At 40.4% G+C, this 72,089-nt stretch overlaps 2 protein-coding genes across 14 annotated transcripts; one reads left to right on the forward strand and one right to left on the reverse strand.

The window, feature by feature from the left end:
• The first annotated feature begins 1,811 nt into the window (after positions 1–1,811).
• On the forward strand, positions 1,812–58,320 carry LOC143856316 (uncharacterized). 13 transcript variants are annotated; one of them, XM_077366500.1, is made up of 7 exons: positions 1,812–1,964; positions 17,771–19,106; positions 26,134–26,403; positions 36,889–37,044; positions 48,285–48,772; positions 49,363–49,460; positions 57,918–58,320. In XM_077366500.1, the coding sequence occupies exons 1-5, from the start codon at positions 1,957–1,959 to the stop codon at positions 48,402–48,404; spliced, it is 1,890 nt and encodes a 629-aa protein (XP_077222615.1). In that variant the 5' UTR covers positions 1,812–1,956; the 3' UTR covers positions 48,405–48,772; positions 49,363–49,460; positions 57,918–58,320. The 13 variants fall into 13 exon arrangements, with proteins under 13 accessions (XP_077222615.1, XP_077222623.1, XP_077222616.1 ...); XM_077366508.1 differs by having other exon boundaries at positions 48,285–48,491; XM_077366501.1 differs by lacking the exon at positions 57,918–58,320 and having other exon boundaries at positions 48,285–48,524; positions 48,632–48,772; positions 49,363–49,767.
• On the reverse strand, positions 54,786–55,439 carry LOC143855770 (uncharacterized). The gene is made up of 2 exons (XM_077365838.1): positions 55,083–55,439; positions 54,786–55,019 (listed from the first exon to the last, which is right to left on the reverse strand). Exons 1-2 carry the CDS (start codon positions 55,437–55,439, stop codon positions 54,786–54,788), a joined length of 591 nt encoding a protein of 196 aa, XP_077221953.1.
• Positions 58,321–72,089: the final 13,769 nt, after the last annotated feature.

The raw sequence follows: 72,089 nt of genomic DNA on the forward strand, positions 1-72,089 counted from the left end.
ACATTTAATAATGAATAAAATATTTGTTTCGATTTTTGTACCAGATTTCGACCGAAATTTTGAAATTTCGATCAAAATTTTGAAATTTCAAGGTACAAAACCGGTACCGAAACCGAAATTTTAAACCTTGCGTTTAACTTGGGGGCTTTCAGATCCAATGCATTTGTATTTTATGATCTTGATAAAAAAATTCTTGTTAAGGTGTCACCAAAGCACGTTTAATTTTGGGGTTTTGTGTTGGGATCCGATGCATATGCATTTGTACGTCTTACCAAGAAAGATGTTTATCACATTGAGAGAAAGATGTGAGGGAGGTTGGTCTCTGAAATGACATACTAGTGGTTGATTCTTCACGCCTACATAGACGCCATATAAAAACTTCCTACGTGATGCTATGTAAACTCATTTGTGGGCCCACCTCACATGGTCTGCCCTACTTGTTGACTTGTACGGTACCAAACTCATTATATTTCTCAAATTTAGGCATACCTAGTATTTCTATATGTTTGTACTCCTCCTCCACCTCCTCCTCCTACTTCTCAACAAAGGAATCTATGGTTTTCCTAGTTGACTTTTCTTACATGGGCAAGGACAACTTTTTCGTACATGCCTAAGGACGACTTATGTGTCCTCGTTGAATTGGTTTTTATAAACATTAATGGACAAAATTTGGGCACAAAAAGCTGGATTCGAACTGTGCCCATTGTATGTTGACCTAATCTCCAAATCTATTTTGGATCGCCAGTTGTGACCATGGTTTTAAATTTCGACCGAAATCCGAAATTTCGATGAAGACTGAAACCGAAATTCGCGAAACGTATCAAATTTTGAAAATTTTGTCAATTTCGGCAAAATTTGCAAAAGAATATTAATTTTTTATTCCTTTCCCAAATTTCTGTAATTTCGGCCGAAAATCTATATTTCGTGCGTCTTTACCAAATTTCGGTTTCGGCTAGGTTAGGTTTGAAATTTATGCCGAAACCGAAATTTCAAACCTTGGTTGTGGCCCCGAGGTAACCGCAAAATCTGATAGAGTGTCTTAGATCCGAACAGAGAGCACCAACGTACGAAAACAACTTTCACATTTTGGTTCATTGTTGGAGCCAAAATCTAGTTTTGAGTTTCAGACGAGCACTGTAGACGAACTCGGCTGCTTAGGATGGTTTGTGCTAAAAGAGAACTTCATTATAGAGCCTGGAGTTTAGACTTTGGGAGAACCCACCCTCCAACGCTCAAGTCAAATAATAGAGAGACCTGTCCAAAAAAAAAGGGGCGAATATATCATTTCCTTGATTGTTATTCATTTTTTATGTAAAAGTATGTACGATGACACCATATAAAAACTCAATTCATTCTAATAATAAGCTGAGATTTGAACCAGTAGCCTCCCCTTTCAGCTTGGCACGAACCGGAGGGTTCGTGCCTTGGGGCATTAGACTGGTCGATTCGAACTAACTTCCCTTATTTTCTAGAGTTTTGGTTAGACCGGACCATTTTATGACTAGACCGGGTTCATTCCTGTCCATAGTCTAGTGCTTACTGAGTAATGCTAAACTGAAGAGCACACTTTAAAAAACCAACTCGCAAGACGCGGGTATTGATCCACGTCACCCTCTAATTTTCATAATGCCACTTAAAAACACAAAATCAAAGAAGTAATAATCCAATTGGATGACGTGTTTCCAACAGGGTGTCCTTACGCCTGGGTTTGTACAAGCGATCTCTTTGATTTAGCATTCCTCATCTATACAACTTGTTCGTCTCTCTCCGAGATATGCGACTTGTTTTTTATTTTTTTTATTTTTTTTCAGGATTTTGAGGGTTTGATGGACTCGGAAGTATCAAAGATGGAAAATAACGGCGAAAAGGGATGAAAAATGTTTTCCTGCAAAACAAACGGGAGAAAATGCAGGCAGTAAGAGATCGCGATCAGTGTATTATAACTGGATTTTCGCCATGTCAAGGTCAGATGGAAAACATTTTCTCTCTACCATTTCCCCTCTTTTTTCTTCTTCTCTTCGTTTGCTATATTTTGATCTTATTCATTGCACTGTATTTCATATTCGCAATTCTCGCATTTTACTCTACTGATTCGATTCTTATCTGCTTATATTTTGAGATGTGTGTTAGGGTTTTGATGAGCTGTAGATTAAAAAATAAAGTTACACCCCCTCAACTTCCGGACACATTCAACGTCATAGGGGTGCAACTCGGGTCGGGTTCAACCCGAATTTGGGTTGGGTCGGGTTAAGCTTTTCGCAAACACGGGTTGGGAAAAATCAACCCGAATTGGAAATCGAGCAACCCGACCTGACCCAACCCGAATTGGAAATTTCAAATTCCCATTTAGTAGTGATGTTAATTCCAACATATATGATCCTAGTTTATATTAATATTATTGTATTCCATCCGTGTTTTTCTTTTTAACATTGAAATAGTCTCCACGGTCCACGATGGACGGTTTGGATAATCCTATTGTACGGGCCATACCGTACTTTAATAAAGTGAGGAGTGTGATCATCAAAATATAGTAGCGCGGATAACATTTCCCTTTGTCAATTGTTAGTCCCTGTTTATCTTGGATTTTGAGAACCGATTGTGAGTCAAAAACTGATTATTGGTGACTCACTATTGGTTCTCAAAATCCAAAACAACCCGGCTTGAGTTGAGGTGGTCAACTGTTAGTACCATATCAAATCGAGTCAACCCGACCCAATCCAAGCCGGGTTGGAAATCGGGTTGAGGAAATTGCAAATTGGGTTGGGTCGGGTTGAACCCAGCCGGGTTGGAAATCGGGTTGGGTCGGGTTGGCCTCAACCCGACCCAACCCGACCCGAGTTGCACCCCTATTCAACGTTAACCCTGTAGTTTCAAACTCATCAACTACACCCCTGACTTTTCAATGTGTATAAGGTGGATCCCCTCTTTTGAAACCCTATCAATGCTAATTAAGATCTCGTCTGCTAGAGAACCTTCTCTAGTCCGCCGACCAAAAACACAGTGGGCCCACATTGTTTGGATGATCCAAAGCATTCATTTGATGGGTCCTGACTAGATAGGGTGTGCCTAAAACATTAGCTCCATACGATCATCCTAGCCCTTCGATTTGTGGACGGATCGTCAACTGAGGGGTACCTTATACACATTGAAAAGTCAGGGGGTGTAGTTGATGAGTTTGAAACTACAGGGTTATCGTTGAATGTGTCAGAAAGTTTGAGGGTTATAGAGTTCTGTAACATCGAAACATGTTCTTTTTTTCCCCTTGGCCTGTTTGGATTGCAAGAAAAACATTTCTGATGATTTTTTTCCCTTTCCATAATGTAGAGGGAAATGATATGATTATGGTTAATTTAGAGGATATTATCATAAATTGAAGCTTACTCGAGTAAAAATTGAATAGGGTTGGTTGAAGTTATCTTTCTTTGTGTATAAAAAAGTTGTAACTTTTAGAATTATTTTTTCCTTTCCCTATGTGATTGTGCTTTTATCCTTCACTCTGAATATTTTGATAAACTAGTATCAAGAATAAGGCATAGATATAACTATATAAGCAGTAAATTCCAAGTGCACTGACTAGAGGAGGACTGGAATACCTATGAAAACTGATATCCCGATTTTTTTGTCATAGAATCAAAGCAATTGAACTCGAGATGATCTGTGATGGGAATTAAAAGGAACATAGTATTTTGCCGATTATGGCGCATTTCTGAACACAATGTCTTTAAGATGGAATCGCCTGCCCACTGGTGTGCACCAAACATGATTGATTGACGACCACTTCCAGGATTCAATGATCACCTTGTCGATTGATGGCATGGTTAGATCAACGACTCTTTAATAGAAACTTGCCCAATTGACTTGAGGAAGAGAAATAAATAGTTGCAGGAAAAGAGAATGAAGAACAGAGAGGAGAGAGAGTTCTTGTAGAGTGTGGAGCCGCAGAATTCTAATAGCGGATGCATCTATGCTCCACTATTAGAGTTGTTAAAGTGTAGAGCATCCATGTTCCTCCAAGAGTCTGTGAGTTCGGATGGGTGACCTTTCAAGGTAGAATACTTTTGCTGAATCACTTGTAGAGATGCAAAATTCTAATAGTGGATCATTGTGCGATATGTGAGGGTGTCAGTAGACCATCTACTTATTGTAGACACCCCATTTTTCCAAGATCGGACTAACAATAGGTTGTCACGATGATGACTCCAATGATGATCCAAAAGTCTTCACCTTCTTGAGTGAATTAACCATTTGTCACTCTATAGGTGTGGAAAACATAAAGACCTCCAAAAACCTGTGACCTAAACGTACATCCAATATCAGTCTAAACATGCTAGAACCAGATTGCAAACATAGCCCCGAGCTTACCAATCTAAGATTCCAGAGATCAACTGTGGAAACCAGAGAATACCCCAGAAGATTCCCAGTTTCCACCCCCAGTCTTGACTTACGATTGTAACTCAATACTCTAATCATAAGTGCTAATGTTTTACAATTGTAAAACACCTGAGAAAAATCATAAAAAATTGAACTTTTAGTTCCACATCGGGAATTGTGAGAATCAACCTTGTTTTCCGCGCCTATTTAATGGTAGGTGGGCAAGGCATTTGAAAAAGCACCGAGGGATCCCAACTGCACTTGTGAGGGCTAACCCTTGCCTCTTTAGTGCCTTTGGAGCTTGAGTGGCTAACCGGAGGAGGCCGGGGCTCTGCCGGAATCCTTCCGGAGAATTTCAAGAGGAGAGTTCCCTTTCCTCCATTGAAATTCCGGCGAGTTTGCCTGGAAGAGCTCCTTGAGGAGTCGGAGTGGTGCCCCCCCGGTTCATCGCGTAGTATTTGTTAAAGAAATTTGAGGGTTACTGTTGGTGATGAGAGAACAAAAATGTGTTGCTTCAAGGTGTGATATCACTTTCCTTAAGACAAGATTCGCCCCCACCAGTAGTGTGCAAAGGGGATCAGCGAATTGCCTCTAAGATACAATGAAGCCTAGTAGGGAAGCCCTACTAATGTTTGATGACGCCTCGCACTAGCGGAATCAAACCCGAAATGCCCTTCAGAAATTTCAAGCCTTAGAGAAATTTCCAGATACTGTTTCTGCAGAAGAACAGTATCTAGAACAGTAAACAAAAGAAAAATAGTATGTAGAAATACTTGGGGATGTTGAAAGAATGTAGAAGAGAGTTTAAAGCCTGTCAGAATTGTCAATTCGTTTCTCTGTAATGAAATGACCGAATTCTGCACATTTTATAGACCACCTGGTGTCTTTTCTGTGTGAAAAACACCTCTACAGGGCACCTTCCAGAAGTTTGAATATGACTGTTAGATCGCACCCATTTGATATTGAACGGTCCTGATCGATCTTAGAGGTGACTGTTGGTTTGAGTAAAACCTCTCTTCAACCCCGTCATCGTTAGATCAACTATTTATGGTGCGGATCGCACCCCCTTGGCTCTTGACCGTTGGGGGAAGGGACACAACTCATTTGACCACACTCCTTGACCGTTGGAGTGCTGGGCCCGCTGGGCCGACCGGTAGGCCCGAGTCAAAGCCCAACCCAACTGACCCATTCGTCACTGGGCTTGATGGGCCTACGAACCATTCGGCACACCCATCCGACCGGTCCACCTTCATCTTGATCCAACGGTCCAGATCAACTCTGGAAAAATTAAAGGCTCCAGTCGCTCCTCGCGACGTTGCGTACGTGCGAAGTGCAAAGTGCGCCTAAAAAAGCGCCACTATGCGCCCTATAGCCCATTGCCCACGCGCGTGTGCGAACGGTGTGTTGCATCGTCCCGCGGGTCCAACCATGGGTTCAACCCAATGTGCAAACAAACAAGTAGTAGAGAAGTGTAATGATTTTTAAGCCCTTCTCTTTCCTTTCTCTCATTCGGTACGAGACTATCTTTTCAACTACACTTCTACATCATTTTGTAAAAAGCAAATCTTTCCAAGAAAACATTTTCTTTTTCCCAAACGCTATTGAGAAAACATTTTCCGAAAACACTAAAACATGGCAAAATATAAGATTTTGAAAATCCAAAATCACTAACAGTATTAAGGGATTCCACAATCCGTAGGTAATCTCTTCCCTTTCCCTTTCATTCTCTCCTTTTGCATTTCATTTCGATGGTTTCGTAGTTGGATTAGTTTAGGGGGAAGCCTTGGAGCTTGGGGCTCCTTAGACCCCTAGTCCCATGGCAACTCCCCCATTCCAAGTAGGCTTAGCGTAGTTTAGCCCATCTTTTTCCCCTCTCTTTCTATCCCCTCTTAGTCCTTCGGTCTCTTCTATGGACCATGGAGATTGAGATTGGAGTTACATTGCTCTTAGGGATCCAAATAAAAGGGGAAACAAATATCGAATCCTCCCCTTTTGGGATGTGGTTTGAGGTTGAGGAGCCTTTGCATGATCATTTACCTCCTTTTATGCCTTGCAAGTACCCCTAACTTGGGTCACTAACCATTTCTCAGTGGGTTTTGTGGTCCAGGAAAAGGGATTCCATAAACCCTCTTTGTGGGAACATCAATAAACAAGCATCCCCATAGGGAATTTTGCTCGAATTGGCCTTTGGAACCTCTGATATCCATGAGGTCTTCCATGCCCCTTTTCATTCCAGTTACAAGCATGGTTTTAAATTTCGATTGAAATCCAAAATTTCGGTCAAGACTAAAACCGAAGTAAAAAACTCTGCAATTTCAGAAATTTCAGCTATTTCAGCTGAAATTTCATTACAAAAATGAAATCTGCTTTTTTTTTTTTAACAAATTTCGACTGAAATTTCAGTTTCGGTTGGGTCCGAATCCGTAACCAAAATTCTATTCCATGGTTACAAACTTACAAGTAGTAAATTTTCATAAATTTTGGTAAATTCAGCTCTCTGATCATGATTTACGATTGTAAGTTCAGGGTCCAATCGTAAGTCCTAGTGACTTACGATTGGACCAGGAATATTACAATTGTAAGTCTGCAACAAAAGCTAAATCTTGGATTCCAGATGCCAGCAAGTAGTGGTACTATTTCCAGAACCAAGATTGCACTAATTTGGCCTAATTGGACTAGGAGACGGGGTTATCCCGGGCATGGGTGGTGTCTAACACCTTCCACCCATGCAATTATGCCTCTTACCTAGAATGTGGTGGCGAGACGACGCCCAAACAGACTCATGAAGGGTCCTAGGCCCATTCCTAGGTGGCGATCTAGTCACCCACAACAGACTTTGGTCTGCGTTGGAGGGAGATTGTAGTTTACCTATCGGTTCCTTGAATTGGGGGTAAATTGCACTAAAAGACAACATAGGCTAAGCCCAACCATCCAAAACAACCTGTAGGAGTCCTAGCCGATGGAGGCTCACCCCTCCACACTTATCCATTGCAGGATGGAGAGAGATTTGGGGTCTCATTCTTATGAGATTCAGGATCTCATGAGTCTTATTTATTGAGAGTTGCAGCAGATCAGAATGTACTTGTGTGCGATTGTTTTGAGAGATTGGAGCAGAAAGTTATTTGGTGTCTGAGGTTCAGAAGAAATTTTTTCGAAAGGGAATTAGTGTCTCTTTCATCTTTGTTTGAATTGATTGAGAAATGCTATATAAAGAGATACGGAGAGGATAAAAGAATCTGGACTTGGAACTCTTCGGGTATCTTCTCGGTGAAATCTATTTATGCTAAACTTGTGTCGGGCGGTGATGACTCTCTTGCGGCTAAGGTATGGTCTTTTCAGTGCCCCCCTAGAGTGAGTTTTTTTGGCTGGTCTGTTAGCAGTGGGCGTATCCAAACCATTGAATTTCTGAGAAAGAGGGGCTTATGGTTAATTGACCATTGCCCATTATGTTTGGAGGATGGTGAATCAATTGACCATTTGTTTCTGCATTGCAAAGTGGTAAGGGTTATTTGGGGCTTAATTTTGGTAAGGTTTGGTATTCATTGGGTATTCCCTCAATCAATCCCTCTTCTTTTGGAATGTTGGGATTTTGTCCCCTGCAAAAAGAAAGGGAAGGTGCTGTGGAGAATCTATCGGTTAGCTCTATGGTGGTCAGTTTGGAAAGAAAGAAATGAAAGGGTCTTTGAAGGAAAAGCCAGATTAGCCTGCAGCATATTTATGAGAATTATCGCCTTATTTGTTCAATGGGCGAATAGTCTTCCAAGCGGCTTATGATTTTTGGGAGAGGTGGGAAATTGTCTGTAAGGAGGGGGCAAGTAGGCCAAAGGTAATTCAATCTTTCGGAAATCTGGGTCCATCGGTCCAAATGGGAGCTCTGATTCGTCAGAGGCTGAAGTGAAAGCAGCCTATTATGGCATTCTTCACCTGGAAAGAAGTGTTATGGATAAGGTGATTGTGGAAGGGGATTCATCTAATATTAACTTTCAAAAAAATAAAATAAAATCTAATCTTGTTAGATGGCTCTCAGGCGAGGTCCCTCCTCCTTGGAGATTTCTCAGCCTTACGGAGGAAATTTCAGATTGGGTGTCGGGGTCTGCTATATCTTTTGTGCATGTTAGAAGAACAACGAATGGTGAAGCTGATGTTCTAGCTAAATCAGGGGTTAATAGGCAGAGTTTGGAGTGGTTCGATTATTTACTGCCGTAATTGTATTTTTCTTTACTTTTTCCTCTTTGTAATCTGTGGACTATCTCGGTTCCGCTCTTTCTTATTAATATATCTCGCCATTTCAAAAAAAAAAAGAGGATCTCATGAGTCTTTCCGTCGAATGTGGCTGATCTTCTTTAGTGTTGGTACTTCGCTCCTTGACAAGAGAGCAAGATACTATTATAGAGAGTGGTCCTCTTGGCCACTATTTGGGTGATTTGGAAGGAAAGAAAAAACAAAATCTTCAGAGGCATAGTAAAGAGTCTGCTTTTCATGTACACTAAGGTGATCGCGCTAACTATATCGTGGGTGAAACTTCTCCCATGTTTCAGGTTCACCTCATAGTCTGATCTTTGGCGATGCAGGAGAGAGATTAGTATCACTAGGGAACAGGTAGAGATTCAAACACTTAGATAAGTCCCCCTGTCTTGGGAAACTAAAGCTCAACTTTGATGGGTCCAGCTTGGGTAATCCAGGGATGGCCGGGGTTGGAGGTCTACTATGGGATGAGAGGGGGATGACCACGTGGGCTTTTTCGGGCCCAATAGGGTTCACAGATTCCAACGAAGCAAAAGAGCGGTCCTTCAGGTTGGTGGAGAGTAGTGACCTGGCTAGATTAATTGTGGAGAGTGATTCTCTTAATGTCATAAGATGACTGGATGCTAGCCATCCTATCCGTGAAGATTCACGCATTTTATTGAGGCGACTATGGATCAAGTGACGTATTATGATATCTCATTTCGACAAATTAGGAGATCAGCAAATAGCGAGGCGGATTGACTTCTTAGAGCGGGAGTTCAAAGAGAGAATCTGGTGATTTTTGATTTCCTACCCTTGATGTGATATTCATTATATCCTTTTGTTGCTTTTCTATTATTCTCATTTCTGTCAGGTTGTACTAACTACCTCGGTTGGAGGTTCCTCTCTTTATCTTTATTAATAAAATCACCAGCCATTAAAAAAAAGAGAGAGTTCTTATAGATTTTTTCTGTGTATCTCTTCATGTTAAAGAGAAAAAAAGAAGGGTACACATTCCTTTTCCTTTTTCGCATATATTTGTACTTATCCCGAGCGAGAGAAACTCCTTTTAAAAAGGAAACTTTCATAACATTTTAAAAAATGTTTAAGATTTTCTTAATCACGTTGCCACACTAGCACGTTGAAGTGGTTGTTACAGATTAATAAACAGAAGAAAAGATAACATTAAACGGCACAAAGCAAAATTTCTGAAGTACTCTTTCCATTTTCAAATATCACCTTTTAAAACTTTTAATATTCAACAATCCCCCACATATACCATTCCAAAAAAAATAAAAAAAATCAACAATCCGCCACATATTTGAAAATGAAGTAAAGACTTGGGCAAGTCAGGATACTGAAATGCATCAATAGAGATGTTATTAAACTTGGATCTCTGTTTAGTATAAATTAGTTAGGGTTAAGAAATATTTGGTGAACTGTATTGTTGAACCTAATTTGTATAATAAACTAAGACAACATATCATACACATAATAGTATCAAATACGTACGTGTCCCAACTAGTTAGCAGTTAGCACTTTCATGAGCTCTCAAGAGAGTTGCCTAAATCTCATATTGGTGAATCGGTCAAGCATGTGCTCTAACTTTACACCTCATTAATAATCCTCTGTTGCGTTTATTAATAGTACACATTATAGTAAACGCTATCCACACAATATGGAGAGGCTTGAAGATCATAATTGCCTACAAATTTATATTGCTTTAATCAAATCACTCAGGTGACTTGTTCTTGTTGAACTTAGTTCCATGGATCTCTGGTCATCTAGGTTGGGTTTCCATTGGCAAATGATTTCACTTAAAAGGCTTTAGCTCGACCACCCTTGATATTGTGAAAACTAAGTCTCTAGGTAATCCTTTATTCAAAGGATCTGTAATGAAAGTCAATAATAATTACTCTATCCGTAAGCAATTGTTTGACCTTATTTTGCCTTTAACGAATGTGTCAGGTTTTACCATTGTAAGTCTTGTTTTTAACTCTTGTTATGTCATCTTGACAATCACTCTGAATACAAATTGCTGGTACTTGTTTTACTATAGTGGAACATCCATTAGCAAATTTCTAACTCATTCAACTTCTTCACTTGCCTTTTCTAAGGCACTGAACTCAATTCCATTGTGGATCAAGCATTACACGTTTGCTTTGTGGATTTCCAAGAAATTGCAACACTTCTTAAAGTGAACATATTTGTACTTTTAGATTCAGTATCAAAATCTGATGTCCAGTTGGTATCACCATACCATTTCAGTACAGCAAGATATATTTTCTAGTGGAGACCAGAAGTTTTTGTCAAATACCTTAAAACTCTAATTAATGCTTCTCAGTGATCATTTTACGAGAAGCGATTGAAGTGAAAGTGGGAAGCAAGATGTTTAGAAAAGAGAAAATACGGGAAGCGAAAGCTCTAAAGAAAGTAAAGAGAAAATGTGTGGGGAAACGTAATTGAAAGTCATCATGAAGCATGTAATATGCATCATTGGAAGCAAACAAGAAGTACATAGAAAGGGTAGGATCATAGTAGGTTAGGGAGGAAGGGTTAGCATTGATAAGGATTGCAAGTAGAAAAGAAGACGTTGCAACTAATTAAAATTGTAACTTTTAGGAATTTACAGTTTAACATGTTTTGTTCATGTATATTTAATGTTAAGCTTTTGGAAAAAGATCCACATAATTTTCATTTGAAACTTATGACGTGCTTTTTAACTTTTAAAAGCACTCTTTAAAATAAAAATAAAAAATGCTTCTACATTATCAAAAGGAGAAAATCTTCTTTTAGGAAGAAATAATCACCTAAACATGAAGCTCCTAGGAAGCGTGCTTTCCCTAACTTTGGGAAGCGCGCTTCCCCTATTGCCATGTAGGAGGAAAACACACTCCTGTCACAACAATTGTGTCTGGTGGCACGCAGAGCTCATCTACTAGTCCTTACGTTGCTGTTAGGTTTTGTTTGAAATTAACATGGGAAGGTAGGGACTAAATTTGTGTTTCTTTTTTGATAGCCCTTCAGTGTAATTCACCTTCGAGCCTAGTTCGAAAGGGAGGGGGTTTCTATCTTGATTCATGTTATCCTCTTCAGTCCTCAAACTAACAAAAAGGTCTGGAAGTGAAATTTCATTTCTATAAAAAGTGTGTTTTTGTATTCACTCCTAGAAGTGAAATTTTGTTTCTATAAAAAATGTGTCTTTGTTTTCACTCCAGGAAGTGGATAATATTAATATATCAGTGATAGCTGTGTTTGCATCTTTTCATTGATGGTTATTCCTTTATTCAAAATCTCATCTACTAACGAGTCTATCTCACTCAGATGGCTCATCATTGAGTTGTCATTTGTCATGACATATCAAAAGTATTTTTCCTACTAGTGTTTCTTCGATCTTACTGCCTCTAAATTTTCTTCCATGAAGTTTCCCGTATGTCCCTGGCTGATTTTACACCACAGTGTACAATTTGTTGTTCAATGCATTTGAGATACGACTTCTACAACTACAAAAGAAATCATCTCTTTCCCGTTTATGTATACCATGAGATTTTCTAGGTTCAATTTCATCCACATTCATAGGTGGATCCTTAAACACATAATCAGGTTCTGATGTACATAAGGAAAATATTTATTGCCAACATTTGAAGTTTGATCTATCAAATTTCTTTGGTTTAGCATTCTCAACATGTCTTGACATCTCTGTTGCGTAGATGAATACCAAATATCAAACACTGTAATCTATGATTTGGCCATCACTTTGAATTTATTGCCAACACGCGTGTCGTGTCCGGTCCGCACGTCATCCGTGTCCACACGTGTCGGCACTCCTTTAGACACCTTTAAGTGTATTGCTAGAAGTGTCAGTAACTTTATATGTATGTATGTGTATGAGTGTGACGCTATTTCTAGATTTTTAGGGGCTCCCATGTTAGATACCTCATATCCGTGTCGAAACTCGGCACACGAATCCGTGCCCACAAATATTGATTTTATGTACTTTCTATTTTAGTCGTGTCCCCCTTTCTAAATTTTGGGAGTTTGCCGTCTCCGTCGTGTCCGTGTCCACAAATCATAGACTGTAATATATTTTGTCTTAAGATTGTAAATTCAAATGGTAAATAATATCAAAAATAATATGCAGATACAATTATATATGCAGTAAATCACAAGTTCATTGGGCATAGAGAAGGATCCAAATAGTGTTGTAAACCAATATGTTGATAATTTGTGATGGAATTGCAACAAGTGAATGCAAAATGATCTGTTATGAATAGGAAGAGGAATTTATTGTATTTAGCTATACCAATCCCGCACCATTGTGTTTGTGGTAAGGGGCCATGAACCTTTTTTTTTTTTTGAAATGGCAATATATCTTGAAGAAGGGAACCAAGAAGGTCACCAGAATTACAAAAGGGAAAAAACAACAAGGGACAACAAAAATTCAATGGAAAACAGAGCCAAAACTTCTCACGGGGGAAGGAAATCAAACCACTCCAACCCCTTTTTGTGTACTCCAGATCGAGCGAGAGAATCCGCCTCGCCATTTGCTTCCCGACGAACATGCTTAAAAACCATAGACGCCCCTGAAATGAGATCAGAAATTTCCTCAAAGTAACTAAGGAATCTCCATAGGGGAATCACTTTCCCCGATAACCAACTAATAACATTTGAAGAGTCCCCTTCTACAATCACCCTGTCATAAGCTTCAGCACTCAGGTGCTTTATTCCCTGATATGCCGGCCGAACTTCAGCTTCAGATGAGTCACACCTTCCAATGGGACCTGCAAAAGCCCACGAAACCTCCCCTTGATAATCCCGACATAGTCCTCCAACCCCAGCTGGTCCCGGATTACCCAAGCAGGACCCATCAAAATTTAATTTACTGAAACCTTCAGGAGGAGCTTCCCATTTTTTACTTCTCTTCTCTCGCCTCAAACCTTCAGCGCACACAATGCTCCACCCCTCCCACAGATCGAATGCTGATACAAATTTGAACAGAGGGATGCTCTTCACCCAAAAAATAACCAAGGCGAGAATTTTGTTAAATAGCCAGGACGATGACTTAGCTACTCCTTCGAAAACTCTTTGATTTCTTTCCTTCCATATGACCCACCACAAGGCAATTAAACATAATCTCCACAGCACCTTTCCTTTATTTTTCCAGGGCACGAAATCCCAACTTGAGAATAGATCTGCTAGAGACTTTGGAAAGACCCATGAACCTTGTCTAAGGTCTCGTGTTCAATTCCCAAGGGGTTTGTGACGCAGGGAGCGTGAGAGCGGCAACACCATGATAAAGATTGACACGAGCAGTACTAAAATAATCTCGTGGGGGTTTGAAAACCCATGCCGCGGTTTGGAGAAAAGCTCCAACATAACAGATGACAGGAGCGAAGCTCCTTCACCCACGTGAACGAGCCAATGCTCTTCACAACAGATATCCCAAAAATAAACTTTATTCAAATCTACTTTCTTTCCTCCTGACATTCATTATATAAAGAGCCAAAACTTAAGAATTGCAACCCTAAAGATTTGCCTAACAATTATTCCTTATCTTCTATCTAAAGCAACAAAAATAAAACTTAGAAATATTACTAATAACCCTAAAATAGCAATTTCGTAATTGACCCTTACCATAATGTAAAAATGACCATAAGTGGCTCAAATCAAGTCCAAATCGCGTAATCTTGAGCTCTTTAGATAGGTAATCGAAAAACCTTTCTAAAAATACCAAAATCAAGCTAAATAGACAAGTTTTGACACCCCAAAAAAATACTAAAAATAAAATGACGGAAATAAGAAATAAAAAATAAAAGATTTGATCCATGCCGCACGTTCTGCATCAGTTTGGTACCAAATACCCTCTGCTTATTGTATTTAGCTGAATGAGACTCGTGTATGAGCACGTTGTCCTTAAGATGACATTGCCTTCCCATAGGTGTGCATTAGTTTTTTTTGAAACATGACAATTTTATTGATACTATGAAAGATACATTGGGGACCAGAGGTCCCAACTTGCAGTACATAGAATCAATTAAGGAAGGCCAGGAGAATACTCCAAGACCAGATAAAACCAAAGGAGAAAATCTACTAATTCTTCCGCTACAGTAAGGACCACCCTTCCATACATTCCCAACCTGCCGAGTAACTAGGTTACTTCCCTACTATCTAGGATCATAGCCCAGGGAGCCTTCACCCCTCCCCCTAAACAACCATAGCACTATCCCAAGGCTTCCAAAATCTCGAATCCAACGAAAAGTGCCATATTGGGAGGCCTCTCATGCAAGGCTTTCCTCAAAACAGACTTGTCATCACCATTAGATAGTCATTTAGTTTGGTGATCTAGACAAGCCATCAAAATCGAAAGAGATTCACCCATGCTATGTTAAATCTGGGACTCTAGCAGATATACAGCCCCGGGAATTAGGATCAGGACTCCGAGAGGGTCGTTGATCACCAGACCATCTGCCACCATACAGCAACCTACCGCCTTAATGAGGAGCCGATTGTGTCTCCATCCAACCCATAATCCGAACCCCAAATTCCTGGCGAAATCCCAAAACAAAAGAGAGAGGGAGAGCTGAGTATTTAGGGAAGTTGGTCTTCCCGAGTCCTCGAGGGAAGCCTTCCTACTTCGATAGGGATCCTTTCTTCAAAACTAGATGGAGATGACCTTTTAATAGCAAAACCAAAGGCTATAGAGCCTTGGAACCTCTGCTCCCAGAGAAGAGTGCTTTGAGTCTAACAACACGCCTCCCTAGCTACCAACGAAAATAAATCCCTACATCCAACTACTATTAATTATCATAGCCTTTTCAACCCCGGGAACCCCAGCTATGGATTTAGCTATAGATAGGGCCAAGCCTAGGAGGCCTAGAATAGAATTTTAGGAGCCTAAACAATCTGCTAAATTTCTTCTTTACACCCTGCTTGGAGTCCAAGATAATGCGCATTTTATTCATAATAATATATTCTTGGGAACTTAAACCCCTGACTGAGAAGGTTGAATCATTGTAAGAACCGCCAGGGGCACAATTGGCGAAATTCTTCCTGGCAAATGAAGCATGCTTTCCGTCTAATGTGAGGGGTAGGTTTCTTGGGACTCACCAACAGACCCAAGTAATCCTCATTCCTCTGTGCAGGTCCCATCATGTCTTTGTAGGGAAAAGCTAACGGCTCAATCTCAGGGCCCCCAACAAGGAAATTTAAATTTGAATTTGAAATCCCAATGGGACCTAACGGCTCATTAGGCAAGGGCCTTGAGATCGCCGGAGGCCGGTCTGCAGCTAAGGAGGAATCCGATTCCTGGATGGCTGATTCAGGGGTTTCCTTCAGTGTTTAAAAAAGTGGATTTGATGCGGAACGCGGCCAAGAAAAATCCTTGTTGACTTGGCGCGGACGCGGCCAAGAACGCGGTTAACACGGTTGACAAGGTCATAACTCGGGAGAGCCAAAGGAGTTTATTGACTCTGTAAGGCAAAACGCGGAACGCGGATGTGGTGAAACGCGGAATGCGGCCGAGGTAAAAAAGAGTCGACTCGGGCGAGTTCCTTGCCGAGTCAAGGAGTTTTTAAACACTGGTTTCCTTCGAGAGCTCAACCCCAATGGGATAGTACTGGTAAAAATTTTTGAGCTTTACACCAGAATTAGGGAAGAGCCATCGAGGGGCTAGAATCTTAGCTGAAACGAAAGTCATACCGTTCTGATGATTGCCCTCCATCTTGATTTCTACAACCCTACCAAAGAGGCCCCCTTACGCCTTCACCGTAGAAATATCCCAGGCATGCAGAGGGATGCCATAAAACCGAACCCAAAGCGCCTCCTCTCCTTGAATAAGTTCTTTTTTCCATGGTGATAGGGAGAGAAGATGTGGTAGATCCCTTAGCAAGGATCTGTGAGGCCTGCATTTCTGAGTCAAACATAAAAAAAACTTCGTCCTTTGCTAGTAGAGAAGGGCAATGCAACGATGGGAGTTCCCAGGACACTTGTGCCCATTTCCACAGGTCCTGCAAACTCTCATTATGGTTTTTCTTTTTCCCGATCAAGCAGGATCAGAGGGAACCTAATCGCAAATCTACTTCCTTACCGGAGATAGATAAAGTTGGAGCCGCTGAGTTTTTATTGCGATAAATTGTACCCGAGTCAGGCCAAGGGTTATTTTCATCGTCCTTAGATTGCGCCCTAGAAGATCGAGGTATCCATTTTAATGATGATCTGGTCAAATGACACCAGCGACAAACAACCCGCCATTTATAGTTTAGGTATTGACAAGGGGAGCAAAACCATGCCCCAAGTCTTTTATCTTGGACATGTTTGGGTCTCCCTAAAGATACTCCTTTCCCACTCCAAGGAGGCAGAGGAGAGGAAGTTGATCTAGCCTGAGAGCATCTTCTACATCTAAAGTGCCATCCATAGTTATGGTAGCGACAATCAGGGCATTGCCAATCCTCTTTCCTTCTTCTTTTTCCTCGCTCCATTTTATCATAGGTGTGCATTAGTGACAACCATTTAAGCACATCATAGTGATTGTAATGGTGGAAACAATAAAAAGAACAGATCAAATTGGAAGGGAGGAATGAACATTTTCAAAAGAACGCTTACCCATTTTCAAATATCAACTTTTAACACTTCTAAAATTCCAACATTATTTCATTCCACACTTTTTGCAAAGGATGCAAAGAACACCCAAAAATTGTGCTGGGATATTATAGTTTAAATTTGCTATTTTCCCTTTGGCTTATTGATGGCTCTATTTTTGTTTCTCTCTCTCTCTCCATTTATTTCTGTTTTTCCCTTTTGCTAACCATATCTATTTGATTATTTCTATATTTAGATAGATGTATAAACTTGTATACGTATATATACTGAGAGCACTCCCAAATTGGCAACTAATGCTAATGTTTTTCTCTGTCTCTCTCCATTTATTTCCATTTCCCCCCTTTTGGTAGCCATATCTATTTGATTATTTCTATAATTGACATATGAAAACTCCCAAATCGGTATATAAACTCCCAAATCGGCAACTAATGCTAATGTAATTGGTTCCCCATTTCTGACATATGAAAACCAAGATAATTGATTTTCTTTTATGGAGTCATTCTCTAAAGACTCTTCATGTTTAGTTTGCAATAATTAGTGATTTTCACAAAAGCTAAGGTGTTTCCTTGGGATGCAGGCTTTTGGCATTTCTAAACAATAGGGGAGTTGGGAATGCCTTTTCAGCAAGCAAGGCATCTAGCATTTCAGCTGCGAGGAATCATGGGACACTTGATGCACTTGGACTGCCTTCCTCCCAACACAGACTCTATTCACAATATAAATTTTCCAGCAAGGATTGTCTTCCTTTTACAGTATACAGATCTAAGAAAAATCCATGCAAGGCAAGCTGGACCGGGAACATCTCTGTCCTTTCTTCAAGTAATTCTTTGGCACATCATGCACAAGTTGCTTGGAAAAGGCTTTCCCAGTTATGCTCTTACAGAGGCCCAGTTTTTCCACCAATAAGTAGGATAGCATGCGCCGTAAGCCTGGCCTGCACCCGATCTCACCTAGTTCCTAGTGTTTTTGCCGTCATTGTTGGGGAGGCAGCATGGACCCAAAGGGCTTGGGCAGATGCAGAATACTTCTCAGCTAGGAATACTCTGTATACACGAGCTCAAGATGGGCACATTTATTTCATGTCCTTCATTTCTTCCGTTCTAGAGGGCTTCTGTATGTTTCTAAGAGTGGTCTATTTGGCGATTTTGTTCTCACCCGCAATAGCAATGGCCCCACTTTTGGATTCTTTTGGTGACAATTTCAGGAAACAATGGCTTCATCTGGTCCATCTTACTCTAGAGCATGCGGGTCCAGCATTCATAAAATGGGGTCAATGGGCAGCCACACGACCGGATCTTTTCCCTAGAGATCTATGTGCTGAGCTGTCCAAGTTTCATACCAAAGCACCGACACACAGCTTTGCCTACACTAAGAAAACTATTGAGAAAGCCTTTGGTCGCAAACTTTCTGAAATTTTTGAGGATTTTGAAGAGGAACCTGTAGCATCTGGAAGTGTTGCACAAGTGCATCGAGCTTCTTTGAGATTTCGATACCCAGGTCAACGAGTCAAGCCCATTATAGTTGCAGTGAAAGTCAAGCATCCTGGAGTTGGTGAATCGATTAGAAGGGATTTCACCATTATTAATTTGGTTGCCAAAATTTCAACGTTCATCCCAACTTTGAAGTGGTTCAGACTAGATGAAAGTGTACAACAGTTTGCTGTTTTCATGATGTCGCAGGTTGATCTTGCAAGGGAAGCTGCTCAATTGAGTCGTTTTATTTATAATTTTCGTAGTTGGAAAGATGTATCTTTCCCACAGCCGTTATATCCGCTTGTACACCCTGCCGTTTTGGTGGAGACATATGAGGAAGGAGAAAGTGTTGCACACTATGTTGATGAGCTTGAAGGAAATGCTCAAATAAAAAGTGCTCTTGCACACATTGGGACTCATGCACTCCTGAAGATGCTTCTGGTATGCTTTTTACTCTCATGTGAATCTCTTTTTGTCTAAAATTGTACATGGTTTTCAGTAGCATATATTTTATAGATAACTTTGAAGTAATTAGTACTGCAGACGTTATCAATCGAGTTATCTTTTTTATTTAAATTGACAAATATATTCATACCAGCAAATTTTACAATTGGGACCAGTAGTCCCACCAGATTTATATAGTATGAATTGCCCAGGAGCATTCTCCTCTGCCCAAAAGAAAACCATTACCCCTTACATTACCCAATAGCCTTAATTGTATCGAATCCAACAAAAATGCCATATTGTGGGCCCCCCAAGTCAAGATCATGACCTGCCATGTCATACATGTCATACAGACTTCTCTACCACATCCCGAATTCGATTTTCAAAAATCTCGCTCAAAGGCCCAGAGCTATCGTGCGCCCTCACCGTGCACAATAGCCAACCACCGAACAACATCGGATCTCCGACGGCCTCCACCTTGAGCCACCACCAATCACCACGGTCACCACCTCCAGTCGCACCGTTTCCTCCATAGAAAACCCGTCAGGGGGGGCCACCACCGTCATCAAGATCCGGCAACCACCATTGCAACTGGCCACCCCGCTCGTCCTCAGGCCACCACCCATGATCTTGATTCCGGAGACCACAGCCTCCTACATCCAAATCCATCAACCCCATTACTAATCCGGCAATCCACAGCCTCCGGTAGTCCTCGGCCTGAAAAATAAGATAGCTTCGCCTATAGCCAGTTTTCCACGATTCCGATCCAGCAACCCACGGCTTTTCACGGCCTCCGGCAACCTCCACGGTTTTCCTCGGCTCCAGATCTAGCATCACGCCTTCCACGACTCCAGATCTAGCCACCACGGAAGAGCCATACTCCAGATCTGGCCTCCACAGTTCCAGATCCAGCCTCCACGGCTCAACTTTTGCCAGCAATGGGGAGAGACGAGAAAGAGAGGTTGAGACTAAAAAATACAGAGGAAGAGAGGGAGCCAACAATGGGGAGAGACAAGAAAGAGAGGGCGAGGCACACAATACAGAGAGAGAGAGAGAGAGAGAGAGAGAGAGAGAGAGAGAGAGAGAGAGAGAGAGAGAGAGAGAGAGAACCGCCTCCCTCCCTAGGGCTTCCATCGACCTAGGGAGGGAGCGCCACGAATCGCCTTTTTTTCCGCCACACACTGTCTCAATCGAGTTATCTTTATGCATTTATATAATGTGGTGCACTTTACTTTGAGTAACTAATTAAGGGGTTACATTTATCAATGACGAAAATGGCAATGATCATAGAAGCAACTTTTTCCAAGATTTTAAATTTCGATTTTGGTCACTGTTGCAAAAGAGATTAGAGAGAAAGTGTGTGAGTTGGGTATCTCCCCCTCACCCTTTTATTAATATAATAAAAGCTGTATAATAACTACAATGACTAAAATGCCCATAGGCATATAGGCTTATTCTAACACTCCCCCTCAAGCTGGAATGTATAAATTGTACATTCCTAGCTTGTTACATATGTCATTCAGTTTTGATTTATTTAATGGTTTGGTAAACATGTCAGCCAACTGTTCTGCAGAACGAGTAAATACAGCGCGTATCTCCCCTTTCTGGATTCTCTGACGAATAAAATGACAGTCAACTTCAATATGCTTTGTTCTCTCATGAAAGACCGGATTCGTCGCAATATAGATAGCTGCTCTGTTGTCACAATACAACTGTGACGGCGAAGGAAACACAATACCAATCTCAGCTAGGAGTGATCTCAACCAAATAATCTCAGTCGTAGTATGCGCCATGGCTCTGTATTCTGCCTCTGCACTTGATTTTGCAATGACATCCTGTTTCTTACTTTTCCATGAAACTAGGTTACCTCCAACAAAGTTACAATACTCGGTAGTCGATCTCCTATCCGCAGGGGATCCAGCCCAATCAGCATCTGAGAACCCCTCAATTCGTGTATGACCATGTCGTTTGAATAAGAATCCCTTTCCTAGTGCACCTTTCAGATATTTGAGTATTTGAACCACTGCATTCCAATGCGAAGTACGAGGAGAGGTCATGTACTGGCTAACCACCCCAACGGCATAGGATATATCAGGGCGAGTAACCGTAAGGTATATAAGTTTGCCCACAAGTCTTCTATACCTACCAGGATCCTTCAACAACTCACCCTCTTCTGGAACCAGCTTCACATTTGGATCCAATGGTGCAGCTACAGGTTTCACACCAAGATTTCCTGTATCTTCTAACAAATCCAGAATGTACTTCCTCTGTGATAGAGACAAACCACTAGAAGAATATGCAACCTCTATCCCAAGAAAATATCTGAGACGTCTCAAGTCCTTTGTCGCGAACTCTTTTTGTAGGAAGGCTTTCAGTTTCCGAATTCTCCCTGAGTCACTCCCTGTAATAATGATGTCATCGACATATACAATTAACATAATGCATCCTGCTGAGGACTGATACCTGAATACTGAGTGATCCACACTACACTGCTTGAGGCCAAACCTCATAACTGCCTCGCTAAATCTGCCAAACCATGCATGCGGCGATTGCTTCAACACATAAATTGCTTTTCTGAGGCGACAGACTGATGAGGACAACTCCCCCTGAGCAACATAACCTGGTGGTTGCTTCATATACACCTCTTCAAGGAGGTCGCCATGCAGAAAAGCGTTTTTCACATCTCGCTGGTGAAGATGCCATCCATTATTTACTGCAAGGGAGAGGAGAACCCGAACTGAAGGAATCTTTGCCACTGGGGAAACGTCTCATGATAGTCGATACCGAATGTCTGAGTGTAGCCCTTGGCCACCAAACGAGCCTTTAGTCGATCAACGGTGCCATCAGGTAGATATTAAATGAAGAACACCCAACGACATCCTACAGGACGAGCACCAACAGGTGGAGAAACTAGATCCCATGTGTGATTAGAATGCAGAGCTCCCATTTCAAGATCCATTGCAGCTCGCCTTCCTGGGTGATGAAGAGCCTCATCCAGAGACTGGGGTAACACAGCAGAAGACACAGACAAGACAAAGCTTTTGAAAGGAAGAGTTAGGTGATCATAAGACACAAAATTAGAAATGGGGTGAGTAGTAGAATGAGAACGGGTACATGAAGCAATAGGAGAGTCAGAAACAATTACAGGAGATGAAGGTACCTGATGAGAGGGTAAAGAGATCTCTGCCTGTGAAGACGATTTGTCGGTGTGAGGAAGCTGTGCCTGTTGTTGACGACGTTGATATTGGACTTTAGTAGGGGGACGATCCACCCTAGGAGCACACGAATCAACCTGTCCAGTGGGGCAAGTAGGAGGAGGTGCTAAGGAAGTCGGAGGAAGAGGGGGAAGAACAGGAAGAGAAATGGTCACATCAGGTTCCGTTCTGACAATATGAGGAACGGAGGTAGAGCCAAAGAATGATTCTGATTCAAAAAAGCTCACATCAGCTGATACATACCAACGGCGCAGACGCGGACTATAGCAATGATATCCTTTCTGGGTGCGAGAGTAACCCAGAAAAACACATTGTTCTGACCGAGGGTCAAGCTTGTCGCGGCCAGGTCCCAAATGATGGACAAAACAAACTCAGCCAAAGACACGGGGCGTAAGAGGGAATGAATCCTGATGTGGATAAACGATGTGAAATGGAGAATCCCCATGAAGCACCGAAGATGGAAGACGATTGGAGAGGAAACAAGCAGTGAGAATGACGTCAGACCAGTAGGTTTTATGAACATGCATCTGGAAGAGGAGAGTGCGAGCCACCTCAAGTAGATAGCGCAGTTTCCTTTCGGCGACACCATTTTGCTGCGAGGTGTATGCACAAGAGGATTGATGGATAATGCCATGAGAGGAGAGATAATCCTGAAAGCCACCAGTACCAGAAAAAAACTCACGTGCATTATCAGTACGCAAGCATTTAAGACTGCAGCTAAACTAGTTTTTAATTTCATTATGAAAATTTTGAAATGCAGAGAAGACCTGGGAGCGGTCTTTCAATATATACAGCCAAGTCATTCGAGAGTAATCATTAATAAAAACAGCAAAATACTGAAATCCATTATTCGAAGCGACCCTAGAAGGTCCCCATACATCACAATGAACGAGCTGAAATAAACTATCTACTCTAGTGACAACTCGAGAAGGGAAAGACACTCTATGATGCTTCCCGAGTTCACAATACTGACAATGAAATGGAGAGACAGAAGAGGTAACTAAGGATATCGCCCGAAGGCGCTGATGTGATGGGTGACCCAGTCGACAGTGCCACTGAAAGGCATCCACTGAACTGTGTAAGGCTGACGAAGAGGGGCTGCAGTCAAGACGGTACAGGCCATCCACCTCACAACCCGATCCAATCGTCCTCCCAGTCAAAAGATCCTGAAAAAGACAGTAAGATGGAAAGAGTGAGATAGAGCAAGAAAGATTTTTCGTGATTTGGCTAATAGATAATAAACTAAAAGGAGATTTAGGTACACACAATACTGAAGATAGCGGAAGATTAGGTGAAGGACATGTGGTACCAATACCAGTGATAGGTGTAGTAGAACTATCAGCTAAAGTAATGGACTGAAAAGCAGATGGAAAAGTGCGAAAAGAAGAGAGCTGTGATGAGTTACCAGTCATATGGTTCGAGGCTCCTGAGTCAATGATCCAGGACTCGGAGCTAGAAAGTAATGTAGTATGTGAACTACCTAGCTGAGCAAAGCCCGCAGTGGCCTGTGAAGTACTCTGTTGAAGGTGCTGGAGCTCCTCATAGTCTGCCCGTGTAAAGGAGAATGAGTCATCAGCAGGTGGCAAGGCAGGGGCAGAGACGACTGAGTCAAATGGGACGGAAGTGCTGAGGTGAGTTGATTGAGACGGCCTGAGCTCGGGGTGCAATGTGTAACAAGTCTCAATGACATGGCCATTGCGTTTGCAGTGGGTGCAATAAGGACGGCCACGCCCACTCCCAATACGACCACCACCACGGTCACCGCGGCCACGAGCTCGTGAAAAAGAACCACCACCCCGAGAAGGACGAGTACCACCACCACCATCATATGCTGCAAGAGCCGAACGGTCAGAAGTAGGGTGGGAGGGAGTCTTGCTAACGCACTGCTGAGCTCGGAAGTAAGTCTTGCGCAACAAAGGAATGTTCCAAGTAGAAGAAGAAGAAGGGGCCGAGGTTGTGGTAGAGGCACTGACGTCAGTGGTCATGCCAATGGAGGGATCAACAATGACGGGAGGATCCATAACGACAACGAATATAGACGAACAAAGAAACCACTACCAACGGCAACAACAGATAGAAAGGAGAGAAAGATAGGCAGAACCAACTAATCAATAGAAAGAGTCATATGATGATGTCAAAGGTGCAGGACATGAGTATAGAGAAACCTATAAAGAACCAGGAAGATGCTGAAAGAGAAATGGAGAAGAAGATTAAATAAGATCAACACATTGAGCAAAGAAAAACAATGAAACGCAAGACCAGAAAATAGATTACGGTTTAAAAGAGGGTTTTAGAGGGTATAATAGGTGGAGCAGGGTGGGTTTGAAGGGAGAGAGGGGGGGGGGGTAAAAGAGAGGAGAAGTAGTGGCACTGTAGCAGTACTGTAGGGGATTAGGTTAGGGTTAGGTGAGAGAGAGGGAGAAGGGGGAGGGTTTAGGGTTGGGGTTAGGGTTAGGGTTGATGGAGAAGATGGAGGGTAAAGGTTTCCCTAGGGATCAGAAACCCTAGGGCTTTGATACCATGTTGCAAAAGAGATTGGAGAGAAAGTGTGTGAGTTGGGTATCTCCCCCTCACCCTTTTATTAATATAATAAAAGCTGTACAATAACTACAATGACTAAAATGTCCATAGGCATATAGGCTTATTCTAACAGTCACCATGAAAACAAAAGCGTTTGGTGGAAATCCTATACATAATACATGCTCCAAATTCAGTACATACCGCATTTCACATGTAATTCATATAAATATTCATACATAATACATACACGAAATTCCACATGCAATTCATATAAATATTATTATGTAACACATACTGATATGGTATACTAATAATACACTTAGATTTTGGTTTCAATATGCCTTTCAGTTTCGATATGCATTTCGTAGGGATGGAAACAGAAACATGTCGGTTGTTTCATGTCGGTTTTGGTGGAAATTTAAAATCATGCTTTTCACCTACAAATCATGTGCTTCTTAATGATTGAACATGTGTGAGTGTTCATGAACATGCAAACAATAACATGCTTAGAAATCACATCGGAACATTGCATGGAAGGAAACTGCCTTTAAATATTTTTGTTGGACCTACATATCTGGATACACTGTATGATTGTTTGCAGTCTCAGCCAAACCACAGCAGACTTGCCCATACATCACCATGCATTCGTGCCCATACTAGAGCTTAGATCTTGTATCCATAGCTCGTCCTTGGCAATGAATATATTTTCATGTAGCTTGTACCTTCTCTTGTGCTGCTTGTTTTGAAGCTGGGAATGTTTGAAGGTATTCAATTTAATACTATTCAGATATTTGGGAACACAATTAATTGTTCCAAGAAAATCCTCAAAACACAGGTTGGATATTTGGATAGTTTTGGATTAATGCTTGCTTAAATGAGGAATGAGAAGATAGATGAGGGTGATATTTTCATGTAGCTTTGAACTGGCTTTAGTTTTTTTTTTCTTCATTATCATTTTTTTTAACAGAAATGATCACCTTTTATTGATGAATGAAAAGATAGATGAGGGTGATATAGCACCTTACCTCAAACCCAACAATAGAAGAAAAAATCTACGTAAATCGAATGCTAAGATTACCTAGAAAGTCACACCTCACAGCACCCCTAGCCAATCTAGGGAGGTCTCTACATTGATAGAACATGCTATTACCTTTATTGTCACAAGCAAAATTCACAAGGGAGTCGGCTACCTGATTAGCCTCTCTATAAAAATGAGATTGAAGGAATTGGTTCGAACTTCAAACTCTTGTACTTGTTTAAGTATCTTATGAGATGCCATTTCTTTTCAGGTGGACAATTTTATCCATGCAGATATGCATCCCGGGAATATCCTTGTTCGTGTATCTCAGACCAAGCCTGCACACAAACGGCTATTTAAATCCAGGCCTCATGTCATTTTTCTAGACGTTGGTATGACTGCCGAGCTTTCCAAGAGTGATCGTGTCAACTTGCTGGAGTTATTCAAGGCTGTTGCTGTTAGAGATGGCCGCACTGCTGCAGAGTCCACTCTGCGGTTATCAAAAAACCAAAACTGCCCAGATCCAAAAGCCTTCATTGAGGTAATATGTTGGTTTTAGTAACCTTATGGCTGTAGGGAGTCAAATTTGAAACTTGGTACCTGTCATGACTGTGAGCATCTTGTTTGCTGGCAGTTGATGAATTTCTGCTCTCTGTGAGCTTTTCTTTTCCTGGATGATAAAATCTTTCTGGAATTTCATTGTATCCTGTCAGCATTTTTCCATTTAAAAAAATAGTTAATTGAATACATTGTTTGTGTTTATTTACTTCTAGGATTTAAGTATCATCCGGCACGAAATAGGTGTATTGCCCAACAGATGCATTGTAATTTTGGACGTGGTGAAATCGGTTCATTAGATACAATGTATTTCTGGATGCAGCATTTCAGTTGGATACAGTGGTACAAAAAATATTTTTAGTAAAAGAAAAAATTGTATTTCCTAATACATGTTTTGTATTTTTTTAATAGTGTTTGTATGAGTTCATATGGGGTGATACAATGTATTCTTGGGGTTTCTGTTACATATTGTTTGTTGCAGTAAAATCCTTGGTTTGCTTTGGGTAATTTTCTTAGTGCAACATTTCCTCAAGTTGACTATGTGCGTCATTTCCTTTCCCTTGTTTTAACACCTTCTCCAATATTATTAGGTGTTTTATTAAATCTACATAAACTCAATTTTGAATCGTATCTTCTAGTAATTTTTATTTCTCTTAAAAAAAGTCTGCATTATGTTTTCTCAATTCCTTTCTAGTGGTTCTTCTGTTTTTCTTCTGGTTTGTAATGTTCCAATGTCCTGTTCAGAAAAGACTATATGATTTGGAGAAACGAAAATTTCAAAACTGAAAAAATGAAAAATTTTAGACAAAAAATGGAATGTTGAACAAAACTTAGAGATCAAGCATGAAAAGTGACAAAATGGATGGCTTCAATCCCGATTTAGGGTTTTGAGTAGCAGAAAAAGCCTAAATCTAACTAAAAGATGGGGTTTTGATGTATCTGAACTCTTCCTTTTGGTTAGAAGGGTTGAAATGCGATGTGGCCCAGGGTTGGAGAAGTAGAGAATAGAAGGGAAAAAGAGAAGCAGGGGAAGAGAAGAGGAGAATGAGAAGATAATAGAAGAAAGAAGAGTGAAGACAAGAAATTAGAGGGTAGAAATAGAAGAATAAGAGGAGGAGGAGAAAAAGAAGAGAAAAGGGAAGAAGAAGAAGGGATAGTGGAGAAATCTTTGTTCTCAATTCATTAATTCATTGAAAGTCTAAAAACCTTAATACATGAGGGCCTTATATAGGCAAGTAAAATAACCTAGAGATAAAATAGCATGGAACATAAAAGCCCTAAAAACTAAAACATGGAATTAAAAATCCTAGAAACCAAATGACATGGAAATAAAATCCTAAGAGTTTTTAATTGGCAAAATGCCACTTATTGGGCCTACAATACGCATCAAAATGTCTTAAAGGCCCCTCACCGACCATGAAAAATGTAAGAAAGGTCAAAATGTGGTAAAACATAATTTCGCATGTTCCACGCGGAATAAGGTGCCCGAGATGGAATTTCCGGAACACCACTTTTCAGTCCGAATTCCGACTAGAATGTTTTGATTGGCTGTTCCGAAATCGATTCGGAAAGGGAATCTTCTATAAATTCTCTCTAGAATAGAATGAAATTGACTACTAACATGGCATGCATTTCTGTTGTGTGTGTATGCACTATATCAAACATATATTCCCTTAGAGAAGAAAGTGGAAATGTTGAGATGGAATTTATGGGCATCTTGTTTTTCTTGAATACTACAATTAACACTTCTAGGTCTATTATAAGGAACAGTGTCTATCACAATTCTCTTGGAGAACATGTATTACCATAGTGCATATTTCAGACATAAGCATTGGCTTGGCAACCAAGGCAGACTTTTGATTTAAACTTTTTTTTGTTTTATTATTATTATTATTATTAATATTAATATGGATTTGCTAGGGTCCATCGTAGAAGGCATTTCGCAGCTGGTCTGTTGCACATCAGACCAGCCACCTTGTGAATGAAGACAACACCTTTTGTCTCCATTCACAAGGTGGGTGGTTTGACATGCGACAGACCAGCCGCGAAATGCCTTTTGCGATGGACGCTAGCAATTCCCTTATTAATATTATTATTGTTAACTTACCAACTTCTCTAAAAGCTTAAGCTGTTGGAGAAAGGCGTTATTTATCTTTTATACTTTAACACTCCCCCGCACGTGTGGCCCACTTGGCAAACACATGGCACATGTGGTCCCTCTTTGGGCCGACCATCACATGTGGATTTTTGCTATCCGGGAGGTTGAACTCGAGACCTTTGGCTTTGATACCATGTTAACTTACCAACTTCTCCAAAAGCTTAAGCTGTTGGAGAAAGGCGTTATTTATCTTTTATACTTTAACAATTATTAAAAAAATATATCATAAGAAATCTATCAAACAAATACAAACACGTGCAAATATAAAAATAGTTCAAAATCAATAATAATTGTTAGAAATGAGATTAGGGTTTGAGAAGAGGAAGAAGAAGAGGAATGGAGAGTCTCCACTTGGGAGCTCCTCATGTAAATGATGTATATATAGGCCCAAATAGGGCGTCAAATGTACAATGACTACAATACCTTCTAACTTACATGTAATGACTAAACTAACCTAATACATTATTCAACACTCCCCCTCAACCTGGAGTGCTGATGTACATCGGGTCAAGCCTTGATTTGGCATGATCGTTGATCAAGGGCCTAGATTTGGCTAGCATGGCTTAGAGATGAAGAACCTATATTTTGGATTGGACATGTAAGTTGTGATGTGGTTTGGTGATGGTGGATGTGTTTAATTTTGTATTTACAAGTGAAAATGTGTGAGCGAGGCATATGTATAAGTGTGTGGATCACTAATTTGTGGGATACTTAAAGGTGGTGAAATGTCTATAAATAGGGGCTTCGGTACAGTTTTAGATAGCTTTTGAAAATGTAATTTTTGGAGATTTTGGAGTTTGTAGGGGGGCTTGGAGGTGTTCGAAGAGAGGAGATGGAGGTTTCATTCGTTAGAGATTTGCACTGTCATGAATTGATGTGCATTTCCTCTTCGGATCGTCGGATCGTCTTGTCGAGTGCAAGGCCCGGCACCTTCACGGTGAGTAAATCTTGTCAAGTGCAAGATCACTTGAAGAGCTGTAACTTTCCATTTCCTTTTTGGAAATTCTATCCATTTTCTTTGCATTATCTTCTTTAGTATTGGTAGAACGTATGAATTTCTATTTTAATTGCTAGTTTTCGTCCATAGATCTCATTTTCAGTTCGTAATTTGTTGGGAAATAAGGTTTTAGATCTGATCAGAAAGTCAGCCCCTAATTCCTTACAAAATTTAGCCCATTTTCCTTAGAATTCCTGCACATTTCTTGTGAATTGTAGATCTGATCCCATACTTAAAGATCTAGGTCAGATATGAATTTTTTTCGGATTGCTTCCGCCATCTGCGTTACATCAATTTGGTATCAAAGCCAATTTTGCAAGAGATTCTGATCTTCTTGCAGATCCTTCATTTCCAGCGACATGTTGTGTCTTGTTTTTCTTTGCAGATCTTGTTTTGCTGGCATCAGGTTCTCACAATAGCAAATTCACCGTTTAAAAAGAAGTTCTAGTCACAAAACCTCCAGGTTTCTGTTATGAGAACGCCTATCTAGTTTCATTCAGCCTATCAGAGAGCAAATTACAAGTTAATTACTGATCTACGCTTGCCAGACTGAAATAGATTGGAAGCAAAAATCGAGCCTACTCGCCAACGGGTAATTGGGGCAGCTTCCACTTCAAATTCATGTTCTCGTGACAGTTCCGCAGCCACAAGAATGGTAGCGGGTCTCTTTGTAGAGAAGCTTTAACAAGCTAATGTTTTCAAAAAATTAGAAGGGTTGGATTCTGCCAATGGCTGTACATCTGGGCGAGGAAATTCCATAGTGCAAATGATGTACTAGCTAAGGTGTTTGATGGAATGTGTTAATGGCATCCTCTCACTGAAGAAGCTGAGCATGATCTCTTAGCTTGACAATGAGGTGATGATTTCCAAATTGCTTTGCCTCTTAATTTTTTGGGATAATCTTCCTGCAAGATCGATATGGGTCAGATTATGTGTTGTTTGGATTTATAAACTCAACGTTTGAAGCTGCCTACCAAATGCTTATTAAAAGTCTTGTGAAGGCTATTTGGAATTTTGCATGGTTTGGATGAACCATAAACCAAATGGTGGAAGTTTCGTTCTTTAAATAGAAGTACTTTCAATAGTCATGCCTTAGCTCTCTTCTCTGATCTTATATGAACAGAACTTGTCATCCATAGGTGGATTTTCTTTGCAAGATAATATTCCACAATATTCCACCCTATTGCTTTGGATAATTTTAGAGGTTGGATTTTTATGCTTTAACATCTTGGCATTGGAAATTTCCCTCTGTCATTTGAATTACAGCAGTGGTCTGTTTGATTTGGAATCACACTCACATACTCAGTGCATGCGATGGCTATCAGCATCTAATGGAAGCTTGTTGATGAATGACACAAAGAACTCAGTTCTTAACAGAAGCAGAAGTCTTTGACAAAGTGATACTGAATTCATTGCAAGTGTCTTAGTATCAGTCCAATATTCTAAATTTGGGTTAAAGAGCACCTCTCAGCGATATTTCTTTGTTCAAATCGCAACTGGAAGTTTCTCTCAGTTCTTAATCAGCTCATCAAGTTTTGCATGACTAGTGTTTGGTTTAGGCTTGGGTAAAGGACAGCATCCTATCTGCTTCATATTCCAGCTAATTCTCAGCTTTGAGTTTCTGCTATAAGAAGAGCCATATCAAGACATTTACAATTGAAGTCTGTTTCAATTCCAGAGACTCAAAATTCATTGATGATGCGGTTTTAAGTTGATTTAAAGCAGAGACTTTTGATGATGACATGAAAGATCAGAAACGGCATGTGCAAGAGGGAGTTTGAGCTACTAATGTATAGAGGTACTTGAAGGAGCTTAGTGGTGTATGGAAGTGTGGTTTTTTGGCTCTAAAACTAGCTGTCCAGAGGTTAATTTCATCATTCGTGGGTCTGCTAGTCAGTTGAAAATTCCATTCAGGCTCTTATAATTGATGGTATTTGGCTGATGTATGCTACTTCTTTGGTTGACAGAATCTCAGTTGTAGGAAACTCTTTCATATAGTTTCTCTTGTCCACCCAACCATTGAGTGCTTGCAAAGTGACCAAGAACTTCCAATGATTTGATCAGGCTTGCCACAATTGTCATGCTCAAATCAGTTTCAAGCAATAGTTGCACTCCATTACATCTTATTGTTTCAAAGATAATATTTTGTCCTAACAATATGTTGACAACGATCTTAAGATGAAGAGGCAGAGAAATCCATGTTCTGCAGCAAATGTTGGGCAACAGGGTGACTTCACTGACTTCACTTGACATACCTCCTTCCACAAATTCTCAGAAGTGCTAGAGCTTTTTACTGAGACTTCAATATTTGAGGAGTCTGAAATTTGTGGGACACTTAAAGGGGCTGAAATGTCTATAAATAAGGGCTTGGGTAGATTTTTAGATGGCTTTTGAAAATGTAATTTTTGGAGATTTTGGAGTTTGTAGGGGGGTTTGGAGGTGTTCCAAGAGAGGAGATGGAGGTTTCATTCGTTAGAGATTTGCACCGTCATGAATTGATGGGCATTTCCTCTTCGGATCGTCGGATCGTCTTGTCAAGTGCAAGGCCCGGCACCTTCACGGTGAGTAAATCTTGCCGAGTGCAAGATCACTTGAAGAGCTGTAACTTTCGGTTTCCTTTTTGGAAATTCTATCCATTTTCTCTGCATTATCTTCTTTAGTATTGGTAGAACGTATGAATTTCTATTTTAATTGCTAGTTTTCATCCATAGATCTCATTTTCAGTTCGTAATTTGTTGGGAAATAAGATTTTAGATCTGATTAGAAAGCCAGCCCAATTCCTTACAAAATTTAGCCCATTTTCCTTAGAATTCCTTCACATTTCTTGTGAATTGTAGATCTGATCTGATACTTAAAGATCTAGGTCAGATATGAATTTTTTTCGGATTGCTTCCGCCATTTGCCCTACATCAATTTTTGAGAAGGCAGTGGACATATTAAAGGTTGGCTATATTGACCCAAATGAGTGGGTAGTGGACATATTAAGTTTTAAGATGGCAGAGGACCACTTTTTGGATCATGGAAGAACACTGGCATATACCATCAACCTATAAGGAGGGGTACATCGCAGAGGATTTCTATGAATTTCTGTCCAGGGACATGGATGAGCCACCACCTAGACTGATTTGGTGGTGGGTACCTCATTTTGGACAAGATCGAGTCGGCATCACTGATGGGCCCCGGGTAAAGGACCTTGACATGGAGAGTTACGTGTTTGACCCTGGTGTCAACATCACATTCTCTTTGGCCGAATGAAGAGGGACGACATCCCTATTTGCCCAAGACCTGAGTCTATGCCCTTTCCTATCAAGATGAGCAGAGCTTGAGGACAATCTCTTTTCTAAGGAGGGGAGTTTGACGTAGAGCGGGTCCCGGCCAAAGACTATGGGCCTATCTCTTTTAATACTCTAATGCAATAAATCATATGCTAGAGAAGATAATAGCCATATGAAGGGGTAGTTTTGTCCTTGTAATAGCTAGGGTTAGTATAAATAGGTATTTCTTTTTTCATTTTAGGAACTTTTGAGAATTTCTTAAAGAATTGAAGAATTTTGGGTTGGAGAGGAAGAAGAATCTGCTGCAACCAGACCTTCGGTGGAATTTTAGGCACGGTATCGTGAGTACCTCTGCCCTATTTTTCCCGTTATCTTTTCTCTTGTTGCAAGCAAGATCAATTGAATGAATCATGTGGTCTTCTTTTCATCCGATGATTAGAAGTTTTCATTGAATTGCTACCTAGATGCTTACCCTATTGTATTGCCAATCATGAGATCCAGAGATGTCGGCAGTTGTGTTTTTTTTTCTTTTCTTACCGTTCTAATTCATTTGTAGTGGATCAGATACCAGACTAGACTTTTGTGTAAATTTTTACCTGAATTGGTTTATGAAGAATTTGTGTTCATGCCTTTCTGAGAATCCAGGATTCAATCGAGCTTCTCCAATTCTGTGAATAGGAAATCTCTTCTACGGGTCTGATCTGACTGGACTAGTTAAGGTCCCAAACTAGTTGTTGAACCAGAAATAAACCACTATTATTTAGTGATCCAACCATTGACAACCTCAGGGAATTGTCATCTGGGTTTAAATTCTGCTCGGCAACAATATCTCCAAGTCCGGATCTGAATTGAGCAATTTGGTGAAGTGCAATTACTTTAATTGTTTTCCCTCATAGCAGATTGGATCTTGCTGCTAGAAAAATTCACCTAGTTATGTTGATAGTTGAACCCGGTCCCTTGCACAACAACTGTTCGATGCTATGATGGAGTGAGACCTTACTGCCCCTAACACCCATGTTGATGTGCATTTGGGTGTTAGTAAAGACCAGTGGTGGATCCTACATGAGTCCAACTTAAAAAAAAAAACCTTTGATGCCCTATTGAAGCTCAGGGTCTAGAGCTCCCCTGCGTGGCTTGATCTACGTCAAAATTGGTACCATAGCTCACTCTCTGTCGGTTCTGTCGGAACTGAATATCAAGAACGCTTCCTCCAATCACGCCCTACGTCAAGTGCATATACTATAAAACTCCAGCTTGTTACAAAGAAACTACAACAAACAACTAAAGATAACAAAAAGTACAATAAGCTCATTCACACATCCAGTTTGGTATAACACTCCTCAAGCCGGTGTGCTGATTACATAATAAAAGCATAATAAAAGACAACGACCACCATGAACAACATCGAGATCAACAACCATAAAAAAAGAGCAGCTCCCCCTGAAGTAGCATGATGATGAGAGCGATATAAAAAGGCCGCCCCCCTGAATGAGAGCCCGACAAATACATCTGAAAAGCACGAAGGATCGAACAGTGACACCTTGGCAGGGAAATAATGGCGATCCATCGAGCAAAATATGCTCACCTTTGAGCAACGACGAAGCGCCATGAGTGGGAACACCACCACCATGGGAGACAAGGTCAACAAGGAAAGCGTCGCCTAGAGAGAAGAGAAAAAGGATAAGATAACCAACCAATGATGGGGAAACCATCGTCTGGTGACAAGGTCGATGGCATGAACATCGTCGCCTGAAGATAGGAAGAAAAGGAGGGAGAAGATAACCAACCAACGATGGGGAAACCATCATTTGAAGACAATGTCGACGGCATTAACATCATCGCCTGAAGAGAGCTCAATGGGGAAACGTCTCTTGAAAAGAGCCAAACAAAGTTGGGGTTCACCATCGTCTGGAAAGAAGGTCGACGACATGGACATCGTCGCCCGAAGAGAGGAGGAAGATAACCGACCAACGATGGGGAAACCATCGTCTGGAGACAAGGTCGACGGGGACACCGTCGCCTGAAGAACCAACCAACGATGGGGCAACCATCATCTGGTGACAAGGTCGATGACATGAATCTCGTCACCTGAAGAGAACACCTACCAACGACGGCGGAAAGCACATCGCTCAGGTAGAGAACCAACCAACGATGGGGACACCATTGTCTAGTGAGACAAGGTCGACGGGGACACCGTCGCCTGGAGAGAACAATGCAAAGAGAACTAATAATGCCAAGAGGCAAAGAACAATGCGAAGGAGAACTAACAGCCAATTATGGTGAAATACATCAAAGAGAAGAAATGACAATGCAAAGAGGAGACAAAACAACTATAGAAGAGTGAAGGCAACATCAATTAGAGAAGACAACATGAAAGCAACACCAAGACAACACTCCCTCAAGAAAAGACAACAAAGAGAACAACACCAAGAAAAGGAGACAACCCGAGACAACCCAAGAATTATAGGACAACAACACTCCCCCTCAAGTTGAAGGCAATGACAAGAAGACAATCAAGGTACAACACCTCTCTTAGACATTTGATCAAACACTTGGTGTGCCCCTTGAAGAAGAACACAAGGGCCATAGCAGACAATGGAAAGAACTACATGATAACACTCCCCCTCAAGTTGAAGGCCGAATACCTTCAACTTGCAAAGAAAATAAGACTTTCAAGGCACAAAACCCCTCTTAAACATTTCATCAAACACTTGGGGTGCACCTCGGAGATCAAGATAACGGCTATAGAATCCAAAATATAGAAAAGAGAAAATAAAGGATTTGGGGTGGAGATTGGGAATGGAAAAGGATTTTTGGGGAATAGATCCACACCAACACAAAGGTCATAGAAGCCAAAAAAATATAGAAAAGAGAAAATAAGGGGATATGGTGGAGTTTTGGGATGCCAAAAGGGATTTGGGAAGAAGATTTTAGGAGGAGAGATACAACAAAACAAAAAGAAAAGGAAAAAAGGGTTTTGTGCATTTGCACATTGCATTTGCACAAAACACATACCGAGAGAGAGAGAGAGAGAGAGAGAGAGAGAGAGAGAGAGAGAGAGAGAGAAGCGTGCGAGAGGGAGGAAATGGCGTGCGGAGGATAGACTCTTCTTCTTTACTTCTTCCCTTAGGATCTTTAGCTTTGACACCATGTTACAAATGAGATTAGGGTTTGAGAAGAGGAAGAAGAAGAGGAATGGAGATATAGGCCCAAATAGGGTATCAAATGTACAATGACCACAATACCTTCTAACTTACATGAAATGACTAAACTAACCTAATACGTAATAATAATTATATTCGTTTGAGATAATTGTCTGTGTTTTTTCTGGATTTAAACCCTTATGTCTGCACTTGACTCTAATACAAGTTATAAAACTAATCTGTTGTCCTTCCCATCTGTAAATCTCTTTGATCCAATATATAATTTTTTTTGATCTTCCAACCTAGAACTATGGTCCTTTCTGTAATGGTTGCTAATATTTGTTGAGTGGATGATTCCAGGGAGTTATATTTCAATTTTTCCAGCTAGTACTTGTAATACCTGTGTAATCAAAGATGCTTCTGGCTATGACCAGTGCTAGTCAGTCAATTTTGTTGTCAATACATCCTTTATTTAATTATTTTTTCTCAATACATCAAAATTATCATTTAATATTGGTTAATGGCATCGCATGGTGTAATTAGAAAAAATACATCCATTTTGAACTCCACATGGTTGTGGATGTAAGTGAGAAATGTTTCAGAAATTGCCTATTAGCTCATTGATTATGTGATATCACTTTCTTGAGATCTAGCATTATCAGGCACCAACTTTATCAAATTTGAGGATGGAATTTCAAGATTTATAATCTGGTTTTCAGTGCTGATTTTCGTGCAGAATGTCAGCTTCTAATTGCCTGCTCTGTTTTCATCTTCATTTTTATGTGTTATAGCTAGTGTCTGTTACTATATAGCAATCATGGTTTCAGATAGCTCCCCATTTTTTTTTTTCTATAACCATAACTCTGGTATTTGACTATTATCTTCTACTGAATAGGAAGTCAAAAGATTATTTGATTATTGGGGAACCGCAGAAGGTGGCTTTTTCCATCCCGCTGAGTGCATTGAGCAATTGCTTGAGAAAGTTCGTTGCCATAAAGTCAATATTGATGGCAATGTTTGCACTGTGATGGTAACCACTTTGGTTCTTGAGGTAATCTTTTAGTTCATTTGGATATACATATTTATGAATGTGCATGTCTGCATTTTTGTAATACACCTCTCTCTCTCTCCCTCTATATATATATATATATATATATATATATATATATATATATATATATATATATATATATGAGTTAAGTGAACCTACACATACGTGTAGCTAACTTAGCTACGCCGACAGCTTAAAATACAGTGGGCCCACATTGTTTGGGTGATCCAAACCATTCATTTAATAGGCCCTCACATTGATAGGGTGTGCCCAAAAAATCAGCTCCATTGGATGATCCCAACCCTTCAAACTGTGGAGGCAAAAATGGATAGATTTGGGAAGGTTTTTACACGTCCATTTTTGCCTCCACAAATCGTAGGGTTGGGATGATCTTATGGAACTGATTTTTTGGGCACACCCTATCTATGTGAGGGCCCATCAAATGAATGGTTAGCATCACCCAAACAATGTGGGGCCCACTGTATTTTAAGCCGTCGGTGTAGCTAAGTTAGCTACACGTATGTGTAGCTACACTTCTCTCTCTCTCTCTCTCTCTATATATATATATATATATATATATATATATATATATATATATATATAGAGAGAGAGAGAGAGAGAGAGAGAGAGAGTTTGTGTAAATTTGGAATTTTTTCTTGCATTAGGCTTCTTTGTCTGCCTTTTTATGGCACCTTGTTATCATGGAAGGTGCATTTTGTTGCATCAAACTCTGTTATTATTCATGAATTATGAAAATTTCAGTTCCTTGCATACAGTTTTAACATCTGAACTAGTCTAGTTTCATTCTCTATGCTGGAATTGTAATGTCCGGAAGTAAATAATGAAAAACTACATGTTGGAGGCTGAATGAACTAAGTTGGGGGTGGAGTAGACTGATCTATTCGTCGCTCCCCACCCCAATAAAATTATAAAATCTAAAATTTAATGTATATCGTTTACTCTTCTCTATCAAACATTGTTGTGTTTCTCCGAAAACTGTAAAATCCCACGCTACTCTCTCTCTCTCTCGCGCATGGTCATGTGCTTTTTTCTGGCCTTTTATTAAAACAGGGCCAGATAGACTATGATGTGGTCTTTCTAGGCATTTTGTGTGGATGTTTTATCACATCTTGATTGAGGTAATGGTATGTATTTGGATATTTGTATTAATTAATTTATATATATATATATATATATGAGAAAACAGTTTCTACACACAAGTGTAGATAAGTTATCTACACACTAGCTTAAAATACAGTGGAAGGCATATTGTTTGGGTGATCCAAACCATTCATTTGATTGGCCCTCACATAGATAGGGTGTCCACAAAAAATCAGCTCCATAGGATCATCCCAACCATACGATTTGTGGAGGTAAAATGGACGTGTATAAACCTTCACAAATCTGTTTATTTTTTGCCTCCACGGTTCGAAGGGTTAGGATGATCCTATGAAGCTGATTTTTTGGGCACACCCTATCTATGTGAGGGCCCATCAAATGAATGCTTTGGATCGCCCAAACAATGTGGGCCCCCATTGTATTTTAAGCTAGTGTGTAGATAACTTATCTACACTAGTGTGTAGAAACCGTTCTCTCTCTCTCTCTCTCTCTCTCTCTCTCTCTCTCTCTCACACACACACACACACACACACACACACACACACACATATATATATATATATATATATATATATATATATATATATATACACACACTAGTAAAAGAACCCGTGCGATGCACGGGAAGAGAAAGAAAAACAAAATAATTTTAGAAACTGCTGATGTAGGAAACAAACCACAAAAAATGTAAGTTGAATATTTTTTCTTATATGAAAATAGGATACAATTCATGTATCTACAAACAATTATAATTTTCTCAAATTTTGAGGAATCAGTAATCTAAAGATAGTCAGGAAATCCATCTTATATATACTAATGAAGTGTAAGGAATACAGGAAGTAATTGACCAATCCATGACGGCTTCGGGAAACTAAAGCAGCTACCAAAAGCTTGTGGCTCTTCCTTATGCAAGTAAAAAATGTGGTATGCAATGATGAAATATGTGAAATTTAAGAAGTATGCATCAAATGAGGAACTTTTGAATGCAATACAGAATATAGATGATTTGTCCAACCAAATCCACTACTAAATTTGACTCACAACATCCCTCACCACATTACCCTAAAAAAAAAAAGAAATTTCCATTTCTAGAGATCATTATCTTGATGACCAAAATGGGAAATTGAAATCCTTAAAATCGCAACAAAACATAGCTATCAGCAATCAAACCTCAAATTAAACATAAAAAGTAAGAAAGTTATGTCATTTAAAATTAAAAAATCAAGGGCCCTAAAGTATGTTTCAATTTATAGAATGCAATGAACTAAATGTTTGGTGTTGTTTAACAACTTATAATCATATAATGAAAACTCCAGCTATAACACACTAAAAAAAGCTCAGACATTGCAAAGTAACATCTACTATTAATACATCAAAATGTAATACGACTCCCGATTCTATAAGTACATCTCAGTAGCAATTATAAAACTTTAAGACTCTGAGTTGGAAAAAAAACAAACATGGTTCTCATGCAGTGGGAATTCCAAGCTGGTCCTAAGGTGAAAAGTTGTGTTGTGTGAAATGGGTCATGCAATATGTATCTTCAATTTAGCTTTAAAATCCAGGATGGGCAATGATATTGAATATTTTGTATTCATGTGAATTAAAGGAGTCTACAATGCAAGATTCCCAAGTACACATATGGCAATTTACATTTTTCCTAATTATGTTTGTGTCTTTTGCGTAAACAGAGGATTATAGAGATGTGGTGAAGCATTATTCGAACAAAAAAAATATTTTGGCTGTAAAAATGGCCAATCAATCTTTAACATTTCAAAATTTCACTGTCAGCCCCATGGATGTAATTTAAAGTGCAATAAAATAAGAAATAAAATAAAATAATGTGACTTTGCCATGGACACCAATTTACAGCTCATGTTACTACATAACGCATCCCTGTCACCAATAAGTAAGATTGATAGTTCATAGTTAAAATACGGAGGATCTTTTATAAACATAAGCAAGTAACATGCATGAGATTGAGGATGCTAATTGAAAATTATGATTAGATCATCCTAACCATTCCCCTTGTTGTATATTGGAGCTTATTGATCACTGGTAACATAGTTATTTTGATATATCAAGGTAATGTTGTTGCAACGATAATAGAGAGATAACACCAAAGCAAAGTACATACGAAAAAGGAGATACTTTCATTAATCTGACCAATGTTTTCAATAACTTAGTTATGCTTTGAAAATAACAAATCATAGATTATATACATATAAATATCAACCTTTTCATTGGAGAAGATTATTTTCGGGTCAGAAGCAATTTGTGAATTTTGTTGAAAGCATCATAATGTAAGTTTGAAGGGAAAGTAGATTTCAAATGAACAATAAAAAAGAAGGCGTGTTTAAATCATATATAAAAACAGTGGAAAAATCGGTGGGAATCACCGAGCCAAACAATTTGTCTCTAATTTAAGTATTTAAAAACCCAAGTTCCATAGTCCACATTATTTTTAAATACAACATATACCTGATTATCTTGTTGTAACTGTGCTGGCTGAAGCATCGTTTGAAATATAGTGCAAAGAACAAATCCAGAGATTTCGTTTGAAAAAAAAAGAAAAAGAAAAAAGAAACACATCTAAAGACAGGGTGAGCTTGCATCCACATATGAAACACTTAAGTTCCCTGTTGTTTCTAAAACAGGGAAGGACTACCATATTGTGAGCAGGTATCAAATTTAAAAAAAAATACACAGACAGTGTTCTCTTTGAAAAGTACAGAGTACTAAATTCTTTGCACATTTATAATGCAATTCAATTTAACCAAACAAATTAAAAAACTAATTTGTGAAACCAATTTGCGAAAAGGAAAAGGTAGAGGAAGAAGAAGAAGCAGAGCAGAAGGCCTAAAAAGGAAAAGGCAGTAGAAGGAGAACAGAAGCCCTAAAAACATAGGGAGACTGAGTTCTAAATTATCTTGACATATTTTTAGTTTCAGCTATTACTTTTTTCTTAATTAGGTTGTGGTTAGAAACAGATAAAATAACTATTTTGTGAAACCGATTTGTGAAAAGGATTAAGTCTAAGAAGAAGAACAGAAGGCCTAGGTACATGCTTGAATCGGCCTTTCTAACTAAACCCTTGAGACATCTTCACAAAGTTCACTAGAAGATGCATTTGCTAAAACAATGAGAAGGACACTGCAGAGAAAAAAAAAAAAGAAAAAGAAAAGAAAAGAGAAGCTCATGTATCAAGCTAGAACCAAGTCTCATAGCAGAAACTGACACAGCCACATAAATGCACTTGTGTGGATCCATATAGTTAGATTAGAAATAAAATAATAATATCGTTTCCATTAATTGAACGGTGTAAATACATGAAAATAGCAGAAAAATATATTCATTGAAATTCAAATTAACCAAACAAATTAAAAAAACCAATTTACAAAACCAGCTTCTGAGAAGGAAAAAGTAGAATTTACGAAACCACAGACACATATCCCAAGAAATCAAATTTATCAATATCATTCAAATTTAGAATGAGAACATAAAATGAGAGCAAAACACACTCAAATTAGATTAAGCAAGAAATGCTTGTATTGCGTCAGAAGTTAAACAAAACAAATTAATCAAATAAACATACCTTCGATCAACAATTCTGAGTTTGTAATTCTCCTTATATTACTCCAAGGTCTAAGCAATCCCGAAATACCACTTTATAAAGTAACTGAAAATCTTCTGTTCTACTCACAGCAACGTCGAGAAATCTGGAACATAAAAAGCATAGGACATAAAGCATAAATAAAGAGTCATTAGAGGCAAATACAGGTTTATATTCTACTGACAACAATGTCAAGAAATGTGGAATTCGTGAGTCAATTTGAAATTTAAAAAAAAAAACAGACACACATTTTTAAATTCTCTTCACATCTACAATAAAATTAGATTTAACCAAACAAATTTCTGGAAAGGAAGAAGTAGAAGATGATCAAGAAGAAGAACAGAAGGCTTCACATTTATAATCAAATTAAATTTATGCAAAAAAAAAAAAAAAACAATTCGTGAAACCAGTTTATGAAAAGAAAATAGTAGTTGTAGAAGAAGAACAAAATATCGTGGTACCTGCTTCAGACAGAAGCCCTAGATACATGAATAGAAAAAAGTAATAGCTGAAACTAAAAATTTACAATTTCTAACCACAACCTAATTAAGAAAAACTAAATTAAATTAAAGTAAAAAAAACCACTCACCATTGTAGAATCAGAGAGAGACGCCTACCTGGAGGTCATGAAGGGGTTTAGTTACATGGGTTTTGCTACATGGGTTTTTATATTTGGGGTTTAGGGATTAGTTTTTTATGGTTGTTCGATGGGAAGGGGCGAAAAGGGAGACGAAGGATATGGCGATGGAGAGAGAGATAGAGAAAGAGAGGGACACGTGATACTCTCGCTGGTAAAATATCATCCCCAAATCTACTTAAAATGTACGACTGTAGAAATATCTCTGACGTTTGAGAGATTTGAGAGAAAGAGAGAGGGGACATGTACGACTTTAGAAATATCTCTACGTTTGAGAGAGAAAGAGAGAGGGGATCAGAGGACACGTAGCAGATAGACGTGGATAGCTGTAGGCTTTAAAAGGAGGTAAGGATGTCGATTTTGTCCTCTCCTATATACAATAATAATTCACTCTTTCTTTAAAGGAAAAATATCTCTGGTACAACATGAGACGTTGAATAAAAAAGGAAAAATATCTCTTGAACTTCAGTCCTTTTCTCCTTGATAAGGGCAAAACTACCCTCATGAAATGGCTGGATAGATAATCTGGGAAGAGCCTCAAACAGTTAAAAACAACTACCTTGACGTGTTAAAAGCACAAAATTTTCAAATAAATGAAAAAAATTCATCATTTTCTCTTCTGCTAGTAAAGCACCCCGCGCGATGCGCAGGCGAGAACAAAACTTAATGGTTATAAAAAAATGCCTTAATACTGTTATTTGACAAAAAAAAGAAACAGAGAAAGAAAAAAATATGCATTGATCATAATTATTTCGTTCAGAAAGAATATAACTAAAATACTGAAAGCGAAGATGGAGACAATAATCCTAATGAAGTGCATCAGCTACTTTCTTCAATTCTTTTGCTTTCTTCTCAAATTCAGTTGATTTCAAAGCCCATTCTCCATAAGCAAATACAACTATTACATGCCAGTTCATACTTTCTTCTTCAACTAAAGAATATATCTATGCATGACTTTCTAATCATGGCATTAGTTAATTTTGAAAAATAATCCTAGCTACAATAATCATCCATTGAGAATGTTAGAGTCTGGAGATAAAAGGAGAACATGCAACCTAATGTGTGTGAAACATCATCTAACATAATAATTTGCCCAAGAAAAAAGATAATTCACTCACCATTCATGCAAATTAGGCCCAATGACCACATAATTAATTCAAAATTCTGACATTTAGAATTGGGGTTGAATTCTTCAGTGAGCATTTGAATCCAACATTAATAATTAAATCGATGCCCACAAATAGCGTATTTCAGAAGAACCATAACAATTCTCAAATACCCATGCAAAACAATCTATAACCATCAACAAATGAAGTTTTTTGTTGTTGTTGTTGTTGTTGGCAGATCAAGCTTTTGAGTTCTAAGTTCTAATGGTAAGAAAAACCCTCTTCTTGATGTGGCATAGTTCAATAAAATATGGAAACACATTTAATACTGATAGTTCAACATCTTCTTCCATTAACAAAAAAAAGATAGTTCAACACATTCTATAAAAAGGAAATAAAACGAACCGCACATGGAAACCCATGACAACCATTTACTGCTCTTTCTCCATGGCTTTCCCCAAAAATCAGGTTGGTAGATCCAAATCTACTCCTTTACCGTGATTCAGCAAAGAAAATAATAATAAAGAAAAACAAAAGTTGAAGAAAGGAAAAGAAAAGCTACATCTCCTTTAAAATGGCAGTTGAATAATGCATCTATTACTTGCTATGCCTAATATATTATTGAGGTTACTTGGAATGCCCAAAAACATCTCGAAGCAACTTCGAAGATGTAACTTCTACCATACTATGATTTGTTAAATATGCAAAATTACGATGGACAGACATATACATGAATCCTAAAATCTACTATGTTTTGTCAGTGGGTTGTGCTGTACGGGAAGAGAGAAAGGGTTGGCAGGGACCAAAGGCAGGATTTGCGAGATTTCCGTATCTGTGAGATTTTCGCCCTTAAAATCTCGCCATATTCTCTGTTGAGAGAGAGAGAGGCACATTTTTTATGCCCTTAAAATCTCGCCACCCATGCGAGTTTTTCTCTGTCTCGAGCGATAGAAAGCAGCTGACGAAGGCAAAATATAGTTTTTTTGCCCTTTTCAGCCTTTTTTTGAGTTTTTTCTTCATTTTTCAGTTTTTCCTCTGAATTTTGTAAAATGCAAAATAGACCTGAAGAGGAAGGAGAAGTCGACACGTACAGATGAACAGTAAAAAGCCCTTTCCCTCCAAATGCAAAATAGACCTGAAGAGGAAGGAGAAGTCGACACGTACAGATGAGCAGTAAAAAGCCCTTTCCTCTTTATTATAATATATGTGTAGAGAGTTCTCTACACACTAGCTTAAAATACAGTGGGGTCCACATTGTTTGGGTGATCCAAGCCAATCCATTTTAAAGGCCCTCACATAGATAGGGTGTCTACAAAAAATCAGATCCATAGGATCATCCCAACCCTACGATTTGTGGAGGTAAAATGGATGTCTTTAAACCTTCACAAATTAGTTCATTTTTTGCCTCCAAAGTTCGAATGGTTAGGATGATCCTATGGATCTGATTTTTTGTGGACACCCTATCTATGAGAGGGCCTTAAAAATGAATGGTTTGGATCACCCAAATAATGTGGCCCCCACTGTATTTTAAGCTAGTGTGTAGATAACTTATCTACACATGTGTGTAGGAACCGTCTCTCTCTCTCTCTCTCTCTCTCTCTCTCTCTCTATATATATATATATATATATATATATATATATATATATATATATATATATGATTGTGTTATTTATGTATTTGGATATTCTAGGCATTTTTTACCGAATGATATTATAACAATTATTGACTATATATATATATATATGTATATCATTTTTACATGGGAGCTCCTTCAAGGGAGACTCTCATCTTCTTCTTCTTCTTCCTCCTTATCTTTATCCCTAATAACACGTACTATATGCATAACATAACCAAAAAAGCATACTTGAACCGCTGACATCCATCACATGGTAATGTGGTATTCAAAAAAGGATCCCACTCTAGGAATACAATCATATGCTCTATGTTGTGTAGGTAGTCTACAATCAACAGAAAATTGATTGAATCACATACTGTACTCACTCAAACTAAAAAACTATGATCACCTAATTAACTAAGCCAACATTACACAAACAACTCATTTTTGAAAAAAAAATTTGAGCAATCTTGATCCATGGAAGTAATGAATATGGGCTACCAACGTGCAACAAATTTGGCACACACTATGAAATAACATACGCCCACATTAATATCCTATTTTTCGTCTATGTGTTTCACATAAATAACACAATCACATTAAGTGCGGCTATGATCTTTTACACATTTGGATGAAGCAAGGGATTCGTCCATACCATTGGTATAGTTTGTAAGACCACAACTGATCCTAAAAGGGAATGAATGGAAAAATTAGCATGTCGTATCAATGTAGTTAATCCCCGGTCAAGGTTGAGAATGTCATTCATATGGTTCACAGGCCCAGAGGTAGTGGTGTACACAACACCACCATAGTCCTTGCTACCCCCTGTTGGTGTAGCGGCATTCCCTTGCCTATAATGTGATTGTGTTACTTATGTGAAACAAATAGACAAGAAATAGGATATTAATGTGGGCGTATGTTATTTCATAGTGTGTGCCAAATTTGTTGCACGTTGGTAGGCCATATTCATTACTTCCATGGATCAAGATTGCTCAATTTTTTTTTTTCAAATATGCGTTGTTTGTGTAATGTTGGCTTAGTTAATAAGGTGATAGTAGTGTTTTGGTTTGAGATTCAATCAATTTTCTGTTGACTGTAGACTACTTGCACAACATAAAGCGTCTGATGGTTTTCCTAGAGTGGGATCCTTTTTTGAATACCCTGTGATGGAAGTCACCGGTTCAAGTATGCTTTTTGGTTATGTTATGCATATAGTACCTGTTATTAGGGATAAAGATAAGGAAGAAGAAGAAGAAGAGTGAGGGAGAAGATGAGAGTCTCCCTTGAAGGAGCTCCCATGTAAACATGATATACATATATACATACATAGTCAATAATTGTTATTATATCATTCGGTTAAACACATGTGCGAAATTAGTTCGAAGGGACAAGTGCTTGCTAGGTGAATCACCGAAGATATGAGCTATTTGCTTTTGAGAGTCATGAGTTTTTATACGCTGTTCGCTCATCCATGAGCATAATGGGGGTGCTGCACTTGATATTTGATCCAGCGAAAGCCAACTTTTTTTTAGAGGATGATGTTGTATCCAATATCAAGGGCAGCACCTATATTGTAACCCATTACATGCATGAACGTGCAAACACCATATAATATCAAAGGGAGTGTAGGTTTTGCAGGTCTAGATCTGATTTTTACCTTCCATTGGCCTAAGTTGAATTGCTTGATAATTTTGTATGTTGGTTACATGGTTCTTGGTTCCTTTAATATTGGTTCATCAACTTGCAACCAAACTTGCTACAAGCCAACTAACTGAATGAATCAAATGAAAAAGGAGAAGACAACATTATAATTTTAGTTTCTTGGAAATTCTCTCAATTGCAGTCATCCTACAGCCAATGGTCCTAGGGCTTAATGTAGCCCTTTCCCCCCTCCCCCTCCCCCCCAGGGGTGCAACTTGGGTCGGGCTCAACCCGGTTTCCCGGTTTTTTGCCGGGTTGGGTTGGGTTATGGCCTTATGGGTCGGTTTGGAATTTTATAACCCGATTTGCAAATCGGGTTGGGTCGGGTTGGAGTACCGAGCAACCCAACCCGAATTGTAACCCGACTTTTTGTGAAGTTTTTTTGTATTTTTTCAACTTTTATTAATAAATATGGTTTTATCGTTTTAGACTTTTCTATTTAGAATTTTAAACTTTTGGTGAAAGTGACTCACAGCTGGCAAAGCAATGAAAGCATGTCTCGTACTCTCTTTACAGCTTTACTCTCTTTCACTCTTTATGTCATTTTCAGTTTTTCTCTTTCCCAAATATAATCCCTAAACTAAACAGTAGAAAGTAGAAACCCTAAGATCTAAAACTTCTTATTCTTTTCTCCTTTACCAACGAAACCCTAACCCCACGTCACGGCGGCATGGAATCGTCTCCACGTCTCTGGTCCGCGGCTTCACCTCCTCCTTGTGATGTTTTCAGTATCCCATATCTCTTTTCAGTGTGTAGCACTATGATGTTTTGATGCATGTGGGAAAATTGCAAATTATATTGTAAGAGGCTTGATGGTTTTGCATTACAATATCAGAACTGCGTTCATGCACCAGCAGCTATTCAACTGGTTGTGAGTTTGGTGGAATTCATTCAAATAGTTATGCTCTCTGATCAAACATTGTGGTTAACTCATATCAATTATCAAATGGTTGCGAGTTTGGTGAAATTCAAATCAAATCTGGCAGTTAAGCTGTTTTTTTTTTTTGGTTGTGAATTGGAAATCGGGTCGGGTTGAGAAAATTGCAAATCGGGTTGGGTTGGGTTGAACACAGCTGGGTTGGAAATCGGGTTGGGTTGGAAACATGGGTTCCTCGGGTTGGATCGGGTTGGCCTCAACCCGACCCGAGTTGCACCCCTACCCCTACCCCTACCCCTACCCCCCACCCCCCCACACCACCACCACAATCACACACACACACACACACACACACACACACACACACACACACAACCCAAAAAAAAGAGGAAGAAAAACGTTTCTATGGTGTAGGCGCATATGTTTGACTATAGACACCACTTGCATCACTATGATAGATTTGCTGAGCATATCTCTATGGCATATGGTATGACTAGTAGATGTGATGTTCTGTCTTTTTTTAATTGTTGTAGAGTATTCAAAGCGTCTGACTGCCTTGTCTTTTTTCTAGGGCTGGCAGCGCAAGCTTGATCCAGATTACAATGTCCTGCACACGCTACAGGCATTTTTATTTAAAGCTGACTGGGCACAGTCGCTTTTCTACACGATTGAAGGACTCATGGCACCATAAATGGCTCTCTCACTCCTTGTTCTTCCCAAACAATTGACAGCCTGACAGCTTATATATATAGATACTTTCTTTTTTTTTCTCTACAGGGTAAATCCTCTTATTCTGCAGAAATAATTGCTGGTACGGTCTGTATCTGCATCTTATTACCCCATTGTTTGGTTTGGTGTAAATTTTCTGTAGGAAACTTTGCGCCCTTTTGTATTAGTTATTTACTTTTTCCTGATCAGAATAATGCACTTGAGATTCAGACCTGCACGAGTGAAAGCAGTTAAAAGGGACAACATAGTAAAGAAAGTAAAGTGCTAAAACCTGTTTTCTTTGGATGATGACCAAAGGTTGCCAGAGCGGAAGCGAAGGATCTCAGGAAGGTGAGAAGCGGGAAATGTGAAGGGTCGGAGAATTTTTTTTAGTAGTTAAATATTTTTTAAAAAAATTACCAAAAAAATATAAGAAATAATTATATGAACCAAATATTAAAAAAAATGACTTAAATGACTTTACATGTAAATACTAAGAAGAGGAAGAGAAGAGGACTAGCAAGAGACAAGGAGGGTAGATAGGAAACGCCCTTCCCATAGAGTGGGATACGCGCTTCCCATAAAGTGGGAATCGAATTTCCCATAGAGTGGGAATCGAATTTCCCATAGAGTGGGAATCGTGTTTCCCATGTTTCCGAAATGTGATTCTCAAATCGAGGAATCGAGAAGATTCCCGTTTCCGAATTGATTTTTGGGGAATCGAGACTCCCCATTCAGAGTAGAGATTCCTGCTTCCTTGTGATGACCTTTTAATATTAATTTGCCATCAATATTTGAGACATTTTTGGAATCTGTACTCATGATTTTATTATGCTACAAGGATAGTACTGTACTTCATTATTTAGCATACCATTTTTTTTTGTAGTCTTCTGATTTTGATCATCCTCATTATCTGAGAAATGTTGACATCTATGTAACAGGTCCCAAAGAGGCTCCATTCCTATAAAAAGGGCCATGTCAGACTCATGCAGAGGGCATGCATGTTGGCACAACTATGATGAAAAAAATCTTAATTCATGTATGTTTCTTTTCTTTAGAGATTCATCTGTAGACTACTTATGTTGTTTTATCTACAAGTAAAATCACATTATTTTATTTTTATAATGTTTTATATTTGGGACAAAGGCTTAGTTGAGTTGAGTTGAGTTGAGTTGAGTTTTATATTTGGTCTTATCATAACTGTATAGACATATTTGGGTGTCACATTTCTCCTGGGACATGTGTTGTCATTTGTATAAGTTACATAATATTTGTGTTTAATTAGTTGCTTTCTTTTGTTAGCAACCAAAAAAAAAAAAAAACCCTGCTGCATTACAGTCAATCAAGTACATATTCTTTCTTTTTCTTTTTCGGGTAAAAATCAAGTACTTGTTCCTTTGGAAGAATACTGGGAGTTGGGTCTTTAGGTCAAAAGTGGGTCCCATCGTGCACTAGGAAACATACTGTCGAGAGTGGGAGTATCACATACCCACTTATGTGAGGGTGTTTATGTCTTTTCTATGTAACCCTATTCTCATATATTATATTTCCGTGTGGAAGAGGGTGATACAAGTCTCTCATTCTTTCCTCTTCATTTCTTTTTCTTCTACCATGGAAGATAGGATACCCTTTAACATGGTATCAGAGCCAAGATTAGAAGATTCTCCATCCTACATCAAAGGTGAAGAAGTACATACCCCTTCCTCTCTGTCACTATTTTGTTCTTTTTAGTTTTTTCATCAACCCTAACCCTAACCCTAGCTACCCCCCCCCTCTGTTGGGTTTTTCTTCTCAACCATTGCCGCATGCCTCTAACCCTTAATCTCTTGGCCTTTTTTTTTACGCTCGAACCATACTCGCAGGCACCCAAAACCCTATTCTACCATTGTCACCCCAGCTCCCGAAACCCATTTTTTGGTGGATTTCTATCGCCCAACTGTACTCGCATACCCCAAACCCTATTCTTCCATTGTTACCCACTCCCAAAACCCATTTTTTGTGACTTATACTACCCAAACCCTAACTTTATCCCATAAATACCCTCCCAATAGTCCCTAAAACCTTTTTCTTTTTGGGTTTTACACCACCTAACCCTAAGCGCACCCTTCCCATATCTTTCTAGCATTGCCTCCTCTTCCCCACATCGTTTTTGTTTCATTTTTCTTCCTCATCAGCCCCTAATGCCCTTTTAACCTTCTAAATCTTCGTATCCATGGTTTAAACAATCATTGCTCAACTTTTTCAGCCCGTTGTTGCTTCCGAGGTGATGTTTGATGATTCTTTATCCTTAGTGATGCGTTTGTGTGGTGTTATCGACTCTTTTTATCCCGAAATCACGTACTGATATGTGCGACCGTGTATGTTGGCGGTTTCGTTGGTGACTTGTATGTGCTTTGATGGTGGTTTGTTGTGGCAGTGATTTGGTGTTGGTATTTCTAGTTGTTATTGGTGATGCTGCGTAATGTTGGTGGATGGTCGTTGCATTGTTGGTTCCTCATTGTTATTGGTTGTTGTTGATGTCGCGTTGTTCGTTGACTTGTTGTTGGTGCCGTGTTGGTACCTGCTTGGTGGATTTTTGGTGATTCATATGTTCGCGTTTGTTGATGATTTGTAGTTGTTAACTGAGAATTTAGAGAGAGAATTTAATGAGTTAGGGTAATCTCCCTCTGACTCATATCTTTATACTAAAACATAAAGGAATATACAAAGTCCTAAATGCCCTTAGGCAAGTTACATATTCCAACACTCCCCCTCAAGCTGGAATGTAGATATCATATATTCCTAGCTTGTTACATATATCATTCAATTTTGACTTATTCAAGGACTTTGTAAACATATCAGCTAATTGGTCCCCTGACCGAGTAAACATAGTACAAATCTCTCTTTTCTGGATTCTTTGACGGATAAAATGACAATCCACTTTAATATGTTTGGTGCGCTCTTGGAAGACTGGATTGTTGGCAATGTATATTGCAGCTTTGTTGTCACAATAAAGCTGCGAAGGAGAAGATGAAATGAAGCCAATTTCAGAGAGAAGTGAACGTAGCCAAATAAGTTCCGTGCTTGTCTGTGCCATTGCCCCTGTATTCAGCCTCTGCATTGGACTTAGCTATAACATCCTGCTTCTTACTCTTCCATGAAACAAGATTGCCACCTACAAATGTACAATACCCAGTGGTGGACCATCTATCTGCTGGGGATCCAGCCCAATCTGCATCAGAGAAGCTTTCAACTTTCATATGGCCATGTCTTTTGAACATCAATCCCTTCCCTGGAGCCCCTTTCAAATACTTGAGAATCTGTATCACCGCAGCACAGTGAGAAGTACGTGGAGAGCTCATATACTGACTGACAACTCCAACAGCATATGAAATATCTGGCCGAGTAACCGTGAGATATATAAGTTTACCGACTAGCCTGCAATACCTGCCAGGATCCTCCAACAACTCTCCTTCTTCTGGAACGAGTTTCACATTAGGATCCTTGGGTGCAGAAGCTGGTTTAACTCCAAGATTGCCTGTTTCATTTAGAAAGTCCAAGACATACTTTCTCTGTGATAGGAACAAGCCTCTAGAAGAACTAGCAACTTTTATCCCCAAGAAATACCTGAGCTGACCCAAATCCTTAGTAAAGAATTCCTTTTGCAAAAAGGTTTTCAAAAGCTGTATACCTGGTGAATTGCTCCCTGTGATGATTATGTCATCCACATAAACTATCAACAAAATACACCCAGCTGAAGAGTGATAACTGAAGACTGAGTGATCTACTGCGCATTGTTTTAGGCCAAAGCACATGATTGCCTCACTGAATCTCCCAAACAACGCACGCGGAGATTGTTTGAGGTCATAGAGTGACTTGCGTAGGCGACACGTAGGAGGAAGTCTCCCCCTGTGCAACAAACCCTGGTGGTTGCTCCATATACACCTCCTCAGTCAGGTCGCCATGGAGGAAAGCATTCTTCACATCCAGCTGATGAAGGGGCCAGCAATGATTAACAGCAAGAGACAGGAGCACACGTTACATCCAGCTGATGAAGGGGCCAGCCATGATTAACAACAAGAGACAGGAGCACACGTACAGAGGGAATTTTCGCAACTGGACTGAAGGTCTCTGTGTAGTCAACACCAAAAGTCTGAGTGTATCCTTTCGCGACTAACCGTGCTTTTAAGCGCTCGACAGTACCATCAGGGAGGTATTTGAATGAGAAAACCCACCGACAACCAACAGGACGGGCACCAGGGGGTAGGAAAACCAGATCCCATGTATCATTACTAGGAAGAGCGCCCATTTCGAGGTGCATAGCATCACGCCAGCCAGGATGTTCAAGAGCCTCAGCCACTGATTGTGGTAAAGACATAGAAGACAAGGAGGAAACAAAGCTCTGGAAGGTACTGTGAGCTTATCATAAGAAACAAAATTCGAAATAGGATGTGCAGTGGAACGGGATCTCGTACGAGATGCAATAGGAGAATCAGAAACAACAGAGGAAGGCAGAAGAGAAGATGCCTGAGAGCGGGAGAGAGATCATCGGCTCAGAAGATGATTGTGCGAGAGGAGGTAGACGAGACTTATCTGTAACTTGGCGCCGCTGATACTGCTGTGTAATTTTAGATGGAGCTGGCTTCTCCAACATGGCAGAAGAAGTAGAATTTGCAGAAGCTGGCTGCACGAAAATAGGAGATGACGGAAGAGAAGCAGATAGATCTGGTAAGGGAAGCGAGACCTCGGACTCGAGAGAAGGGGTGAAAGATGCCGCGCCATGTTGGAAGAATGCCTCAGACTCAAAGAACGTAACATCTGCTGAGACAAACCAACGATAGCCTTTCTGCGTATGGGAATACCCCAGAAAGACACAGCGCTCAGACCGGGGATCGAGTTTGTCACAGCTAGGTCCAAGGTGATGAACAAAACAAACGCATCCAAATACATGAGGTGTCAGAGGAAACTGTTCCTTACTAGGAGACAAAATCTCGAAAGAAGAAGCACCCTCTAAGACGGAGGAAGGAAGTCGATTTGCTAAGAAACACGCCGTGAGAAGGGCATCACTTCAGTATGCCTTAGGAACACTCATCTGAAAAAGAAGAGTGCGACCTACTTCAAGCAAATAATGAAGTTTCCTCTCAGCAACACCATTCTGTTGAGAGGTGTACGCACATGAAGACTGATGTAGAATCTTATGTTGGGAGAGATAGGATTGAAAGCCATTAGTATCAGAAAAGTATTCTCTAGCATTGTTAGTACGAAGACATTTAATATTGCAATTATATTTATTCTTAATTTCAGAATGAAATGTGCGAAAAGCAAAGAACACATCAGATCGACTCTTCAGTAAATATAACCAGGTCATGCTTGAGAAGTCATCAATAAACACAATAAAATACCGAAAGCCAGTACTAGACGCGACCCTAGAGGGTCCCCATACATCAGAATGGACTAATTCAAATGGACTAGACACTCGACTAATGACCTGGGATGGAAACGACACACGACGGTGTTTCCCGAGTTCACAGGACTCGCACTGAAAACTAGAAAAAGGTCCGGGAACCAGAGAAATCTGCTGCAGCCGCTGAAGTGAAGGATGCCCAGGCGACAATGCCACTGAAATGTATCCACAGAGCTATGTAAGACAGTAGGCGGCCGGCAGTCAAGATGATAGAGTGCATCTACCTCACGACCCGTTCCAATCGTCTTCCCAGTCGAGAGATCCTGAAATAAGCAGTAAGAGGGGAAAAATGAGACAGAACAGTGAAGAGATTTAGTAATTTGGCTAACTGAAAGTAAACTAAATGGTGATTTTGGTACACATAAAACAGAAGATAAGGTAAGAGCAGGATGAGGGGAGATATGACCAACACCAGTGATAGGTGTAGTGGACCCATCAGCAAGGGTGATAGACTGAGAGGGAGACGAGAAAGAGCGAAAAGAATGAAGCTGAGAAGAGTTACCAGTCAGGTGGTTGGATGCGCTAGAGTCAATGATCCATGACCCTGAGCTAGATAGAACGGTAGTGGGTGAACTACTTGGCTGGGCGAAACCTGCAGAGGGAGGACGAGAACGGAGCCTCAGACGCTGGAACTCCTCATAATTGGCACGGGATAATGTATAGGCGGAATCCGCTGGTGCAGGAACAAAAGCAGAGGGAGCGGAATCTGAAGCAGAAGCAGTTGTAACTACCATGTGAGCCGAGCGTACCTGATGAAGCTCGGGATGCAGGGTATAGCAATGGTCAATATAATGTCCCTCGCGCTGACAGTGAGTGCAAAAAAAACGGTCACGACCAACACCAGAACGACCACCACCACGGCCGGCACGGCCATATCCACGACCAGAGGAGGCCCCACCACAAGGCGGACGAGTACTGCCATCATAGGTCGCGAGTAAGGGAAGGAATATCGCCAGAACCGATAATCTGCTGACGAAGATGCATGTACTCTGGACCTAAACTCTCAAGGTACTGCACAACACGGATCTGATCCCTCTGACAGGCAACCTCTGTGAGATCCGTGGTAAGCGGCATGTAAACATCAAGCTGCTGACATAGGCCAACGAAGTGGCTGTAATGGGTGGCAAGAGGGAGATCACCACGGCGGAAACGCACCTACTCAGAATAGGTAGAGCAGATTCGACTAATGTTTGCCATGCCAGAGTAAAGAAGAGTAACCTGATCCCAGATCCGTTTCGCAGTAGGCAGAAGCATCAATGGCCCAGAGACGTGAGGGGCCATACTCTGCCACAGAAGGGTACAAACAAGAGCATTATCTTGTTCCCATCGATCAAAGGTGGGATACGTCGTAGGAGGAGGATCACGCCGAATGACGTGGGCTTTCCCACGGGCAATAAGATACTTCTCGACGGTTGCTTTCCAAGTAACGTAGTTTGCCCCATCCAACTTAACAGTAGTGATCTGTGGGAATGATCCATCCACAGAGAGAGATGATGACGAAGAAGACGCCAAAGAGGGTGTCAGACGAACACAAGGAGCCACTCCTGTGGAAGGATTGTCAAGCACCTCCTCCATAACAACAAGCAAGAAAGAAACAGACAAGCCAAATCAAGACGAATAATAGTAGATAACTGAATACGTGGGCAAACTAGGACACGCCAAGAAAGCTAGACACGGCTCCAAGAATGATGGTCATCGACGAAGCTTGACAAGAGGGAAGACATGGGGCACACAGAGGAGCCGCAAAGACAAACAAGAATCAAAGTAGGATAAGAGATGAAGATCTAACACATAGTAAGAGGGATAAAAGAGTTTTAGGCGTTATCGAGGGATGAGAGGAAGAGGACGAAAAATGATGTGGGTGGAAAAACTTGGGGTGAGGGGCTTACCTGCAAACCTAAAAATTGGGGGCTGGGAAAAAAAAAAGTCAGGGGTGGGGCGGATTGCTGCAGTGGAAATTATTTTATGGGAAAGTGAATTTGTGTGGGGGGGAGTGGGGGAGAGGGGGGTTCAGAAAATATTTTCCAGGAATTTTTTTTTGGGGGGGGGGGGGGGGGGTGTGCAAATCCTCGTTCCTGGAAAAAACTTTTCCGGCCAGGAGATGTGGGTGACTGCAACGGGGCGAGCAAAGGGAGAACCAGCGGGGTATGCGCGGGTGGAGAGGGAGGGTACCGTCCGGTCGATGGAGACGACTCCTTCTCGACAGGAAAAAGACAGCGTGCCGTTGTGCCTTTGATGAAAGTTTGCCTGCAGTTGGGGTTAGGGTTTCACGACGAGAGGGAAGGGGGGGGGGGGGGGGGGTTCGGGTATGTGATGGTGGCGGAGAAGGTGGAGGCTGAAAGAGAATCCTAGGGATCAGAAAACCCTAAGGCTCTGACACCATGTTAACCGAGAGTTTAGGGAGAGAATTTAATGAGTTAGGGTAATCTCCCCCTGACTCATATTTTTATACTAAAACATAAAGGAATGTACAAAGTCCTAAATGCCCTTAGGCAAGTTACATATTCCAACAATTATTATTCTAGATTTGTTAGTTTTGGCGGTGAGTAGTTGGTGTCTTCCTCGTTGAATTGTTGTGTAGTTTGTGGTGAATGGTGGTTGATGATTGGTACTTTCTTGTTGTTGGTTGTTTATGTTGTGGATGTTCACTATGACTACTCTTGTATCATCCAGTACTGTTGCTGGGTCCTCTACGACCCTCCCTATGGTTTCGATGACCTCTGTCAAATTAAATGGCACGAATTATCATGTGTGGTCTCGGTCTGTTCAGATTTACCTTTGTGCACAAAGGAAGACTACTTATATTACATCAGATCCACCATCGAGAGCAAGGAGTGTGTTCAGTGGCACCAAGAGGATTCTCACATTCTGACTCATCTTTCATAACATGGAGCCACAGATTTAGGAACATATGATGTTTCTTGACAAGGCTAAGGATATTTGGGATCACGCTACGACATTGTATTCTGAGGGAAAGAATCTGACATGGATTTGTGATATGTGGATACTTACTCAGCACTACAACGTCTACAGCATGGTGATAGACTTGTTTCTGAATATTGTTCTGAGTTCGTCCACTTGTGCGTGTAGCTTGATACATTTTAGACCTGTTTCTGAATATTATTCTGAGTTCGTCCACTATGTTGGCAAACCAGAAAAGTGTCGTTGGAGTGGTACAATTTCTTGATGGCTTGGAGCGTGAGTTTTACCCATTCGCTAGTAGATTGTGGGACAAGACCAAGGAAGCAGGATTCTTCCTTGGGAGCCTTCGATTCCCGTTTTGATTCCCGCTTTCGATTCCCGCTCTGGCAACCTTGGACAAGACTCTTTATCGTCCCCTGACAGAGACCTTTCCCAAAGTTAAGCGTGTTATACGGATAGAGGTCCTTGATGATTCATTCATTGAGCGTTCTAACCTTGCCGTGCGCACTGGTTATGGTCGTGGTATTGGCAGAGATTCAGGGGGAGGCCGTGGTGTTGGTGGCCGTGGATCCTGTTATTGTACGCATTGTGGATTGGAGGGCCATGCTGTTGATTTCTGCTATGACTTATATCCGAAGTTACGGGCCTCCGGTGTCGCTCATCATGTTTTCGATACCACTACAACCAGCTCCTCTACAGCCCTTCTACCGCTCTACTTCTTTCGATACTCTAGTCGTTTCGTGAGCTGAGTATGAGGCTTTCTTGGGATCACAGGATAGAGGAAAACAAGTCACTGCCTCACTAGCTACGGAAGGTAGCAACCCATCCTGCTCTCTCAGTCGTTCTAGTTCATGTCTCATTGACTCTGCAGCCTCACATCATATGACTGGTAACAATAGACTCCTTAGTTCCTTTGAGCCTACTTCTACATCTACATCTACATCTGTCACCTTGCCTAATGGGACGATGTGTCATTTTTCTGGTACATGGGACTAATCGCTCAGCCCTCATTCGTCTCTTTCATTTGTTTTATGTGTTCCTAGTTTCCCTTGTAACTTACTTTTTGTTAGTTGACTTACTCACCATCTTCGATGTTCTGTAACCTTTGTTCTCTCTTATTGTACTTTTCAGGATCTAGCGACTGGGAGGAGGATTGGTTTGGGCCATGAGATGGGCGGACTCTACTACTTTGATAGTGAGCCTCTCTGCATACTGCTTTGCATACGTTGGCTGACTCATTCATGTGGCATTGTCGCCTTGGTCACCCTCCGGCGGATCGGCTGCAGCACTCTTCAGTTGTGTCTAGCCCAGTTAGTCATTTTCATTGTGAGTCTTATGAGTATGGAAAACACCATCGTGTTTCCTTTCCATCACGGTCGGTTAGTCGTGTCTCTAGTCCCTTTGAGCTAGTTCATTTCGATACTTAGGGTCCCTATAGAACTCCATCTATATTGGGTATCATTATTTTATTGTATTTGTGGACGACTATTCAAGAATATCTTGGTTATATCTAATAAAAGATCGTTCTGAAATATTTAGTATGTTTCGTTCTTTTATGTTGAGATTTCTACCTAGTATTCATGTTCTATTAAATGCTTGCGCATTGACAATGCATGTGAATATTTTTCTGTTTCTAATTGATTTCAACAGTTCTTATCTAGTCAGGGCATTATTCACCAATCATCCTGCGTCCATACCTCTTAGCAAAATGGTGTTGCCGAGAGGAAACTTAGGTATCTTGTTGACATGGCATACACCCTTCTGTTTCAATTGTGTGTTCTAAAGACATATTGGGCTGATGCTGTCCTCACATCCTCCTTTTTGGCTGTTGAGAGAGGTAGAGAAGAGAGAGAAAGTGAAGGGTGAGAGAAAAGATTGAGTTAGGGTTCTCCCCCTCACTCATGTAATATAAATAATAAAGAGTAAAGTACAAAGACAAGTATGCCCTTGGGCATTACAATAAAGACCTAAAGACCTGTTAACACTCTCCCTCAAGCTGGAATGTAGATATCTAACATTCCTAGCTTGTTACTATTATCAACTAACTTAGCTCTACTTAGAGGCTTCGTGAACATGTCTGCTAATTGATCTGTAGATCTGGTAAACACAGGAGATATGTAGCCTCACTGAATCAAATCTCTAATGAAATGACAATCCACTTCAATATGTTTGGTCCTCTCATGGAAGACTGGATTCGTGGCAATGTAAATGGCGGATTTGTTGTCACAGTATAACTGAGCTGGAGAAGAAGGAGGAAATCCAATATCTGAAAGTAAGGAACGTAGCCACATGAGTTCGCCACTCGTATGAGACATAGCTCTATATTCTGCCTCGGCACTGGATTTAGACACGACATCTTGTTTCTTACTTACCTCCAATAAGTAGACCGCCTATCAGCCGGAGATCCTGCCCAGTCTGCATCAGTGTATCCTTCAATTCTCTGGTGCCCATGCCTCTGAAATAACAACCCTTTACCTGGCGAACTCTTCAGATATCTCAATATATGAAGTACAACGCCCAGTGTGAAGTGCGAGGTGAGCTCATAAGCTGGCTAACAACGCTAATTGCAAAGGTAATATCTGGACGTGTAACGATAAGATAAATGAGCTTACCAACTAAGCGTCTGTATCGCCCTGGATCTTCTAGCAGGACTCCCTCCTCAGGGAGTAATTTCATATTATGGTCCATAGGAGTTGAGGCAGGCTTGACTCCCAAACAACCTGTCTCATCAAGAAGATCCAGAACATACTTCCTCTGTGAGAGGTAGATACCCCTCGTTGAATAGGCAACCTCAATGCCCAGGAAATACCGAAGACGACCCAAATCCTTAGTAGAGAACTCTGTCTGAAGGAAGGATTTGAGCCTCTGAATGCCACCTGTATCGCTACCAGTGATAATGATATCATCGACATATACTATCAACATAACATAACCTGCCTGAGACTGAAAACTGAAGGAGTGATCAACTGCGCACTGCTTCATGCCAAAGCGAATAAGTGTAGCACTGAACTTCCCAAACCAAGCTCTCGGAGATTGTTTGAGACCATAAATGGATTTCCTCAAACGGCAAACAAGAGAAGATCTCTCCCCCTGAAAAACATATCCAGGAGGTTGCTCCATATAGACCTCTTCCTCCAAATCACCATGAAGAAAGGCATTCTTTACATCCAACTGATGAAGATGCCAGCCATGATTCACAGCAAGGGATAGCAGGACACGGACAGAAGGAATTTTCATAACTGGTGAAAAAGGCTCGCCATAATCAATCCCATATGTCTGCGTGTACCCTTTGGCAACAAGTCGAGCCTTAAGGAGCTCAACTGTGCCATCAGGAAGGTGCTTGACTGCATAAACCCAGCGACAACCAACGGGGCGAGCACCATATGGTAGAGGGACCAAATCCCATGTCTGATTGGCCTGAAGGGCCAGCATCTTAAGATCCATAGCCGCCCGCCAGCCTTGATGATCAAGTGCCTCCTGTAGAGTCCTAGGTAGAGAAATAGAGGACAAAGACGAAACAAAACTGCGAAATACAGGGGTGAGAAAGTCATAAGACATAAAAGAGGAAATGGGATGAGCAGTACTGTGAGACCGAGTGCGAGAGGCAATGGGAGAGTCAGAATGTACCTCAAAAGTGGGGATCTCCGGCTGAGATGATGATGGCTCGGGCGGGGCTGAATGAGTAGCAGATTTGGCCCGACGCTGATACTGCTTCAATGGTGGAGGTAGAAGGGTTGCACAAGGCGCTGACGTCGGCATAACAGTAGAATCAACTGTAGGGGAGGAACTGGACACCGGAGGTGTAGAAACAGGGATGAGATCAGGAAGAACCGGAAGAGGAAGAACAGGAGTATGCGAGAAATCCTCCTGAAGTGTAGAGGGGGAGGGATCCAACGAGCTAGACGGACTAAAAAATGACTGAGTCTCAAAGAATGTAACATCCGCCGAGACAAAGGATCGTCGCAGGCGAGGGCTGTAGCAACGATAACCCTTTTGGGTCCGAGAGTAACCTAGAAAGATACACCGTTCGGCCCGAGGATCCAACTTATCTAATCCTAACCCAAGAACGTGTACAAAACAGAGACAGCCAAAAACTCGAGGTGTAAGGGGGAAAGGGTCAGAGGTAGGACGGAGAATTGAGAACGGAGAGATGCCACCAAGGACCGAAGAGGGAAGCTTATTCGCCAGGTAGCATGCTGTGAGGACAGCATCATCCCAATAGATCTTAGGGACCCGCATCTGAAGAGTAGTGTCCGGGCTCCATCTAACAAGGGAGCGAAGCTTCCTCTCAGCCATCCATTCTGCTGAGAGGTATGAACACATGGGGACTGATGAAGAATGCCTCGCGAAGAGAGGAGTTCCTGAAAACCATTTGAGTAAGAGAAATATTCCTTTGCATTGTCAGTGCGAAGACATTGGGTAACACATGAGAATTGATTACTAACTTCAGCATAGAAATCACGAAACACAGAAAAAACTTCAGAACGATCTTTTATTAAATAAGTCCATGTCATACGTGAATAGTCATCAATAAAGACCACAACATAGCGAAACCCAAATAAAGAGGCAGTCCTCGCAGGACCCCATACATCAGAATGAACAAGAGCAAAAGGGTGTGAAACCCGACTAACAGTCCTAGAGGGAAATGGCACATGATGATGCTTCCCAAGTTCACAGGCCTCACACTGAAAAGACCTAACAGATGAAGAAGAAACGAAGGGAATCCTGCGGAAACGCTCCATAGACGGGTGACCTAGACGGCAGTGCCACTGGTATGCATCGACCGAGCCATGTAGAATCGGATGGGACGGAGTGCAGTCGAGACGATAAAGGCCATCCACCTCACGGCCCGAGCCAATCGTCCTCCCAGTCGAGAGATCCTGAAAAAGACAATATGAAGGAAAAAATGAGATAGAACAATGAAGATGCTTTGTTAATTGACTAACAGAAAGTAAACTGAAAGGTGACTTGGGGACACAGAGCACAGATGATAATGTAATGCCTGGTGAAGGGGAACAGCTGCCAACACCAGTGATAGGAGAGGTACTCCCATCAGCAAGAGTAATAGAACGTGAAACAACATGATGAAAATAATGTAAGGATGACTGGGTACCTGTCATGTGATGAGATGCTCCCGAATCAATAGTCCAGGAGCTAGAACTAGAGAGGAACGAAGTAGGAGAACTACCTTGCTGAACAAGACCAGCAGTAGGAGGGCGACTGGCAGATCTGAAACGCTGTAGCTCATCATAGTCGGCACGAGAGACGACCATCTGATCGGTCGGAGTAGCCAATGGTGTCTGTGAGGGGCTGTCAATAGGAGCAGGCAAATCTGGAAGGGCAAGATGTGCAGTACGGCCCTGACAAGGATCTGGAGTGTGACGCAGCTCAGGATGGAGATCAAAGCATGTCTCGTGATAGTGACCCTCACGCCTACAATGAGTACAATAGAGCCGAGCTCGACCTCCACGGCCACCCTCTCGGCTGCCATCACGTCTGCCACGTCCGCCTCTGCTAGTATCATGACCACAGCCGCGACCAAAAGTGCCTCCTCCTCGGGAAGAGCGGTCAGCGGCTCCATAAGCAGCAGTAGTCGAGACATCAACAGGAGTAGGAATAGTAATGCCAAGTGCACACTACTGAGCTCGTAAAAATACCTCCTGAAGAGTGGGTACAGTACCAGACCCAAGGATGTGCTGTCGATGATGAGTGAACTCTGGTCCAAGACCCTCAAGGAAATGAACAACACGGAGCTGATCCCGCTGTCTGGCTGCCGTGGTAAGATTAGTGGTGAGAGGCATAAGAGCATCCAGCTGCTGGCAATAGGAGAGAAACCGTCTGTAGTAATCATGGACTGTAGAATCACTGTGCCTGTGACCCATCCAGCGCGAGTAAGTATCGCAGAGACGAGCGACATTCCCCTCACCAGAATATAATGCCGCAGTGTGCTCCCATACCTTTTTGGCAGTAGGGAGATCCATCATGGTGCTAGCAATGGCAGAGGTCATACTCTGTCATAGAAGTGCACGAACAAGGGCATCATCTGCATCCCAATCATCAAAGGTAGGGTCAGTCTCAGGAGGGGGATCACGACGAATAATAGAAATCTTTCGTCGGGCCTTCAGATATATCTCCACAACAATCTTCCAAGTCAAATAGTTGGATCCATCAAGACGGGAAGTGGTAATCGGTGGGAATGACGCATCCACCGAAGACAAAGACGACGACGCAGCCTGACGCGGCTGGGAACTAATAGCCATAGCCGGAGTACGAATAGTAGGGTCCTCAATACTAGGGGTATCTTCCATAAGAGACCGGGAAGAAGACTGAAGAGGACCAACAACGAGCAAGTAAAGACAAGGATGAAGACTATAAGCAAGCTAATAAACCGCGGCTTCGTGAGGACAACATATGCATAAGGGAGGCATGAGACAGCCTCACGACATAAAGACAAAGTCGAGACAACTCCGAGTCACAAACATCGCAATGATGTAAGTACAAATCCAGAACAACACCATGAAGATAGTGATAAAGCCGAACAAGAAAATCTAGGGCATAGCTATGACCCAAAAGAGGAAGAAGAGATTATGATAGATCAGATTAGGGCAAGGAAGAGTGGAAAAAAAGAGGGTACTGTAGCAGGAATGGTAGCGATTTACTGTAACAGTACTGTAGTGGGTACTGTAGCGATGTACTGTAGCAGTACTGTAGCAAAGAATGGAGGGGTTAGGGATGGAGAAGATGGAGGTGGAGGTTAAGGTTAGGGTTAGGGAAGAAAGATGAAAAGAAAAGAAAAAAAAAATGGCCCTAGGCATCCATGCCCTGGAGCTTTGATACCATGTTGAGAGAGGTAGAGAAAAGAGAGAAAGTAAAGGGTGAGAGAAAAGATTGAGTTAGGGTTCTCCCCCTCATTCATGTAATATAAATAATAAAGAGTGAAGTACAAAGACAAGTATGCCTTTGAGCATTACAATAAAGACCTAAAGACCTGTTAACATTGGCGAACTGTCTTCCTCATCTCTCCTACAAAATCGGTTGCCATTCTCAATCTTACAACCCTCTGGTTCAATCAATCTCGTAGGGAATTGAAGCAAGAAGAACTATTGATAATAGCGCCTTTCTTTTAGGCATAGAAGTCAAACTGGAATGATACCTTCTAGGTTAAGCGACGGAAGTATCGAAAACCCCTCTACTTCCTAGAGTCGTTGGCTGCACTTTCTTTGTTCATAATCTTACTTTAGGACTAGATAAACTCGATCCTTGTGCCATGAAGTGTGTCTTCCTAGCCTACTCTTGCACTCAGAAGGGATATCGATGTTATTGTTCTCAGCCTCTTCATGCTGATGTAACCTTCTTCGAGGACACCTCTTCCTAGGCTACTTTCCGATTGATGCTTGACTTGCTTGATATCTTCAAATATGAACTCCAATCTTTTAGGATCATCTACGAAATGACATTTTGGACTTGCTCTCATCAAGTTTGAGTTCTTCTAAGTGGTGTATAGGTTGATCTCCAAGCCATGCAAAGTGAGGTGCTTGTGTAATGAACTAAACCGATCCTGTTCAAGCACAACACTCACGGCAACTTGTTAGCCCTTACAAGCTAATAAATTCGTGTTTTTCAATCATCAAAACATAGCTGAAGGTGTGAGAAGCCCTTAGGGAAACCCTTGGGCTTATAATCACCCCCTTTTTATGACTCAAATTGATTAGGAGGAAGGAGGAACGTACCTCTATGAGGCATATATGAACAAATAAAGTACAGTACCTCCCCCTATGCATATGCACATATGTAAGTAGTCAATATAAAGCTAGAGATGCATATGGAACAAGGACTACCAATAAATCTCAAAATGTCTCCCCCTTTTGGCATCAATCCGAAACGGGCAGTTTTAGACAGTTTCAAGCATAAACAAGGGGGAAATGATAAGAAAATCAAGTAAAATAGCCCAAGACTATAAGACATGAATAGTGTAACATTTAAGCTCAGTCTAATGCTTAACATGGGGAAAAATAGAGAGAAAAGATGCAACCAAGTCATGCTAAGCGTTTTTTTTATACAGGTCTCTTATAAGATGTAGTCATAAAGAGATGCTCAAGAGACAATGCAAACATGTTATGATAGGCAATGTGAAGGTGTTTGGGCTTTGTCATGCAATTGGATGAAGTCAGTGGGTCTTATGGCCTGACCATTGTCCCATACTAATTATAACTTTCGAGGTCAAATTTCATAGGATTAAGGAATGGCAAGAGTAAGTCAATCATATGGGAATCCTTATAGATGAATAGACAAGTGAAGCTCAAGTATCAAGGATTTGACCGGTTTGACTCTCCCTTTGAAACTGAGAGCAACAGTGTGAGATTTTAAAGGGTCGAACAAAGATTTTTATCAAGAGTCCTCAAGATGTTGAGTTTGAACCCTTGGGCTACAATGAAGATGCTCTTTTAATGATGGACTTCCCAGATAGATGAAACATATAAGATTACTAGAGAAGGTAGCACAGAGGTCTAGAATGTGAACCAATTGAAAGACTACAGAATTGGGAAGCCCCCCCTGAATATGATATCCTCCCCCTGAATAAATACAATAATATAGGCTATGAAGATACCAAACAATTAAAGGTTTCGGATGCTGGCACCATGCCAAATAAATTAGGTGTTTTAGTTAAAGATTGAGGTTACCGTTCCTTCAAGAGAAGGCATGAGTACCAGTTTAAACATCTTTTAAGCTTAAGGTTTAACATCTGAAACCATTTGATCATGATTCATCAAGAGTAATAAATAGATTTTAACATTTAAGAACTAATGAATGGATCCCAGACAAGAGATTTGACATAATGGAGATAAAACAGAGTCTGAGAGATAACCATGGAGATAAAGAAAGAGTATGTAAACGTAAAGTACTTTTATAGATCTAACAATGAAGTGCGGAGTACATGAGATACATATCCTAAGATGTGAGAGACAAATCCTCGGAAGTCATCCACAGAATAGGTGTGAGAGTCTAATGCTTCTCATCACCAGTACATCATCATCCACAAACATCTAAAGACCAACTAGATACATCCACAAAAAGATATGCATCCTAATTTAACTATGAGTCGCTGTCCAAAACACAAAAGCCACTCCGGGCTAAGACATCTAAGAACCAATATAAAAAACCAATCAAACGAGAGAGAGAGAGAGAGAGAGAGAGAGAGAGAGAGATCATCTAAGCATTTGGGGGACCCTGTGAGCTGGGATAGAATCTGCCCTACATGGTTGCAAAAGCACTCATCATCTCTGCATGCTCCTCAGCTCGAGCTCTCACGTCTGCAGCCATAGCCTCCATCAGCTGAGTGTGGTCAGTGGCCCTCTGAGTCTCAACCTGATCAAGTCTGGAGGAAAGCTGACCCAACTGTGTGTTCATGTGTCCCATCTCAATGACTAGCTGCTCATAGGAACCCTGGTCACCAGCTACAGGAATCTACTCATGCTGCTCTGGCTGGTCAGGATGTCCCTCGGCCTCTCTTAATATCTCATCAATATCATCATCAGCTCCAACTCCTCCTGCACCTGCTCCACTGTTACTTGCCCCTGGGGCACCTTTTACTTTCGCAATCCTCATCTGAACTATGTGGTTGAATTGAGAGGGAGATCAGGCTTCTTGGAGAAGGCATCATCTACTTTAACCCTAAAGTGCTTCAGAATTTTGGTGATGATCATTCCAAAGGGTAGGCCACCTTGGCCTCTAGTAGCTGCCTCGTGCATGTAGCCCAAATTCAATTTAATCTTCTTGATGATGCAGTGAATCGTCAAGGCTTCAAAGGGCTTTACTGCATCGAAATTACCCTAGCCTGTCTGTTCATTTGTTTCGCTAGGATGTTTGCCTTGTCACCCCTTTCTCCCGGAGATCACAACCTTATCCTTGAGCTGCTTATACTTTTCCTTTGCCTTTGCATCAAGGTGAAATTCCGTGGTAATCTCCTTGTCTTCTTCCGTAGATGTGCGTGGGCTTTTGCCATTGTGAGCAATAGTCTTCTTTGGGGCCACTGATCTTGATTCAAAATAGGGAAAATCTAGGGTTTTCTAAGAATAATAGTTCTAGGGTTTAAAAAGAGGGAAAAATAGAAATAGGATGGAGGATTAAAAGGAATGGAAGGAAAATGAGGAAATGGATGAAAATTGAAGATGAGGATTACCTAGAATGGCTTGATTTGGAGTGGATAAAAGGATGAGAAAGGGGTGAAAAACGGAAACCCTAGAGGAAACCCAATTCCCGGAAGTGAGAATGAGTCACGGAAGTGACTTTTAATTTCCGTGTTCGACATCCGCGGTTGACCGCCGAGGGTCGGTCACCTGCCTTGGGCACGCTGGACATTTTTTTATTTTTCTCCCCGATGGTTCAGAGGTCACCCACCATGACCTGGTCGACCGCCTTGACTATGCTAGAACTTTTTAATTTTGAGGCTCGATGGGTTCGCGATCGCCCGCCATGGGTCGGTCGACCGCCCCTGCATAATTTTCAATTTCCAAGTATTTTTGGGACATTTGTATTTTTCAAATTTTCTTTCATTTTCTTTCATACACATGTAATGAACCTATAAATGTATCTTTTTGGATGTTTAATAATTTTAGAAATTCATTTTGTTTTTCTTGTTTTGTTCTAATACAACAATTTTGTCAAATAGTCATTAATAATCAATTTTTGACAACTATGTGGATGTTTTCTTTTATTCTTGTTAGATGGCACATATAAAGCACGGTGGACATAGATTTAGCAAGTAGTGCCACGTTAGGCTTTTCATAGTAGATTATGATACAAAGTGTATAATGATTGTAACAAGGATGATTTGTACACTTAGAGAGGTGTTTCTAGAACAAATATTCAATTAAGTACATGGATAGTCTAGTTCAAGTGTATACATTGTTTTCACACATAGACTATGGATTTGTAAATGATGTGATCATTAAGTTCGAGGAACATAGATACAATGGAATGTATATTGATAGCCATTTGTATCTAAGTTACAATTTACAAAGATGTTTCCAATGAAGTACACATGATCTAGATACAAAGAGATCAATCAATCATTTGAACATGGTAATCTAGCAAACATGAATTCAAATGATATCACAATAAAGCACAACCCTTAAATTCAAGATATTCAACGCATATCAAGTAGGGGACTTTGGAACCCAAACCAACTTTGGTCCAACGTGACTTGTATCAAAAGATGTCTCCTTTTTGCCCAAGCAAGTGTGTTTTTGTTTAATTTTCTAAATTTACAATTGAAGCTAAGGTGTCCATATCTACAACAATAGTGACATGTAGGAGCCTATGTAGATGGACAATTAGAACTACAAGAGTGGGTATGTTTGCAAGTATTTTTGTTTTCCTCTTGTAGTTTTATATTTTCCAACATAAGTTTTTTTTTTTTTCTAATTTCATCTCTTCAAGTTTATCTTCCAATCTATCTATCTCTTGAGATGAATTAGATCTCAACTCCTCTTCATCTTCCTTTAGGAATTTGTACTTTTCACTTAGTTCTAGTTTTGTTGTTTTTAAATTCTTGTTTATTTTAAATAGTTTATTTTCTTTTATTTTGAGTTGGTTTATGTCTTCTTCTAAGTTCTTTATTTTACTTAACATAGAGTCACAGGTTTCTTGATCACAATATCTTTCTTATTTCTTTCCATTAACTCATTATACAATTCATTATACCCCTTTTTGAATTGTTCATATGATTTTTCTTCTTAGGGGGATTTTCAATTTCAAGTGAAGCAATTTGACATGTGTTGTTATTATAAAGATTTTCAAGTGTATTCCATACATCTTTTGCACTCTTACAAGATGAAATATCTTCATACGGATTAGGAGCTAGTGCACAACACAATGTAATTAAAGCTTTTGAATGTAAAGTTTTTAATGTCCTTTTCGTTTGGCTTCTTAGAGTTAGAAAGTGTGTATCCTTTTTCTATAGTGTGCCAAACGCCGAAATCTAGACTTTTTAGGAGGGTCTTCGTACGGATCAACCAAGATCCATAACCCGAACCATCAAAAGTAGGGAGTCTAGAATCCATTGGTTGCCTTGGATCTTTTTCACTTAAGGATTTTCAAGTGAAAACCTATATAAGTGCCTTTAGCTCTGATACCAGTTGAAATGTAGGTTAAGCTACCAAGAGGGGGTGAATTGGTTGTAATTAAAAAATTTACCATTTTTAATGCCTTTTTGAAATCACCCTAGTTCTAATCTTGAGTTTATCAAGTTGAATTAGATTAAGTATATTCAATAGTCCCTAAATGCTCTGTTTAGATTAAACACTTGATTCTCAAGATGATTATCTAATTAGCAAGTTTAGATGAATGACAATAGTTCACACGTTAATTTTGAAGCAAAGATGCTCAAATAAAAAGGATGAAGAGATGTGGAGATAAATACCATACAATGAAGAAGATGGCAATTTATAGTTGTTCGGCTTATCAACAAGACCTATGCCACTCTTCTAAGTTTATCTCCTTTGGCACTTCACTAAATTAGGACTCCACTAGTCGAATCCCCAAGCCGTACAATCTCCATTTCACAATTCCAAAGGAACAAACCGTCTTCGCTAGTACAAACCGGATTCACCTTTCTTTATGGGCCGAATCGTAGACCCTCAATACAGATGAAGAAGAAGTTGATGTGCAGGTTGCCTCTTTATAGGCGTGTTTTACAATAAAGAAGCTCACTACAATCCTCCCAAAAGGTTACAGAGTAAAACTTAATCCAACTCACTTGTAGATTCACAAGATCAAGGCACAATGGTTGGTGAGAGGTTTCTAAACTCAAAAGAATGTAAAAAGGTTTTGTTTGGGTCTTAGGTTCTTTGGAAAATCAATTCATCAAATTTAAATGGGGTTAGAAACCCTATTTTATAGCCATTGCAAAGAACTAGCCGTTGGGGGGCAAAAATGTAAAAATTGCGTCAAATTGGAAAGTAACCATTTAGCCCCAACGGATTTATTCTCGCGCAAACTCTGCTGACCGGGAGACCCGGTCCCCCACCTCCTACATTCTGACCATTTTATTTTTCTCCGTCCATAAAGGGTCGGTCAACCGGGGCATAGGGTTGGTCGACCGCGATGTGTAAAAGCCCAACACTCCAACAGGAAAGGTAGATGGCTTCTTGATCCATTATAGTTTTATTACTTGGTTTCGGCAGTTTCAGGAGGTTATGGTTCGAAGGTTGGGTGTATAGTGGAATGATACGAGGAACACTTTTTTGATTTTATCTTTTTATATGGTCTGGAAGTAATTTCTTGGGCCCCCATACATTGTAATGCAAGGCGGAGTCCTGGTCCCTATCTTATGAAGACTCCCTATGACTTATAATACAATGCTGTCATCTTTCAAAAACAAAATTACTTGATTTCTTACTGTGGAATCAATATGTGACTTGACTGTCGAAGTGGCTTCCCGGAGCCAAATCTCTTGGACCGTTGACGCAAGTAATCAATCGGAGCTCTTGGATCACTGAAATCAGATTTGACGCTATCAATTCATTTCATGTGAACACTTCATAAACTGCCTGTGTCATCTTGTATATGCACGAATTCATCTTGTCTTTTATTATTTAAAGAGCTGTCAAAAGGTTATTAGAGTTCCCAAGAAGCTCTTACAAGCCAATAATAATAAAAGAAAGGACTAGCTGGGTTGGTGCAATTATTAAAACATGGTTATGCTGATATCATTTACCATTTTTTTAATAAAATCCATACTTAATGAACTATTATGGGTCTTGATCCAGAGGAAAAATTCAAGGGAAAAAACAACTCTGGGTCTAGTAGGGTTGAAATTTTCTTACAAAACATAGGACATTTTCGATTTTGAAAAAAAGAAGAAATACATAAAAATGATCTAGCCGAACACTGGAGAACTCATTTTCAAGGAAATATTTTTCTGAGGAAACCTTTTCCGCCATATAGATGGCCCCTAAGACAGTAAGACTCCATCTGGAAAGTTACCCACCACAGAGAATTCAGGGAGAATAGAGGGATTTCCCCATGCCACGTCCAACACCCATAAACAGTGAGGGGGCGGTAGGGGGAGAGACGACTGGGTCAGGAGTGTAAGAAAAGGCTGAAAAACAAGGGGAAAAAGCTCAAGTCAAAATACAATTTATTTTGGCAACTGATATCGGCTCTAACTTGTTTGATAATTGCACAAACTCAACTTGTCTTTCCTTTTTAAAGGGCTCCAAGAGCTTTTTGGGAACTATAATATTTCCAGATGCAAGAGTTGCAACCGATTAAAGCAAGCGATTCAAGATAGAGGCCTATAGAGGCTAACCTTTGACAGTTGTTTTTAGTAATAAAAGACGAGATGAGTTAGTGCTTTATCAAAACATGGTAGTTCTACACTTTAATTTTCCCTGTTTTTAGAGCCACTTCTCACCCTCTCCTCACTCATACCATCTCAATTCTCTCCTTCTCCCGCACTCTCAACCACTCTCACCACGTGATTAACTAATATTTTCCTTGAAAAGAAATTCAACGTAGCCAAACATGGCCTTGCTTGCAAATTACTGTCACCTCTTGATAAACTAATATTCCTTGAAAAGAAATTCATGGTTGCCAAACATGGCCTTACTCACAAATTACTTCATCACCGTGTAAGCGGATGTACCCTAACCAGTGAAAAAAAAATCAGAAAGCTTGCAGAGATGAGGATTTGAGCAACCCTTTCATGGGATCATCTCATCTCATTTGCATCTCTCATTATAAATATAACTATTTACTTGAATCTCAGTAGATCGTGACAGCAAGACTACCATGTCACTTACAATACCTTATCGAGTATTTAAGTAATATGCAAAGGATTCTGCCCAACCTTCTATCGGCAAGACCTCTATGAACCTTAAATCTGTCATGGCTTCCATTCCTCCAGATCCGGGTCAACATGTTTCTTTGGCAGGAAAAAATGATGACTCTCCATTGGTCTTCATGGAGGCCATTCGCACGGCCACAGCATACAGGCCGGAAGAACCCCTCGCTGAAAGTTATGCCCTACGCCCTGTTTTCAATCTCACTGATGTCATCCGAAATGGCCGAGGCACTGAAGATGAAGTTTCTGCACACCGTAAAAGTCTGAGGGCCTAAAGCCCTTCTTGCTCCTCCATCATCCTCCTTAGTACCTATGGAGCTTTCTAAGCCTAAAGTTTCTAATGCTATCATGGCTGCTGAGAGTGAACTAGACCTTGATGCTTCCACTCATACCAAAAGGGGTACTTGGAAGGATTTGAAAGACACAGATTGGCGAATCACACAAATTTGGAGAGAAGG

The sequence above is a fragment of the Tasmannia lanceolata genome, unplaced genomic scaffold (genome assembly GCF_043159265.1).
Source record: "Tasmannia lanceolata isolate RefF3 unplaced genomic scaffold, GAP_Taslan_0.1 ptg000023l, whole genome shotgun sequence".
Classification (NCBI taxonomy): Eukaryota; Viridiplantae; Streptophyta; class Magnoliopsida; order Canellales; family Winteraceae; genus Tasmannia; species Tasmannia lanceolata.

Coding starts and splice junctions, on each gene's coding strand:
- LOC143855770 (XM_077365838.1), bottom strand. CDS start 55,439: ATGGAGGAGGTGCTTGACAATCCTTCCACAGGAGTGGCTCCTTGTGTT. Junction 55,020..55,082: donor CGAAACGGATCTGGGATCAG/GTTACTCTTCTT, acceptor TATTCTGAGTAG/GTGCGTTTCCGCCGTGGTGA.
- LOC143856316 (XM_077366500.1), top strand. Junction 26,404..36,888: donor ATCCAAAAGCCTTCATTGAG/GTAATATGTTGG, acceptor TCTACTGAATAG/GAAGTCAAAAGATTATTTGA. Junction 37,045..48,284: donor TAACCACTTTGGTTCTTGAG/GTAATCTTTTAG, acceptor TCTTTTTTCTAG/GGCTGGCAGCGCAAGCTTGA.